This window comes from Cyprinodon tularosa, unplaced genomic scaffold (assembly GCF_016077235.1).
Source record: "Cyprinodon tularosa strain WSP-4 unplaced genomic scaffold, ASM1607723v1 ctg189, whole genome shotgun sequence".
NCBI lineage: Eukaryota > Metazoa > Chordata > Actinopteri > Cyprinodontiformes > Cyprinodontidae > Cyprinodon > Cyprinodon tularosa.
In genome coordinates, this window is record NW_024038669.1 from 3,899,281 (window position 1) to 3,971,369 (window position 72,089).

The 72,089-nt window shown below is 37.9% G+C and overlaps 1 protein-coding gene across 3 annotated transcripts; it reads right to left on the reverse strand.

Annotated features, from left to right (window-relative positions):
- Positions 1 to 3,228: 3,228 nt before the first annotated feature.
- Positions 3,229 to 53,613, reverse strand: tfpia (tissue factor pathway inhibitor a). 3 transcript variants are annotated; one of them, XM_038282941.1, is made up of 9 exons: positions 53,461 to 53,613; positions 28,897 to 29,100; positions 18,230 to 18,406; positions 15,675 to 15,752; positions 13,618 to 13,677; positions 12,507 to 12,566; positions 11,396 to 11,455; positions 4,328 to 4,516; positions 3,229 to 4,240 (listed from the first exon to the last, which is right to left on the reverse strand). In XM_038282941.1, exons 1-9 carry the CDS (start codon positions 53,558 to 53,560, stop codon positions 4,173 to 4,175), a joined length of 996 nt encoding a protein of 331 aa, XP_038138869.1. In that variant the 5' UTR covers positions 53,561 to 53,613; the 3' UTR covers positions 3,229 to 4,172. The 3 variants fall into 3 exon arrangements, with proteins under 3 accessions (XP_038138869.1, XP_038138871.1, XP_038138870.1); XM_038282943.1 differs by lacking the exon at positions 13,618 to 13,677; XM_038282942.1 differs by lacking the exon at positions 12,507 to 12,566.
- Between the last annotated feature and the right edge of the window lie 18,476 nt (positions 53,614 to 72,089).

The window sequence follows — 72,089 nt, forward strand, 5'->3', positions numbered from 1 at the left end:
ACATTTGGCCAAATTGCTTGAAATTATCCCCACATTTCATGAAGCCTCACGTGAACGTGTCACCACCTACTGGTGACGTGCAGAACTACAGATGGTAATATAAGATGTGATTTTTTGCAATATTTTTTTTTCTTGTTTTTTTGTTGTTTTTTTTCCATATAAGTTCATTTGAAATTGTTAATGTTTGGTCTGTATAATAAAATCTTTAGTACGTTTTTTTTGTGAGTAAAATGTCTTGGAAGAGAAAAATCATTTCAGGTACACAGTTTTTCTGCCATTTTAGTAAAATAAGCTCAATCAGACAGTTAAAGTCTGTGCAATGATGAGAAAAAGAAAGGTGTTAGTCACTTTTATTTAAACATATTTTTTCCACAGTTTTTGGTTGTAATCGGGTTGGAAGTTATGTCTTTCATCCCAATCTTTTGGTTAAACCCACCAATCTATATTTTTACTAGGGCAACCAATACAAATTGGTCACATTATCGAAAATACTTGTGTTTTATCGCAACATTTAAAACTATGAGGTGGATCTTGAACCATCAACCCACAGACTTGAAGTCAATTTCTCAAGTAAGTCAAATACTTATAGAAAGAAATACTACTTTGAACCCATAACATCTATGATTAGTGACTTGCCCAGATTTTGATCATTACATTGTCTAATCTAACCAAACTAGTTTTAACCAACTAGATTGGTTGAAAAAACAAACTCTAAACACTCTATCCAACTCTCCTACAACTCCCACATCTTTACTGAACACAAAGGCTGTGTAAATGCCTGCTGAAGTTCCAGGCTAGCTGAACCACTTCCCAAAGCGGTCACAGGGTATGGCGTATAGCGAGGCTTCAGACGTCATCTATTTTGGCTCCTCACGCCTCGCGGAAACACCCCCTCCATTATTCGAAACACGCCTCGAAGCCTCAGCCCATCTCAAAACATCACTGCATCTGTTAGAAATTGATTTGTGTGTGTATATGAAGAACTGCATAATACTTGGACGTAAAATAATTACCATCATGGCTTTGTCAAGCTGCTGCCTACCTTTATGAAGCAGGAAGAAGAATAATACAAAGTGAATCCAGTAGAACTTTTTATTGCCTACCTGGAATGGGTGACAATATATAATAATAATAATATAAATGGATCGGGGCCCCCACCGATACTGGTATCGGTATCGGTGCAACACTAATAAGAATTTTTGAAACAATCCCTTCTACAATCACATTTTATTCCCATTTCAACAACTAAAAACTTGTTAAAGTTAAATGCTTTAACATTTTTTTTTTTTTTTACAGTAGGTTTTGGGGCGTAGGCTGATGGAGGTGTTTAATGAATTACTTCCTGTATATTTTGATTCCTAATTTGGTAGTCACCAGCACATCCAGCAGAGAACAGACCAGAACTAACAGACAGAACTAACTAATCCCTTATTCTCCAGGGACACTTTGGGATCCCAAACAATGAGATGGGAAGAACTGGTAAGTTTGGGTTTAACCTCTGACCTCTGCAAACTACTGCGATAAGAAAAAGATGGAAAATTGATCCAAAATGTGGAAACAAAATACATGTGGAGGCTGCTAGTTTTTAAATTACTGGAATCCTGATGGGATGAGAACAACTGCAAAAATATTTAGAAACAGAAAAAAGTACACTGTTGATTCAAACCAGTTTAAACCCAGTGAACCAACTTCTTGCATTGTTACATAGAAGCATATGTTGTAATTGGAAATGTTCCTCAGACCCTTGAAGAGTTTACTAAGGAGATTAACTAGCTGCTTTGATACAAGACAATACTTTGCTTTTTTAGAACAGCTGTTGAAAGTTATGGGCCTTTTACTTGACAAAACAAATTAATCTGAATTTATTAATATTACTCATTTTATTTTCAAGCATTATATTTTTTAAACTAGTGATTCCCAGACGGTTTTGAGCAAAGTCAAACATTACCAGCTGTTGCATTCAACCTGTAACCGCTGTTAATGACCTTAAATGGTTTAAAGTAGGTGAGAAATCGTAGCTTCCACCTCAGAAAATTACTTTACGTAACAGATTAACGTTAGTTCAGGTTAATAAGCATTAAATGGCAAATCGGTGTTTATGGAGCAATTTTCAGCATCTGTTAACAACCTAAATATGTTTTTGTTTGATAGATTAAAAGGTATTAGAATTCTTCAGCATAATATCCTGCAGCAACTCTTTTATTGTCTACAAATTATCTGTAATCTGCTTTAATTTATGTTTTAGACAACAGTTCAATGAACAAGGCTCCATCGATCACTATGTTACAGTAATAGCCTGGTCATACACTTCATAAAATGGAAAAACAAAATAGAATTAAGGCAAACAGATTTTTTTTTTATTGTGTATAAGTTATAGGCATAAAACAATTCTGACATATGAGACAGTGTAAACTATAACACCACACGTGTGACTAGAAGCAGTTACACTGACTTTCTTAACCACACACTGCCCCCTTGTGGTGATTAATCAAACCACAAAATAACAACAAAGCAGTTTTTAAAGTATTTTTGTTCGAGTTTATTTCAGTATTTTTTCATTTACAGTAAGTAGACAAAAAAAAATAAAAATCAGTAAATATGAAATAGAGGAGAATATTTCAACAAATTATAGAACAAATATCCGCTTCAGCTTTGTACCAAATTGCAGTAAAAATAAGGAAATACCTGCAAAGCAAAAAAGAAAAGAACAAAAACACACCTACACTGAAATGATAGGAAGGTTTAGGCCTCTATAGAAGCAGAGCACTGGATCAGTTTTCAATAAAGACCTAAAATCAAGAAGCCCAAACCTATTTGTATTACATATCTATTTATTTATTTATTTATTTATTTATATTTTTTTTGTACGTTAAGTGATTCAGGGGTGGAAAATGCTTAATATGACTTTTCAAGAACCCCTAGAGTTCATCTAATTATCAACTGCAAAATATTTTCCATATTTTACCACAAAAATGAATCCTTTTTAAAATAATCTCAAGTATTATTGATAACAGTTCAGACTTCCATACATTTGCTGTTTTAATTAATTAATTAATTCTTTTTTTGTATTCCTGTATTCTTTTATTTAAAAAAAATTGTTTATTATTGCAGATAAACATAGTGAAATGAAAAGCAACCCCAAATGCCTTTGAATATTGCTGGTTTTCTTTTATATATTTTTTTTATATTTGTAGAAAATAATATTTATTTACTTCCTTTTTCAGGTTATAATTTAGACTTTAAAATCTTTCAGAGATTGTGTTTAAAACTACATACACAACAGTAAAAGGTGAAATTATTAATTGTGAACAGTCTGAGGAAATATTTTAAAAATGGAAGATCAGATCAGAATTTAAACAAAATGTGTCTTAAAGCTGTGTTGTTTCAGTTGTGGAGAAAATAAAGAAGCTCTGCTGGTTTGCTGCAAATAGATAATAAAAACGATCAAAGGCAGAAGTGGTTTCAGGTTTAAAATGAGCTAAGGTTTTAAAGAAGTAAGACTCTAGACCTGTTTGCATATTTCTATCTTGTTTCTAAAAACAAGTCACTTGCAAAAGTAAAACCACCTCCTATAACTTCCTTTTTCCTCCTAAATAGACAGATTCTCCTCTGATCTGTTAGAGGTCTTTAGGCTCATTCAAACCTTTCTTTGTGCCTTTTTACTCTGTTCTAGTCCAGTCCTTATACAAGCGAGCAAACTCCCACCAGGATCACTGTTATTATTTCTGTATTAGATTGGTTGAATTAAAGTGACAGGATACTGGTAGGATGATATAAGACTGAATAAAAAATGCAGCCAAAGCAACAGAAGACCTTCAGGAACCCTTCTTAGAATTTGATGAAGATGATTAATGATTATAGCAAAGCCTGGCTGCTTTGGAAGGAGGACATAAGGTGTAGCTCGAGAGTTTTGCACAGTATTGTCCAGTGGAGTCCAATTAATCAATACATTTTGGGAGAAAAACAGCAAAAAATCAAAGGGAAAAAAAGGTATTAAAATTAACATTTCAATATGTGTGATTGAAATCGATCCTTTTTAGTAGGAGACTTTTAGCAGAAACCACGTGATGAAGACTTGAATGCTGTGACCATTTCAAAATGGCCACAAAAACTATAATACAGAGATAAATACAAATTCCTCTTGGCTACTGGAGCTCCACAGGGCTGAGTGTTCAGATCGAGCGGTTCAGAACTCTGTTGATATTTTTCTTCCTTATTGGGATCATCCAACTCCTGCGACCTGCGGCAAAATCAAGTGAGATAACACAATGAAAATTAAGAAAAGAGGATGAACCTCTGCTTCAGAAGAAACAAACTTGCTCTTTACCCTTTTTGCCCCTGATGCACTTGTGGTAGCAGTGTTTACGGCTATGGAAGTTGTTGTGGTTTCCTCCACAGCCGCTGTAGACAAACATCTGGCATCTCTTGGTTTCTGGGTTATATGCATATCTCTTGAGAGCGAGGCTGCATGTTCCTGTGTCGATGGGACTGAAGCAGATGTCCGAAGTGCTAAAGTCTAGATAAAAAAAGAAAAGAAAGAGAGACAGATTTACAGCACCTTTACTGAGGCCAACATAAAGATGTGTGACAGCATTTAAACAAAATCTGATTTTATTACAGGTCCAGAAATATATAGACACCTCTTTTTAGTGTTATGAAATGTATTTTTGACTAATATATTTAATAAAAGGATTTCTTTTAAATGTAACCATTTATAGATTTATCAGATTGTCTTTAATGTTGATAGTTAAATTCTTTCTTTGATGTATACCATAGGAAAATGAAGCATCTATCTCTTAGCTCCCTCTAAAGCCAAGGCAAGGCAAGGCAAATTTATTTGTATAGAACAATTCAGTACAAAGACAATGCAAAGTGCTTTACATGATTAAAATACAGGAAAATAAAACTGAATCAAAGCAAGTAGGAAAAAATAGAAATATAAATAAAATAAAATAAAAAAATGCAGAAACAAAAAAAGAATATTAAAAACAGTTGGACTGAAGAAAATAAAAAAGTTGAACTAATAATCAATGACTAATGGGAAATAAAGGGGAAAATGCCATTTAGGTTCAACAGATATTAGTCTTTTTGGTTCAGGAAACGAACACAACATGATTACTGACTTGTTCTTTCCTTCCAAACACACTGAGTTTAATCTACTCAACTGGAATGGTAACTAACTTATAACTGTGTTCAGTGAACGATAAGACTGATATTTTCAGCAATAAACACTCCAGGTGAGTCTACTGTGAAACTCATGAAAAATATGTGGGAAAGCACTTTATGTCAAATGTTAGTTATATTTCAAAAATTCCCTTAAAAATAAGCTTAGAGTTAGATTGGCTCAAGTTTTCCTAAGCTATCTCTATAGTTATGCTGTTGTAGGCTTAGGCTGCTGGAAGACATAGGGGCCACGTTTCCTCACTCTGAAACATTCTATTTCTATTCCCCAGTTCTGCATTATTTGTTACTGAAACCATTCATAGTAGCATCGTCTGTCATGTAGCTGGGATCAGCTGAGCTTCTGCTGCCAAAAACTTCACTTAGGGACGATAGACCTATTTTTAAGTCCCTAGGAACTAGTTTACTGTTATTTTTTCTAATATGGAAAGTATTTATGGATCAGTGCTTGTATTTTTTGTATGTCGGGTTCTGTCTCCTTGAACCTCCAGTTAGATGTGGCAGAAGGCTGGTTCTGCTGGAGATTTCTTTCTTTTAAAAGGGAGTTTTTCCTCTTTCCTCCCTGCTTAAATCATCTAAGAAACAGAGTGGATTGATCTGACATACGAATATGTGCTACAATGAAAACTAGTGAAAGAAGGTTTTTTTTTTTATCTTTAAAACGAATGCTAGTACTAATAGTGGGTATTTCAAAATGATTCTAGCAAACATGAAGATATATATAGAAGTAGGAAAATCTTCTATCTTAAAGCAGATAAAGCAATAGATTGATCCCTGAATGCTTCTTATAAGCTGACAGAAAAGATTTACTCCCGCCTCTGCAGGCTATCACATTTTAACAAGATCTTGACCTTGTATTTCCTATGAAAAAACGTAAGCTGTCAACTCTGACAACACCTGTCTTCTCTATCTAATACACCAGTCAAAGGTAGTAACATCATACATATACATGTCCAAGAAACACCCATTGAGTATGATGTACACTCAACCATCTGAAATGGATACTATAAATGCTTTTTAATTCCAAAATAAAGCTATATTTGGTGACTTATATAAAAATAACTGAATATTACTACATTTTCAATTTCTTTGACAAGACTGCTTAATTTGTAAATAATTTAAAATGAACAATACAAATATGGTTTATATTTAATTTTAAAAAGGTTTCCCTGCAAAAAAATGACCAAATTTAATTTGAAAACATGAAAATTATCAACATTTGAAAATTACAATGTAATAATAGAAATGCTTTTTCATTTAAAAGTCACAGCTGCCCTTTTTGACTCACGCATAAAATTTATACAAAAACGAAACATTTTTTTCACTTTCATTGCCAAGACTGTTCATTCATTGGTTAAAAACTGATTAAGAAGGGGATGTTTAACATTCAATTATTATTTTTAAAATAAATTTTAAGATGTCAGATGTGTGCATCAATCATTAGCAGAAACACCTTTTTTATTTCAGAGTAAAATCTTTTTAGAACTGATAAATAGAACCCTTTTCAATTTTTTTTTCCAAGGCTGAATTTTTGTATTACCATAAACTATTTAAATGATATATAATGTTTAACATTTTGTTGATGTCCCAGCAAAATTTGACCTAAATTTGTTTAAGAAAAGCTTTTTCAATTGAAAGTCAAAGCTGCATCGTTAATTATAAAGGAAATTGCTAATTGTTATCATTTTGTTTTTCAGGACTCCTCATTGTGAGACAAAACTAGGTTCAGTTTGGTACTTGCCTGTTTAAGCTCATTTTTATTCTCACTGTTCGAGATAACAAAGATCTTTTGTTTAAAAGACCAAATAAAAGCCAGTTTTAGGAACCATATAAATGGACTTTATTATTCTTTATTATATTATATTCTTTTAAAACTGATCATTTATTTTTATTTTACTCCTAATTTAACAAAAAAAATATATATTTAGGTTTTCAAGAAATATATGCTGACCTGATAAATCCTTTTTATGTGTTTTTTTTCTCTGGGATCTGAGTCCACTCTGATGTGTTCTGGTGAACAGTGACGTCTCTTATGTCGGCTGTTAATCTTTCCTCCTCCTCCAGAGTTACAGTTGGCCTCTTTGTTACCTCTCTGATTGATGTTCGTTTGCCTGAACCATGAGTCTTAGTTCTCAGTAGACTGACAGCTTTGTTGTTGTGAAATATAACTCCCCATTGTATGAAACAGCTCAGCTTCATGGGATGAGGAGTTTTTTTCTCTGTCTTTTTAGTGGTTTATCACTGCTATCACTGCTTTAAGACTGTATTTCTCCAGAACCTTACCCCTGACCTTCTTGGAGACTGGGATGTTCTTTACTTCTTGCTTGTTTCTATGGTCGTTGGGGTTTTTGATTCGTTAGGTTTAAGGACATAAGCAATAAGTGAGTCATTTTGAATCTTCTAAAGGGAATTAAAAGCAAAGGAAACTGATTTAGAACGAGAAAAAGGTTATTTAGACTTAATAAAGTGCTATATACTGAAACTACAGGTCATTTACCATTTACAGTATTTTAAAAACTATAACTGCACCCTTCATCTCAATGAGAAATAGAAAAATGAGTCAGGTTAGAAAAAAGTCTTTTAAGGACCATTCAATTTGTTCTCTATGCAAAAGGTGCAGAGATATTGGAAAGGAGGAGATTAGAACTTAAAGATATTGGCTGGACTCAATTAAGGCAAAATATAACTATAATGGAGTTTAAACTTGTATGAACTGATATAAAAAACCAATGCTTAACAACATTCTGAATTTCAAAGTGTCTGGTCACTGTCCTTTCATTCCCCTTAATTCCTCTGCTAGCCGAGGCCTGAAGGGTCATTTCTCTAAGCTTCACACTCAGATCTTGGGTGTAATCTGTAGCGATGGTGTCTCCTGGGAAAACCAGCAGCTGTCTAAGATGTTTTCCATTCGGTAATAACCTGTCCCTCTGCAAAGTGAATTAACTCAGATGGGAAATGACCATACAGCAGTAACTATTTCTCCCCATTTAGCCACAAGATGTCACTCTATCCTCTAAATGAATGAATGGAAATCTTATCGCAAATATTCAGTTTGTTTCAGTTTTTGTAATTTGAAAATATACCATCACTGATTTTAGACTAGAACTTTAAAAAAGCATCTACCACCTTTTTTTTGTAAAATACCAGAGATCTCAGCCTGAATGAAGTAATAAACACAAGCTGAAACTGTAGAAACCAGGTCCACCTGAATCTCACCCTCACAATATTTTTTGACAAGAGTGAAATTGAATTTTTGAGTAATAACTCTCAGTGTGTTGCAGGAGCCGCAGCCCGTCCCCTTGTGCTCTCCAGCCGCTACGCCAAACAGCTTTGAAAGGTGACAGCAGGGGGAATGTCCTCCGTCTCCCCTAATAGCAAGAAAATTAATAAGTGGCTTTTTGTGGATGATGGGATGTGTGAGGGAGACACTGATGCACTCTATTCCTACTCTGTACTGCCCATACCAGCAGCACTCCTACTGGCTGTCTACCATCCATGCATCACTGCCCTGTGACGTTTATTTCATTTTTTTTTTACAACTCTTCAGGCAGCACATGGTTCATTCGTGAGTGAGTGCTCTTCAAGTCAGGTTGGAGCTCATTCCATGATACTGTGAGGAAGTGAGAAATGGAGCTTACACTTTAATGAAATATTTCTCCTGCTAAACCTGATTTTATTTCATGCTGTCTTATCTCCCAGCAGTAAATGTCTGTCATAATCTACATTTTTTAAGTAAAAAATGATGCTGAATAATGATCAACACTGTTACCCTTTGCTGAAAGTTAAACAAATGTGGCAGATTAAACAGTTATATAGCATCGCAGAAAACAGGCAAATGTCACCATAAAGGACATTTTTTTAATCCTCCAATTATCTGAGGAACACTTCTTCACAATAAACTTCATGTTTTTCATTTGCCAGAAATTCTTCTATTATTTCCACTCATCCACAGTCACCACTAGGGATGTGCCGATACCAGATTTCTTCAAACCAAGTACGATTACAAGTACTTCAACTTCAGTACTTGCCGATACCGAGTACCGATACCGAGTAATATTAAGTGCCATTAACTCCTCAGAATTAATTTGAAAATTTTTTATTTTCATTTGGCTCAAACAGAAATACTGTTTTATTAGGTTACTTGTGTTGTAACTATTAGGGTTTGTTCCTCCCCTTGAAAACTTTGATTTGCATATTTTGCAAACAGCCTTACTTTTGTCGTCCTCGTTCACTTGGAAATATTTCCAAATAGCGAACAGGGCTAACTGGCTAACTTTTGTGTTCGCTCCCTCCTTCTCTATACTCTGACTGGCGGGTTCTTGACGTCACACTACGGTCTTCTTCGCTGCTGGAAATGTATGCTAGTATCCGGCCCTGTAGTATCGGTACACATTTACGGATACAAGTACGAGTACAAACACGTCGTATCGGGCCAGATGCCGATACCAATATCGGCATCGGTGCATCCCTAGTCACCACCATAGGCAGTCGACTATAATTTGTCTGTTTGTAGCTCGGTTCTGCTAATGCAACATTTTTCTACTTCTACTGACACACAAATGGCATAATGTTCATAGGGTTTGCTGGTAAAGCCATCATGCAATGGGCTGTTTCACAGTATTCTGCATTTATTTATAGCTGCATTTATTTACTCACTATATTAACCATACAACATAATAAAACTAAGAACAGTTGGACAGAAAATGTAAAATACAATAGTTCCATATACCCACAATAGTCGGTTTAGTTTAGTTAAGCAGTGACTAAGTGAGTGAAAAAAAAAACTGCTGATAAATTAACTAAGGGAAAAATAACAGTACCCATTTTATTCGAGGGGGGACCAGCAAAAAATGAAGGGGCCCACTCACCCCCTCCCCTCCCTTATTATAATGTGCTCACTAACAACTTTTCTACACAGTTGTGGTGACCTACATATAGGTAAAAAAATTTAACAGTTCTAACACTAAAAAAAAACATTTATTTCATCAGCAAGAAATACTCAATGGATCATTATTTATACTTAAAACTAATACATTTGCGGGGATTTAATGAATTTGGGGTCAATCAGTGAAAAAATAAAAAGCGGCCATTTTTGCCCAAATATAGTGACCCCTCCCTCCTGCCATCTTCCGGCAGTGACGTCACGGTGCGGTAAGCCTAGCGCCATTCTCCCCGCTTTACAAGCAGAATCAGTGGGAACTACTAGACACATCTGCAATTAACAAAAATTATTGAAGATTTCCAGATGACTTCACTATTGAAATTCACCAGAGCTATAGTGAAACTGACAATGCCCACGTGCATGGCAGTTGGATGTTGGAATACATCGGGTAAAATGACAAAAAAAAGTTCCAAGAAGGTTCTGGGTTCAATTCTCTGCTCAGTATCTTTCTGCATAGAGTTTGCATGTTCTCCCTGTATATGCGTTGGTTCTCTCCAAGTACTCCGGCTTCCTCACACAGTCCAAAAACACAACTGTTAGGTTAACTGGCTTCTCTAAATTGTCTGTGAATGTGCATGCATGGTTGTGTGTCTCTGTGTTGCCCTGCAACAGACTGGCGACCTGTCATGATGGAATGAGCTGGAGAAGATGGATGGATGGTGATATTCATAAATGTTTTGAGGCTATAATGCCTTCACTAGAAGAATAAATATGTATATTTTAATAGGTGTTAAGCTCACTTATTTCACTTATGTGAAAATTGAATTTCTGAGGTGAACCAGTTTTTCCTTTCTTTTTAAAGTGTCTTTTTAAATTGATTTTTATCTTTCAAGACAGCATTTAGTTTGGTAAACATCTTGGTTCATTATTATCAAGTTTAGCTCCCATGCACAACTTGTGAAGATCAATAACAGCCCACAATCCATAAATATCCCTAGCTGATAAATCAAACACACCTCTTAATGAGAAAATATGAACATTAATCACTAGCTATAATGAGCTAAAGTTTTTAGCTTACTTTGACCTCTAATTACATGAGAAGAAGCATCTTCTCTGCATCTCATCTCAAAAAGTTGAGATTTAGCTGCAGAAGAAGCTGCAGACTCATCAGCTAGTTGTTACCATCACAACCTTTTCATGATAGATGAATGAGATGCAGTTATTACAATGTGACAGATTCCTGGCAGAGGGTGACTGACCTTAGCCAGGGTTTAAAGACATCCAACATTTAATAGCCTTACCATTACCAATCATAAAGAAATATTTCCTTACCATTCTGTGGTTGAGTAGAGACATTTAGCTGGACTTGAGGTTCATTCAGAATCCGTACTTCTGCAAAGATAAAAAAAAAAAAAAACTTATGAATGAATGAACAAATATCTGAGTTTGCTTTCCTTTTTTGTCCTATCAAAATGTATCCAGTCTTTCGGCACATGTCACACTATCCTGTTTGATGATGCTGTTAATGTTAACCTCAGGAATAATAGAAATAGATTACTCCTAATTCATTTCATAAATTGGCAGGATGAAGCATCACTAGTTAACTATGGCATAATGTTCATAGGGTTTGCTGGTAAAGCCATCATGCAATGGGCTGTTTCACAGTATTCTGCATTTATTTATAGCTGCATTTATTTACTCACTATATTAACCATACAACAGAATAAAACTCAGAACAGTTGGACAGAAAAAGTAAAATACAATGGTTCCCAAAATATATATATATATAATACCCAAAATAGTCAGTTTAGTTTAGTTAAGCAGTGACCAACTGAGTGAAAAAAAAACTGCTGATAAATTAACTAAGGGAAAAATAACAGTGCCCATTTTATTCGAGGGGGGCCAGCAAAAAATGAAGGGGCCCACTCACCCCCTCCCCTACCTGATTATAATGTGCTCACTAACAACTTTTCTACACAGTTGTGGTGACCTACATATAGGTAAAAAAATTTAACAGTTCTAACACTAAATAAAAAACATTAATTTCATCAGCAAGAAATACTCAATGGATCATTATTTATACCTAAAAATAATATGTTTGCGGTGATTTAATGAATTTGGGGTCAATCAGTGAAAAAATAGAGCGGCCATTTTTGCCCAAATATAGTGACCCCTCCCTCCTGAAATCGTCCGGCAGTGATGTAACGGTGCGGTAAGCCTAGCGCCATTCTTCCTGCTTTATGAGCAAAATCAGTGGGAACTACTAGACACATCTGCAATCAACAATAATTATTGAAGATTTCCAGAGGACTTCACCATTGAAATTCACCAGAGCTATAGTTAAACTGACAATGCCCACGTGCATGGCAGTTGGATGTTTGAATACATCATTACATACATTAATAGCCTTACCATTACCAATCATAAAGAAATATTTCCTTACCATTCTGTGGTTCAGTAGAGACATTTAGCTGGACTTGAGGTTCACTCAGAATCCGTACTTCTGCAAAGATAAAAAAAAAAAAAAACTTATGAATGAATGAACAAATATCTGAGTTTGCTTTCCTTTTTTGTCCTATCAAAATGTATCCAGTCTTTCGGCACATGTCACACTATCCTGTTTGATGATGCTGTTAATGTTAACCTCAGGAATAATAGAAATAGATTACTCCTAATTCATTTCATAAATTGGCAGGATGAAGCATCACTAGTTAACTATGGCATAATGTTCATAGGGTTTGCTGGTAAAGCCATCATGCAATGGGCTGTTTCACAGTATTCTGCATTTATTTATAGCTGCATTTATTTACTCACTATATTAACCATACAACAGAATAAAACTCAGAACAGTTGGACAGAAAAAGTAAAATACAATGGTTCCCAAAATATATATATATATAATACCCAAAATAGTCAGTTTAGTTTAGTTAAGCAGTGACCAACTGAGTGAAAAAAAAACTGCTGATAAATTAACTAAGGGAAAAATAACAGTGCCCATTTTATTCGAGGGGGGCCAGCAAAAAATGAAGGGGCCCACTCACCCCCTCCCCTACCTGATTATAATGTGCTCACTAACAACTTTTCTACACAGTTGTGGTGACCTACATATAGGTAAAAAAATTTAACAGTTCTAACACTAAATAAAAAACATTAATTTCATCAGCAAGAAATACTCAATGGATCATTATTTATACCTAAAAATAATATGTTTGCGGTGATTTAATGAATTTGGGGTCAATCAGTGAAAAAATAGAGCGGCCATTTTTGCCCAAATATAGTGACCCCTCCCTCCTGAAATCGTCCGGCAGTGATGTAACGGTGCGGTAAGCCTAGCGCCATTCTTCCTGCTTTATGAGCAAAATCAGTGGGAACTACTAGACACATCTGCAATCAACAATAATTATTGAAGATTTCCAGAGGACTTCACCATTGAAATTCACCAGAGCTATAGTTAAACTGACAATGCCCACGTGCATGGCAGTTGGATGTTTGAATACATCATTACATACATTAATAGCCTTACCATTACCAATCATAAAGAAATATTTCCTTACCATTCTGTGGTTCAGTAGAGACATTTAGCTGGACTTGAGGTTCACTCAGAATCCGTACTTCTGCAAAGATTAAAAAAACCCCAAAAACTTATGAATGAATGAACAAATATCTGAGTTTGCTTTCCTTTTCAGTCTGTTATGACAACATTTGTAAGATGGTAATGTTGTGTAAGACGGAAATCTATGTAACAGGAAGCAAACCTAATCCAAACTATTTGACTTGAAAAAAAAAAGATTAACTTCAACAGATTTTTATGATTATATGTAGAAGATGTCAGCTTTCCCAGGATGGTGCAGAAACCCACCTGTTGGAAAACATGTTTACTTCTTATTAATTTGTATTTATTTATTAGAGTTCTAACTTTATGTTCTCTCTGTTTTGTTAAATTGGTTCAAGTTATCCTAAGCTAGCTCTATAGGTATGCTGCTATAGGCTTAGGGTGCTGGAGGACAAAGCCACTTTTCCTCACTCTACATTATTCTAATTCTGCATTATCTGTTCATTTAAGTTTTAAATTTATGTTCTCTAGTTTTTTTCTAGCATCAGCTGGGTTCTGCCATCAACAACTTCCATTATACTTTAGGTTATGACGTGTGCCTGTTTTTCAGTTTATTGTCCTGTTACTTTCCTAGACATAAATATAGGATCAGTTTTTACTGTGTCTAACTGTATATGCTCTTTTTCATTCTTTTTTTTTTTTTTACATGAAAACTGGTTCATAGTTAATCTGCTTAACTGTTTCTTTCCTAAACAGAGCTAGCTATGGAGCTAATTTATCGTTACCTTTCTAAGATATGAAAGGTTTATGAATCAGTGCTTCTACGTTCTTCTTGTATGTTTGCTTCTGTCTGCTTGAACCCCCAGTTGGCCTCGGCATAAGGCTGCTCACACTGTGTCTTTTTGCTCCACTATCGCTGCCTGCTTGCTCTGTGTAAGGGATTGCTGTTGAGTCAACAACACAGTATACGACTGTTGCTCCATGTTCATCCAGGAGAAGTGAATCCTGCATGGTCAATTAGTGTATGCGGGTACCCTGGTTTCCTTAAGAAACCTTTAACCAGTCTGCATGGATAATCTGATTGAATTGTCTGAATAAAGTGCATGGGGATAATGTATTGTGAATTGAGGCTCAATAAGTGAAATGGACTCTCCTAATTTTAATCACAGAGTGAGTTGCAAATCTAAGTCCTATCAAAATGAGTCCAGTCTTTAGGCACATTTCAGACTAGCCTGTTTGACGATGCTGTTAATGTTACCCTTAGGAATAATAGAAATAGATTACTCCTAATTCATTTCATAAATTCAACTGGCAGGATGAAGCATCACTAGTTAACTATTAGACCCCATGAGGGGGCTTCAACATCAACAAAGTTGCTGAAGGTTTCTTTGTTTACTCAGCGGCTGCTAAATTAGGCATTTTTATGGGACCGCCAGAGCATCTCTTCATACATACTGAGAAGAATGATTGCAGTGTGTCTGCAGCTCTCCCTAAACTTCACGAATCAACCTGGAGAAATACTATCATCTGCAGGAAACACTGTTTTGACAACAAGTATTTAGAGATTTAAGTCAGAGTGATAGGTTACACCATAAAATGCAAAGATCGGACTTTTGTAACTCAGCCCATTCAGCGTGTATTTTATGAGGTACCATTTTTATAATTCAATGAAGTTAGTCGTAAAGTCATTCAGTCAAATTGATTTACAAAGCTTTGCTCTTTGCAAATTACAGCCTTATTTACAGTCTTACAAAGCAAACCTTTTAATTTATTTGCCTGTAGGAGCAGCAGGTTGCTGCAGGAGGCAGATTTTCACAAACCTAAAAACAGACAGTTGAAGGTGTCATTCCTTTTTATAGTTGTACAAACTCATTTGGAGAGCTATAAATAATTGATAGTATTATGAAAAGATACAACTGTCTTTAAGAGGTTTTAACCAGAAGCAGAAATTTCTAATTAGGAGAGAATAACTATTTATAAAAGTAAGTTACAATTCAAAGAATCAAAACCGGTGAAGATTTAATTTTATTTAATTTCATTTATATATCAGAATGTTACCTTTTACAATGTCTGGCTGGACCATGATGGGTTTCCTCACAGTGATCACAGGGGTTTCTGTAGAAACTGTAGGAGCATCTATAAAAAGGAAACAAAAGAAAGCAGAGAGGACCTTTCAGGCTTTTTCAAGTTAGTTTCAAAACTTAGAGGCAGTAAATTTGCAGATTATATTAAGCAGTACCCCTTAAATCTATTTAATTCAGTCTACCATCAAGCCGCGGGCCTAAAATGATTGTCCTTTTTAAAAAGAGTGTAAATGTCCAGGACTAATTGATTTTTCTATACAGCAAAGACTGAAATAGTTACAGTTGAGCAACTTGCTTCTTTTATTGTTCAACAATTTCAGTTTGCAAATTGCTTCTCCCTTATGCCTTTAAGTTAAGCGTTATTGAGGCCGCTCCGGTCAGTTAAAAATGATCTAAATCAAAGTGAAAAGTGATTTCGCGCTCAGTTGAAAATTCATCACCAAGTTAATTATCTGAGGTTGAACTGTTTTGATTATGCCGCTTCTCTGAAATGCTGTCACCGTGCTTTTCGGTTAAGAAGAGAAATAAAATCCTTAATTTTCATTCAGCGGCTTTAATTGCAGGGCTGAGATGTAGATTAGAAACCACCTATGAAACCTGGTGGACATACCGTATTTTCACGACTATAAGGCGCACTTAAACGTCTTTTTTTCCCCTCAAAATGTGCGGTGCGCCCTATGGTGAGGTGCGCCCTATGTGTGTTGTAACTGCGACTTTTGAGACCACCTCATTGAGGAGATGATGAAAGAGTGGCTGAATGTAAGGAGACCAGGTGTTTTTTTTCCACTCATCACCATCGCTGTTAATATGTAACTCCATGCGTGCCCATCTCACAGCTGATGTGAAAAACGTGGGGAAACAAATTAACGCTGTGCTCGCTGTTCAACCGCTCGACATCGGTGTGAACCGGACCCAGCAGGTGCAGCAGAAGCAGCGAGTTTACATGCAAAGTCAATGGTTGACGCGCGTATAGGTGCAGCAAAAGGTCCTGCAGCGCGTTTTGAGCCGCAGGTGCAGCACGTCGGGATCGTTTAAGCATCTGACGCACCGCCAACGCGCTGCTGCTGCTCGAGATGGAAAAATTGAAGTTCTTCTGCTGGACGCGCCGCATCAACCAATCAGAGAAGCTGATCTGGGAGCTGACAGCGAGACAGACACAGCGCTCTGATGACATTATATTAAATGAAAAAGGCTGGATAGATGAGGAGATGATGAAAGCGTGGCTGAGGGAGGTGTAGCCTATGTGAGGAGACCAGGTGTTTTTTTCCACGCATCACCATCGCTGCGTGCCCATCTCACAGCCGATGTGAAAAAAAAGGTGAATCAAATGAACGCTGTGCTCGCCGTTATCCCGGGAGGTCTGACAAAGGAACTTCAACCGCTCGACATCGGTGTGAAGCGGCCGTTCAAAGTAAGGCTGCGAGCGGCGTGGGAGCGATGGATGACAGACGGAGACCACAGTTTCAGGATAAGTGGAAGGCAGCGCCGGGCAAGTTACGCCACCGTTTGCGGATGGATTGTAGATGCTTGGACTAAAGTGTCTGCTGGCTCTGTTCTTCAAGCTTTTGCAAAAGCCGGCATTATTTCTGAGGAGCTGCGCTGCACGGAAAATGACTGACAGCGAAGAAGGGGAAACTGGCATGTCTGATTTAGCGCAGCTGTTTAATTCAGAAACAGAGGATGATTACTTTGATGGGTTTGATTAATACTTTGTAATAAATAGCCTACATGAATAAAGCACAATCATACTCAGTTTTGCTCCCGCTGTATTTTTCTCCCTGAAAACTTAATTCAACAGCAGCCTCTGGGCGCGTCTCCTCCTCTTCACCGCGGTGGCTGGCAGGTGTTTTTTCATCTAAATAATCTTAATCTTGCAGCTATATTTGCTGTGATCAGTGGGAATAAAGTAGTTTTCATATGTTTTTAAGTGAGAAAGTCCACCTGAAAACTTCATAATTGCAGTCAGTTCATCCAGAATATCTATTTCTGTCGGAGGCGCTCAGACCCCCACATACCAGCGGTGCACCGACAGTAGAAATCCTTTCGTTCACCGCGGCTGCTGGCAGGTGTTTTTCATCTAAATAATTTAAACTGCAGGCACCAGGATGCCGATATTCTGTCGGCAGGTTTCAGGATTTTAAGTTAATTTAGGAGTAATCACAGCGCTCTGTCATCTGCGATGTGTCTGTCTCATGGCCAGCTGCCAGGTTTGATTAATACTTTGTAATAAATACATGAATAAAGCACAGTCATACTCAGTTTTGCCCCCGCTGTATTTTTAAATACGCAGTAGAGCTATTTAAAGGTAGTAGAGGACTTGTACCTGTATATAAAAAACGCGCCCTATAGTCCGGTGCGCCTTATGTGTGTGTTAAATACAGAAATGGGACACATAACTGAGACTGCGCCTTTTAGTACGGTGCGCCTTATGGTCGTGAAAATACGGTATGCATAATATGATGGTCTGACTAATGCTTTGAAGAGCACCTAAGGATGCTGCGTTTGACCGCTGGGTGTGGTCCTGCCTACCTGGGTTCTCACATCTCCTCTGGCATTCGGTCATGCTCCTGAAGTTGTTGGCGTTGCCAAAGCAGCCGCCGTAATAGAACTGCTTGCACTGTTGGGTCGCAGTATCAAAGAAGAAGCGTTTGACCAGACCTCGGCAGGGACCCACAGCCTGCGGTAAATGACATGGGTTCTTGTCCTCTATGGAGAAGGAACAAAAAAAAAGTTATTAACAACCTGTCACATAAAAAAAAAAAAAAAAATCATCTGTTATTTTACATTTACAATCCTGCAGATGTACGATCCTCCTTTAATCTTAGGTCGGTTAGAATTTATTTAAATTATTATTATTATAATTTTTTACCCGAAAAAACAACAGCAAAGTAATGTGGGGACATTTCTCTTCTTTAAAGGCTTCTGTAAAGTCTAATCTTCAATGCATTTCGTATATTTGCCCTCCAAACTGCTGGCCTAAAGTCCAACTTTTTGAGCTTCCTTATGCAAGCTTCCAACAATATAGTACTAGCCATTCATAAGGGTCCTGCTAAATGGCAGTCCACTTCTCTGCAACTCCCAGTGAAATCCTCTCCAAATTCCAGGCACTAGAGAGACCCCCTGTTGCATATTTGTTTACACTGACACTGACAGAAAGTATTATTTACAAATAATAAGTACAAATAGTTATAAAAAGGAATTGTAGGCGACCAGCGTAAGACCCATCGAGGAAAGTGAGAATAATTTTTGAATGGCTACTACACTGCAAAAAAATGGAAATCTAAATAAGTTATTTTTGCTCAGATTAAGTGCATTTTTTTTTTAATTGAGGAGGTAAGTGAGACACTTTGCCAATGGAACAAGACAATTTACATTTAAAATAAGAAAAAAACTATTGCTTTATCTTATTTCAAGTGTATATTATCTAATTATCTTATTTTAGGAGTAAAAATACTCATTCCATTGCCAGGTCATCTTATTTTCCTGCTTAAATTAAGGGTAAATACACTTAATTTAAGAATTTTTTTACTTATTTCTAGATGTTTTTTGCAGTTTACTCTAATTTACTGGAATTTTGGACCATTCTTCCAGACCATTCTGATATAAATGGGTCAGGTCTGTTGGCGTCTTGGTCACAAACACATTTTCCTGCTCTGTCAACAAGTGTTGCATGGGAATGAGTTCAAGACTTCATGACTTTAAAACTTTGTTGCCCTTAAAACACTTGACTAATTTGCCGCTATGATCATCATCTAGAAAAGCCAAATAGTTTCCAAGCTTTAAACTTCAAGGCCAATATCTTGAGATGTTGCCAAAACATTTTCTATAACCCTAAAAACCAATGCATCTTATATTATAACATTTCACTCCCTCCCTATTATAACAAAACTTCTTACAACATCTAGGATTGATTCACATATTTACAGAACTTATTTATCATGAGAACACAGATCCCATCTTCCTGAATGCACTTCCCTGATATCTGTACATTTGCATTCTGTTTATACTGATATATATATATATATATATATATATATAATAGATAATAGTGGCTCCACAGAAAATTAAGAATTACACAGACTTCTAATGAGCCAATATATTTTTTTTTACTGAAATCTCTTTATTTTATGATCTTTTATGATCTCAAACAAAATTGTGAATTTATTAGAGGTTTCAAAAACTTGATATAATCTTCCAGACTTTCCCAAATGATTTAATGAAAGAGTAAATAGTATAAACTTTTGAATTTGAGGAAATAAATAATTAAATAATAAATAATTAAAATATTTTCTAAAGAAACAAGATCTCATCATTCAGACATTTAGCAAAAATAAATAAATTTGCTAATCCTACATGACTGACAGAGGAAACATTTTGTCTAAAGTTAATGTGTAAATGTTGTTTTTTTGCAGTTTAAATAAATATCTGGTTTATAACTGTTAAACCCTGGTAGCAGTAGTGTTTTAGGGGTTGCGTTGCTTTATGTCTGGACCACAGGACAGCAGGCTGTGATTCATCAACTAAAAGGCCGGCAAAAGGAGTGGCCTTTTTTCTAAAGTACCAGCGTCCCTTCCAAACTCTCAATGAGCCAACATCCAGGAATGTATCACAGCTGTGCACCTTCTGTTTGCTAATCTGTTTAACAGCCACAATGCGCCGAGGGGCGACCACTATTAAAACACTATCGCTGTAAAATCAAAATGCATTTCATGAGCTGACTTTGGCTCAAAGCACTGGGCAAACAGATGTGTGAGAAGACTGCAACATCATGGTGTTTCTCAAGAGCAATGCAGCAATGAATTATTCAGAAAATGTTATTATCTCTTTAAGCTGTGAAGGTGGAAGATGTGTGCGAGTGAAGAATTATCCGTCAGCTTTTTGCTAACGCTGGGTGTGAATCACAGAGGGCATCAGTCCAGGTAGTTTTGGCAGCTCACCAAAGAGAACCTCAGTCTTACAGCGAATCATTAATGAGGACAAGTCCAGATAATTTATTTAATGACAGAAAACAGTTGGTTTGATTTTAATACTCATCCTCTAAGAAAGATTGTATTTGGATGCATGAACATTAACAGTTCCCTACATCACTAAACAAATGAAAAAAAAAAAAGAAAACATTTAGAGGATTATGGTAAAACTGGTCACTGGAGAGGGAATGTCTATTATAATAAACACAACTTTCAGTTCCATGATTTATGCAGTAATTAGATAATTGATTTATTGTATTCCAAGTGTCCTGAGTGGGTAGCATCCAGAATTTACTCGAAACGAAGTCATTTAGAATGTTTTTAGAGCATAAACAGTAGTGTATAGGATTTCCTGAAAGCGCGCACATGCACGTTCACGATGCTACGGAAGCCGGCAGACCAAACCAGATGAAAGTGCGCATTCAGCGTCTGCTCTGCCGATAATGCAAGCGTAGAAGAAGAAATGTGCTGTTTACCTGTGCAAAGAAAGAAACAACGAAGGAAAAACATTCTAAATGACTTCGTTTCGAGTAAATTCTGCACGCTACCCACTCAGGACACTTGGAATACATTGGACGAGAAGTATGGAGGAATATTGACACGTTTTTTGTGGACTTTTATGGACCTTTCTGCCTCCGGCGCCATAGACCTCCATTATTTGAATGTCAGCAGACAGCAAGAAGCCTCCCAGATCTCCAGATGCATTTGAGATATCAAAAAAGTACTTCAGAGTGTTGTTCAGCATGGGGGTAAGTAGAAAATGAAGGCTAATCATGTTTTGGGTGTACTATTCCTTTAATAATGTATGTATATATATATATATATATATATATATATATATATATATATATATATATATATATATATATATATATATATATATATATATATGAACACGGCCAAATCCTTCGTAATCTTTACTATTGACAGGCTGCAGCCATGTCCCGAATTTTTCGTTTTCCTGCCACTTGTTTGACAAAATTATTATTATTTTCTTTTATAAGGCATTTTAATGCCATGATATTCACATTCAATGAATTTTAATGCCAATTAAGGCCTTAATTTGAAAAAATAATAAGTTAATGAGTTTTTAATGATTTTTAATGACCCGCAGAAACCCTGTATAGATACAAGAAGCTTAATTTTGCTGGTGGCAGAAAGAACTTTATGCTATTAATGTTTTGTTCCTTACAATATAAACCATGAGCTCTACATTAATTAGACATCTTTGATTGTTACGGCTGAAAGGAGAAAAAGAGTCTGAAATTTTTGTGTTTCCATCCTTTTTAGTGCTGCTCAGCTTTGCTGGAAGGAGCAGACCAGTTTTAACTTTTGTAGCTTTGACTGATTTTCTGTCCTGAAGCTTTATTTTACCGAATGTTAATAATTCAGCGTTCAAAGAAAAGCTGACAGACAGTAATGTCATGGCTTCAAGGCTGTCAGAGTGTCAAGGCTGCTCTTAGCTGAACTCAGTCTGATTTCACTACCCACTGAATTAATAGTAAACAGTGGTAAGTTCTAGATTTATTTGCATTTATTTACTTATATAAACCACTAAGAAAAGGTCAAAAATGCAAACTTCTTTCAAGGTTCTGTTTTTGGGACCAAAAACCACATTGAGAAGGCAGACCAGATAAGGTTGGAGGCTGTTCATTAATAGAGATCTCCAAAGGCAGACATAGGATGTAGAAGGAAAAGCAAGCAGGTGTACAATTAATGAGATATGAGGAGGAAAACAGATCTGACAAAGAAAGAAAGTACAGTGAGAGTAAAAATACTAAAGAGGATGAGAGAACAGGCGAGTCTAATTAGATTCATGTGCCACAGCTGTGACTATGGATGATCTGAAGAGTGAAAATGAAACAGAAAGATGAGAGAAACTAACAAAATACAGATAAAGCAAAAAGGAATTCAGAAATCAACTCAATGATTCAAAGGCAATCCCTCACACCAAGCATGCTTGTAGTGACATTGGAGAGGAAAAACTCCCCTTTAACAGGAAGACACCTCCAGCAGAACCAGACTCAGTGGGAGTGGCCATCTGCTGAGGATGACTTCCCTTCACAAGCAGCAGAAGTGGTGGAGTTGAAAAATTAAAATTTTGCTGCTGGACGCGCCACATCAGCCAATGAGAGAAGCTCATCGGAGAGCTAGCAGGGAGACGGACACAGCACTGCTGATGCCGAGAACTATGATCACTAAATTGAAACAGTTTATCAATGCCTAAATTAACTTAAAATATTGAAACCTGTCGGCAAAATATGCTCGCTTTTATTGTTCTGGTGCCTACAGTTTGTACCACATACTTAAAAAACGCTAACATCTATTTCCAGCTGCGACAAACAGTAGAGGAAATGCCTCTGTTGGGATCCTCAGGCTTGCCCACCAGAGGGCGCCGAGGATCCTCTTCTGTCTCTTGTTATTTTCTCTTAGGGCTGGAGTTACTGTTGGGATCTGGAGATTACCCTCTGTCTCCAGCAGAGTGCGCCGTGGATCTCCTAGGGCTGGAGTCTTCCAGCACACCTGATTTCCATCTACTCATTAAGAGACCTTCCCTTTATAAGCTCCTGCCAGACCTTGCTTCCACGCCGCAGTGTTGATCTTAGTTTGGTTAGCTACCTGAACCTCTGTTACTGATAGAATCTTAGTTGTCTCTAGTGTGAGATCAGATTCTAATCTCTCCTTTGTCTGTGCCTCACAGGAAACCTGTCGCTAGTCTGAAGCTCAGGAAGAGCTGCCTCACTGGAACCCTGTCTCTGGCCTGAAGCTCTGGGAGAGCTTAACCTGCTAATCTGCCCTGGTGAGCCAACCTGAAGATTCCTATGTGGATTTAACCTGAAGATTTCTATCTGGAGTTTACCTGAAGGTTCCTATGTGGAATCAGCCTGAAGAATCCTATGTGGATATTCCCAGTTGTTCTCTGCAGTGAGCTGGAAGCTCAGATCTTGGTCTGCCATGCTAAGCCTGAAGCTAGACGCTTAGCTTCTCCTGAACTCTGCTAACCAACAGTCTCCGGTCCCAGTCAAGACTTCAGTGAAACATTCTCAGAACTTGTTTATTCTCTCGTGTTCAGAACTTTAAATAAACATTTGAACTTTTTCCCTGCCTCCTCCGTGTGTGTTCTGCATATGGGCTTGCTCCTTTGATCCATCATGACAGCCTCTGCTGCTGCAGGGAATTCACAGAGATAGTGCACCACCAGTATGTGGGGATCTATGCGCCTCAGACAGAAAAATAATATTTTGAGGCAGGATCGAAATCTTGATGAACTAACTGCACAGACGATGTTTTGAGGTGTGGCTACTAGTGTGGCTACTAGCTTTTACCAGCGTATCACAGCAAATATAGCAAAGCAGATTTGCTATATCTTAGCCACTCTCTGCCATTGAACACAGGAGCAGAAGCTTTAGGAAACTTCAGGAGCGTTAAAGACGCTCTTGACGCATGTCTGACCTTAATGTGTACAAGCTTAAAAAATGAAGCAGCAGGCGTTTCATTTTGCTGCCCAAAGCACGTCCGGTGTTAACGTAGCATTAAAGGTAAAGGCTATACGACAAGCAGCTTGATGTTTCTTTGACTACAAATGCAAATATATTATTCAAACATTTAACAACAATGGGACTGTATTCAAACATCCCTGGATGTGGCTGCAAGAGGAACATTGATGACAAATCTAAGAGATGGATAGTATGAATGCTAGTTAAAGAAAAAATAATCATAATTGTTAACTGACAGCTTCAGGATGTTTTAAAATTGTTGAAACTGTCTAACAAAGCACATGCATAGTCTTTCTAGCCTAAAAAGCTTTCATAATTTGTGGCCCCGTACCGGAGCAGCAGACATTTTTTTCATAGCAGGAGCCTCAGGGATCATAGGAACACTGTTACATCTCAGCTACAGACAGTGAATATTTCACAACACTTATTTTCCAAAAACCTGAACTATGAGAATGAATCCCACTTCCTTCCTTCTGGATTGAGATATTATTTTTTCCAAACTGTAGAACAAATCATACCTTTCCAACTCATGTATGTATGTATGATATGGGTTAATCCAAGTCTGCTTCCTGTTTTGTTCATGGGCTTGTTTTCCTATTGGACTGTAAAAAAAAATATCCTCCCTGGGATAATAAAGATGCTTGAATTAATTGGTCTGTGCAGAGAGAAGGTCTATATAACAGACCAACACTTGCCTTTAGGTCCTCTCAGCTTTCTTTGTCAAACATGAGTAGGGCTGGGTACCGAACTTCGGTACTTTTATGGTACCGACCGAAATGCTTCGGTTCTACAGAGTATCGAAACATGCCTCGTCTTTCGGTACCAAGTTTCGGTGATTGGCTGGAACACTTAAGGTGATTGCGTCATCCAGGAAAAATACACAGGTGGTCACGCCTACAGCCAGGGTTCATGTGTATCTTTTGTGAACTGGTTGCAGCGTCGCGGAACCCCTTTAAAATGCCCCCCAGGTCAAAAGTGCGGCTTCACTTTATTAAGACTGATGCTAATAGTGCACAATGCAATACATCGTGCACGGAAATAATTTAAGAGCAGAAAGTCGCTCTGTGTTTGACTGCAAGAAGAGCGGACCGCAGCCAGCGCGACCATCCTCCTCTCAGCAGCCCGTGGGCAGAGCAAAGCCAGAGCGGAGTGAATCATGCTGCTTTCAAACTGGACGCAGCAAGAGCAGCAAAATCTCGTCTGCTGCTTCATTTTTGCTGCTTGTACCAGCTTCTGACGCGCTGCTGAAGAAGCTTTGCTGCTCTGGCTGCGCGGTCGCAAAGTGGGTCAGACGCGCGTTGGGCGGAGCTACTCTATCCTTTATTTGCCTTGCAGCTATATTTGCTGTGATCAGTGGGAATAAAGTAGTTTTATTATGTTTTTAAGTGGGAAAATCCACCTGAAAACGTAATCAGTGCAGTCAGTTCATCCTGCCTTCAATATTTCTGTCGGAGCCGCTCAGACCCCCCCCATACCAGCGGTGCGCTGTCAGTAGGATCCCATTCAACTGGTTTGTTTGTCAGACATGGTAATTTTTCTAAAGGAAAACTGCTAAGTAAAAAGGTCCTCACAATGTAACAGTGAATATTAGACACTGAATTATTTATTTTTTTATGTAAGAGGAAAAATGTAAATGGAAAAACAGAGCTTAAAATAAAACTCAAGATTTGTACTTTTTTATGTTGTGTAATTTTCTTTTTTTTTCGAATTGATATTATAAAACTGGTATCGAAAAAAGTATCGTTCAGGAACCGGTATCGAAGTGAAGGTATCGGTATTGGTACCGGAACCGAAATTTTTTTAACAATACCCAGCCCTAAACATGAGATTTCTTTGTTTTGTTTATGCCTGCAAAAAGTGTTGAAATCGAGCTGGAGCTTTTGTTGTGGGCTGCAGTACCCACGGAGCTCAGTCACGCCATGCCAGACCAAAGAAACACAGATATATCACAGTAGCATGCTGTAACTTGTGGCTTTCAGCATGAATGGGAGGAGAACAGGTGAGTAAAATTTTCCATCGGCAGCACAAAAAAAACAAAAGAAAAAAAAACACATTGCATCATATAGTCTCCATATTTTACACTCGGAGAATATCTTCATGAAAGTGGCTTTAAACTTTTACTGTTTTGCTGATACAGCTGATCTAGTGAATGGATCATGGATGCATGCACAAGCTGCAACCAAATGTGTATCATCTTTTGTATGGAGCTTGTCCCCTTTTTGCCACCCAACTGGTCTGGGCAAGACCGTGTAAGTACTACTGACTTAACTGTTTAGCTGTTTTTAATGTGAAAGAGAAGTCATGGTAAGGCTTTCACATCTAGGCTGCTTAAGAGCTAAAAGCTGTCACCTACGGTGGTGGTAGCATCATGCTGTGGGTCTTAAATAATTACAGATGCAGTGCGGAGTGATGATGAAGCGCAACTATATTTAAAATTATTTGATATTCATCTTTATAATGTCAGACCAGCTGTACGTTGAATGGTATACTGTCCTGTAGAAAGGTAGTAAAAACAGAACATAAAAGCAAATAATTTTTGTAATATTTTTATTTTTAATAATGAATTTCACCAGTATCCAACTCGTAGTAGTTGTCTTATCAGGCGTCCTTACTCTAGTACAACTCAAATACAGTTTAGTGTATTATACATTAGGGGTGTAAATCACATCCATCATGGCGATTCGATTCAGTATCGATTTCCTGACCCAACGATTCGATTATTTTCGATACTTAAGAATACACCACGATTCGATTCGATTCGATTCGATTAATCGATTAATCGGTAAAATTTTTTTTTATTATTATTTTTTTTTTTTTTTACACCTTACAGGCTAAACAAAGTTTCAAGTTTGAAATAAATCAATGAAAGCTGTAATATCATTATGCATTTTCTTTAGAAACAACAGCAAATAACAGAAGTAGAAAAGTTGCATCAAAAAATACTGCAAAAATACTGCACAATATCAGTGTAATGAGTTCAATGCAATACCTCGGCTCCAGAGAAACTGTCCAACATATTTTTTTTAGAATGTAATAAATATATTCAGGAAAGAGAGATGTTGTGTAGAGAGTTAGACAGGAATAAAAATAAACTAGATATAAGGGAATTGTTTCAAAGGTCATCTGGGGATGTAGTTTTTGGTAGTATTTTTAATTTTCTAAGAAGAACGTTTGTCTGGTCCATACTCCATTCTGGAAGGTGGCGGTAATGCACCTATAAGTTGTTTGCCAACCGCCATTAAAAAAAAGAAGAAGAAGAAGGCTCCAGAGTGTTGCGTCACCGCCCCCTTGAGAGACGCTCTGCTGCACCTCTCCCAGATTGTAGCTGACTGCAAACAGTGCATCAGACAGGAGGTCGGCTTGTTTTGTTTTTATGACCGAAATTGCGGAAAAAAACTCGTGAAGTTTGACCCGCTAGAAGAGCGAGGTGCGCGAGAACGCTGGGACGCTTTTTCCAGCTGAATCTCCGCTCTTTTTGCCCTCATGTCCCTTCGTCGTCGGACTAAACTCGCCCCCACTTCCTCATCGCCTCGGCCGTATCTAGACCCACAGCGTGTAGCCCAGACCACGCTTCAATACTGAGCATAATTTAAAAATGTCTGTGTGAAGCTTGCTGCAACAAACTGCTGTAAGAGTATAACCAGGAAGCGCGGTAGGAGGGCAAAATAGGTTTAGCGCCACCGCAGCACGGGAGGATTACGCCCAGGAGCAAATGGATAAAAATAGACCGGAGGGGAAAAAAAAAAACATTAATCGATTATCTTGCGGACGTGTCGATGCATCGGATCGTCGGCTTTTGGATCGATGCATCGATACAAAACGATTATTATTTACACCCCTATTATACATACCATATCACTTTCTATAGAACAATTTAAACAGAGAGTAAAATTGCTGCTAATAAGTTGTCTGAACTTTCCCTATGGATTTGTGGTTTAAATGATATGTTAAATTGTTTAATACAAAGAAATGCTGTTTTTTTTTGTTTTTTGTTTTTTTTTTACACAATATCATATAGATGTCTGAAATGGTGAAATATATTTGTTTTTATGGAGACTGCCACTCGGCAGTTGTCCATCACATTTTCTTTTTTAGTGACACATTATTCTATTTTTATTTTTTTAAAGAATGGTGAAACTTTTATGATTAAAAGCAAAGGTCTGACTCTAACAAAAACATCTGGAAATGGGTGTTCTCATAAAAATGAAGTTAAAGTAGTGTGGTGAATTCACTTCAAATTGTCCAAAATTTCATGAATATCAGAGGCTTGTTAAATAGAAATCTGTATTATTTGCGGTTTTGTAACACAAAAAAATATAACATAAAAATATAACATAAAAAAAATCCATAAAATTAAGCACTCTGACATAAATCATAAAAACAAGAATAGAAATTCTTTCTCTATTCTCCAGGTTAGTGCTTGTTATCTATAAATATCAGGTGAGTTTCCTGACTGCCTTAGATGGCCTTAGAGGCCTTCAGCAAAAGTATTGAGAAATCAGAGATGGCAATTATCTGTGTTCTCCACAAATCATGAAATGACTTATAAGACTCTTTGCCCCAGGCAGTGAAAAAGTCATATAAACATTGTTTATGATACAAAGTCATACTACCTTATAATATTACTTAAAATAAGATGATGCTGATTGACGAGGCCTTGATATACATTGTTTGATCTAAAAGATTCCTTAGAAACAATGATAAGAAGAAGCTGAACTTTAGGCTGACTCACTTGAGACGACGCAAGCCTCTTCGCATTCTTCCAACGTCTCGAAGTTGTTGGCGTTCCCTTGACAGCCTCCGTACTCAAAGAGCTCACAGCCTCCTGAGTTGACATCGAAAAAGTATCTTTGCTTGAGAGCCTTGCACGGCCCAGACTCATCTTTCAGGGCGCAGAGCTCGTTGAAGATTATTGGGTCAGGGTTCCCTCCATGATCTGTAGAATAAAATAGATCAACCTTTAAAGCCACATAGGTTACAGAGTATCTGTTTAGGTTGAAACAAATGTGTTTGCTCAGAGTTTATTTCAACACTGCATTTTTTTTTTTTTTTTTTGTCAATGAAACTCTTAATTGAAACTAGTGTTGCGCCAATGCCATTTTTTGGCCTCGATGCAATACCCGATACCTGGCTGTGCAGTATGGCCAAAACCGATACCATACCGATGGCATCTGTTTGAAATTGCTGTGTGTATATATATATATATGAAGAACTGCATACTACTTGGATGTAAAATAATTGCCATCATGGCTTTGTCAAGCTGCTGCCTACCTTTGTGAAGCAGGAAGAAGACTAATACAAAGTGAATCCAGTAGAACTTTTTATTGCCTACCTGGAATGGGTGACAATAGTTGATTAAACTTTTGGCTCTCAAAATGGTATCATTGCCCTATGTTGGTACTCGCCAATAACGATACCACCATTTTAGTGCTATATTGGGGCCCCGCCCGATACTGGTATAGGTATCAGTGCAACACTAATTGAAACATCTACAGGTTTATACTTAGGGCTGGGGAAAAATAAGAAAGTTTTGGTTGAAATTAATCCCAGTTGGATTTTTGTTAAATTAGCATCACCCTGAATATGAATTCTGACCTGTCTTCCTTTAATTAAAATCTAATAAAACCAACGGATTTTGTGAGTCATTTTATCAGTAAATGGTATACAGCAGTAGTCATTCATTTCCCCACTTTCCTTGATTGGCCCTTGGCTGGTCCCCTACAATTCCTCTTTAAACATCAATATTTGTACTAAAATAGTTGTTCTGTTATTATTAGTGGACAATAAGATTTAAAAAGAAGAGCCATCTCCTGGTCAGACCCTGTAAATAAGTTAAAAAAAATATGAAAGGGGTCACTCGAGTGGCTGGAAGTTGGAGGGGATTTTCGCTGGAATTTGGAGGGAAGTTGGCTGCCATTTGGTTGGCGTTTGAATGGGAAGGGCCACTTTGTGTGATTTCACCTCACTATAAATTAAGCTGTTCTGTGAAAGGCTTGCATCTTGAAGACAAAGGAACCATGTAAGACAAGGAGGAAGTTCTGGGAAGTGGAAAAAACAGGGTTAATTCTAAGAATATATCCCTATCTTTCAGCTAAACTGACAGGCTTGACAAGGACGTCAGAGACTGTGGAGGACCTGAAGAATATATACATATATCATGTGGGAGAAACAGTCTATATGGAGTCTGTGCAGTCCACAAGGCTGGACTTTTTGATTATCATGTCTGGAAACCGCAGACTGGCTAACCAGGAAACATTTCAAAGGAAGTGTTCTTCCCCCTTTTCTATATTTAGAAGAAAAGAAAGACATTTCCAAAACGAGTGTTTGGCCAATATAAAACCACTCTTTGTGAAGGAAAGTTAAAAGTGCCCACCACCCTGAACACACCGCCCAATCAGACAGACATAGTGGTGATTAATATATTAAACTGGCCAGTGAAAGTTCTCAGGACCTGAAAATTGATGATCACAGAAACTCAACCTGCCCCTGAGTTCTGTGGGGAAGAATAAACAAAGATGGAGTTTATAGATGTTCAGAACTGGAGGAGATAAAGTCCAAAAGACCCGAATCTGGAACTGCTCCTAAAGGTGGTTCTACAAAGTACTGAGGTAAGACTATCAGAGCAGACCCCAATTTCTGATTTTATGCAACGAAATGAGAAAAAGAATAAATGCAGAGTTTGGTTAAGATTATAAAGCGATATATGCACAAAGCTGTTTTACATTCTCTTTCTTTAAGAAAGCTTTAATAATAATTTTTCATGTGGCAGAAATTAGGTCAAAGAATCTAAGTCTAACCTCAGGCTGTGAGATAAAATGAAGCTGAATGTAATTTTTCAAATAACATGAAACATTATGACAGCTTTCTGTGTTTTCTAATAAAGCTGCAACGGGATCGTGCTACTGTGGAGCTGATTGACCTCCCTGAGTTAACAGTACCTTTACTCCAACACTAAATAACCTCAGATATTTATTGGATTTCACTAAACTAAATAAAACTCTGAGTGCAATTAGCTAGTTTTAGATTTGTTTACCTATTCGAAATTGTGCAGGAAATCATAACCAGCTTTGGTTGGAAGATGGATCAAGGTAGGAGGAAGGGGCAGGCTAAAAAAAATAACGAATCTCACAGTGTGCCGCCTGCAATGACACGTTGAACTGCAGCAAATCGGCTTATTCGCAAAAAATGAGAAGCTGGATCTGCACTGCCTGTGGATAAAGGTCCCTGATATCAAAATCCAGTTTCATGTCTTCGGCTGAAACTCAAGAGATTTTATCAGCGAAGCTCTGCAAACCAGCAGCCCTCTAATGTCATTATCTGTTTATGAAAGCTGGCTTCTTCACATGCAGGAAGGAGGGCCCAAGCTCTACAAACAGCCGGCACAAAACATTAAATCGGTTGTCTCAGCGTGCAGCCGGGGAAACATCTTTCTATGCCCTCATCTCTGCTGTTTCCAGGTCTGTTCATTGCTCTGCTGCATGGTGAGCTGCACATCATCAAAGCAATGTGTTCGTCATTTAAACATCTTTCTTTCAAACCACAATAGTGTTAAATGCTACAGATAATATTACTCATGATGTTTTCTCTTCTCTCATTTTTTTTTTTTGTCTGATGACATATTTATGCATGACATAAATACCTCCAAGATGAGTCGGGTTTGACATCCATGCAAATTGTTGGAGGGTGTGTAAAAAGATATAATTTCATGCCGTTCAAAGGGCAAAAGTTGTAGATTTAACAGTTGTTTTTTTAGATATTTTGAAGTTGAAACTGATTACTATCAACGGGGGGGGGGGGGGGGGGGGGGGTTTCCTTGATAACCCAAATGCAGAGATTAGTTCTTGTAATTTTAATGAAGCAAAATCCAAAAATCCAAACAAGAATAAAAAATGAGCAAACATCAGGGAAAAACTCAAGTGGGGAGCCAGAGATGAGGAAGCAACAAACAAAAACGAGGAACCAGAACTGAGTAAAAATAAGGGGAATAGAACAAAGGATAGGCTAATAAGCTGAATATGGAGCAGGTGTAAGTGGAACTAACTAGATGTAAGCCTAGGTGAAAGGAAACAGGCACAAGGGGGCAACAGAGAGTAACTAAAGACTGCTTGAATATAATGGAAAATAAGCCAAAAATAAACAAAACAGAATAACTGATAACTGAGTCCCAAAAGGGGTGAACCATAACAATTACAGGACTTTTTCACAGACTTGAGCTGATTTCTTTCTTCTTTTACACTACTACCTGATTATTAAATTTAAATAAATTAAATTATCAGGAAAAAGCCCCAAATCTCATAGGATCAACAAGTTTTGAGTCAATAGTTAGGATCTTTAAACTCTTTGCTAACAGCAGCCTATCAGAGAACAGAGATGAGTTTCATGAATGTTAGTAGAATTGTGTGGGTTTTTTTTGCAGATAGAAGAAACGTCAACAATTCATTCCAAGGATCCCACATGACTCTGTTGTTCTGACTGGTGTAGAAGAGCAGAACTGTTGCTTTAGAGGGAAACTGCTTTTTTCGACCCTGGTTAAATGTAAGCAACAAACATCAATGCTTTTCGTCACAGGGAGTAGGACTGGACCCAAATCAACAAATCAATCTGTTCCTGTAGACAGCACCAATGCTCTGCGCTGACACGGGAAGGGAAACTTACAAACATTTTGTTCTCCACGAATGAAACAAGTCCAGAAACAGCTACAGTTCATAGAAATGTGTTTAATCAACAGTAAATATTTCAGATAGGAAAATAATTTGATGTTTTCACCGATGACATTTTGGTTTTGGCCTTTTGACATGTCATTGAAGATGATTTGGTTTAGCTGATAATTAAATGATCTTTTTAAATAAAAGTGTAATCCTTTTTTAAATCTGTTCTGTTGTATTGTTGCTATTAATTTGTTCACAATATTGTTAATTAGGTTTTTAATGCAAAAGTGCGTTTTTTGGTAAAAAAAAAAATTAACCTAGAACATCTGGTTTTCAAAAGTTCTGCACTGAGATATAAGGTTCAGGATAATCACTGAATCAGGCAACTCAACTTTTTCTTAAAGAAATCTCAATGACAGCATTAGGTTGCCACCAGTGCAGAGCTATCTCTAGATTGGCAGCAAGATCCAGGATTGGACTGCAGAAGATGGGTAAACTTCTTCTGGAAAATCCAACTTCAGGTTACTTGGGCTGCGGAAAAACTGCCATGAATAAATGGTGGTACCAAAATGTGCTCCAATAGCAACTTCTAGAATCCAGAAACAGTTCGGTGATGAGCAGCACTGGGTCAGAAAGTTATAAATAAATAAGAAATCAAATGTAAGAGCAGTGAAATTAAAGGGTCTATGGACAGATCATTTTTCAAGTTAATCCAATGAAGAACCAGTGCATTATTCAAGAATAACAATAAATTCAGTAAAATACTGAACAAAAGGCAGTCCTACAACCTTCAGCCACAAAAGCAACTCCAAGACCTGCACCGAGAAGCCAGATTAAAAGGTCATTGTTGGTGGAAGAAATGGTTCATCCTCCATGGGTAACTGCATGTGGGATTTCTTTATGGGGTAAAAATTATCCCAGGAAGGTAAGGAATCAGCTCACAGCTGCACAGGAAGTGAGTGTTGATGATCTGAAAGCTGTAGGGCCCACAGTCATCAAGAACATTATTGATAACACTAAAATGTCTGAAACCGTCCAACACCAACAGAAGATACATGTGGAAGGAGCTAATAAACATCCGAATGGTGTGTAGAGGTTTGAGTAAAACGACCTGCAGTCAAAATCAACTTCACCTAGACTAAAGTGTTGATTTATGAATTAACATGCTTAATATGACCCAAACGGCAATCGTGTCATTATGGGCTTTTTTTTTTACTAAGGTTACAGAAGAGCTTTACTACTTTTAGGGGGAAATTAACAAGGCCATGTACCATAGCAACTTCTACAGCCAGGACACTGGTGATGGGAGTAACCCCAGAGGGGTGAATTTCTGAGTTACAATCATTTATTGTTTTTAAACTGTCATGGCCGACAGCAAAATGAGCTGCTCAACATTAGATGAACAGTGGTTAAACAAAGGTCATTGTTTTTTTAATAAAAAAACACGAGTTTGAGTGTTTGAAACACAGAAACCCAACTAACCTTGCAGAGAAATCAGAGCTTTACTCCTTTTTTCATTGCTTCTCCTCCAGACAGTGGTTCAGTTTATCCCGCACTAAGTAAAGACAAGGTGTGGACTGTGTTTAGAAAAGATTTAGAACCAGGACATTCAATAAGATGGGATTTTTCGGTCTGCCGAGAGGACAGAAAACACTGGAAGCATTGATTTCTGTCCTCTCCGTCTGAGATAAAGCATAGTAAGCGAAGTGTCCTTCAGCCATTTGTGTCCCAGACGACACTGCAAGGAGGTCCAATCATGGCAGAGGAAGCCATTAAAGATGAAAAAAGTAATTTACTTCCTCCTGCAATAGCCCACAAACTGTCTGGTGAGGAGGAAAGTCAGACATGTAGTCACATAAAACCTCCTGGCACAGATACAGAACATAATTAATTCTATCAGTTTGTCAATTCAGACAACTTCTGTACCTGTGAAGCAGGAATGAGATGAAGGAGGCTTTTATCCGAACAGAACATCGACAAGCAGATATCCCCCTGAACACAGCTGGAAGCTTCAAACGGGCCAAGATTTAAACATCTGGACGAAAACGATAAGGAATTACTTAGCAACGTGCCAAGGACCTTCCTATTCTAGATATGGACACTTTGATTTCAGGTTCAGACTGAACTTCTTACTGGGGTTTTTATTATCTTACTTCACTCCAAATTATTTGTGTGGACAGGATTGGATCCCAGCAGTTTAAAGCACTAAACATCACAAAGTAACCTGTTTTCACACCCTCTCTCTGATTAGTTACATCCAAATCTACTTACATATCCAGTAAAATAAAATAAAAAAAGCACATTCTGATGGTTAGTTATTACATTGAATCAAACTAGAAAATGTGTTGCTTTGGGTCACTTTCACCAGAAATATCAGACAATTTGGGACCATTTGTGTCCAAATTGACACAATAATTTTAATTAATGTTGAAATAAAGTAAGTTTCTAATTCAATTTCCTGCTTTTAAACTGTCCTTAATTATTTTTGAGCTTTGTAGCTAATGAAGTCATTGCATCTGATTAAATTATCTTCAGCTGCAGGAAAATAAGGAATAAATAAATGAAGATAGGTTTAATAAACTGAATCTCATTCCATTCCTACCCAGATTTAGTTTAGTTTTGGAAAACCAAGGTGGGAAAAAATGCCTCAGTCACCATCCTCTCTGGGCTCCTCTAGAACAAATTTGATTTCAGATTCTTGGGGCTTTTTGCAGTATTTAGCGATACCATTGTCGTGATCTTGGCACCTTTAGGCTGGGTTTTACTTCTTTCTACTCTCCTTGGCTTTGCTCTGCCATACGTTCATTATCTCTCATCATATTCACCTGTTCCTGCTGCTATTCAAGCCTTCAGGTCCCAGCCTTTTGTGCCAGATTATTCAAGCTTCTAGTGAGACTAACTTTAACATTCCCTGTGTTCAGTTCTGCCTGATCCTGACCTGTTTCTGCCCATGGACTTCTAAACTTTGGCCACCCCTGTTTTGCTCTGTTTGGCTGTCCTGTGTTTCCAGGCTGTACCCTGGATTCTGCCTTCTGCTGACCTCAACTCTGTCTTCTGACCAGCGCAGAGTTTTACTATCCTGGATCTTTTGGTTGAAATGAATGCTCTGGCTACTAAAGGACACCGCTCATCTTCTCTCCTAGATCTCTCGTTCTGGCTCCGTAACAAGCAACAGAGTTCTGTTCCTCTGGACTTCACTCCTTCTGGGCTAGGACTGAACTGTCCCAGCTTGGTGGCTTTCATGCTCATTATTGTTCCTCATTTAAGTTTTGAAGTCACTGACCTGAGCCTGTACTCCTGCAGAGAATCCATTGAGCCCACCGCAGCTGACAAGCAGCAGCACGCTTATTTCAATAAATGCCTTTTTTATATCACAGTCTTTGTGGTTAGAATTCTGGGTCCTACATTCTGAGGTTAATTCTAATAATTAAACCGAATAAGGCGATTAAGACAGAAAGTCAGTTAGCATCACAGTGTTTACCATGTTAAAGATTGATTTATTTTTTTCCTAGTTTAAAAAATATATATTTTGCAAGCAATTTTCTGATAGTAGGATAGATAGGAGGGAAGAAGTGCAGCTAATCTACTATCCTGCAGAAAATCAATGATTAATACCAAGTTAATACAAAGTAACTTTAATAAACCAAATTAAACCAAACCTTTTCCCTAATTCCACTCATTTTTAACCCAGTGGTCTGCACCACTGATGGGGAGGATCAGACTCTTACAACAAGGTCAAGCCAACCATGTTTGCATGCCATGAATCTTTCTTTCAGGAAGTTGACCTCAAAGAGAGAGAGGTCAGTGATCTTCAAAATAAAAGCAAAAGCTTTACAGCCCACTACTAGGAGTACCTCTTACACAGGGAGAGCTGCAAACGGAGATTAATGAACTGGTTCTGGAGTTACAGCAGTAAATGAAAGAGACAACAGGACTGGACCCGTTCATGACCCACCTGCAAAAATAACAAGTCTGTTAAGAACACGGAGCCCTTCAGAGCCTTTTGCTGTTCAACGCTCTGAATGAAAGTAATAATAAATAACTGGCATATTTCCAGGTGGTTGCAGAATTGGGTCCAACGTTCAGTTACTGTTTTGTTTAATGACCAAAATAAGCTTTTTTTTTTTACCCCTTGATTACACTCAATATTCATGCAATTTCACCACTATGATCCAGTGGAACCTGAAGAGTAAAAGAGAGTTAAAAGGTGAAAACTGATGCAAGCTGAGATGTTTTACCCTGGTTTGGAAAGTTTTATACCCAACCATCAGGTTAAATCTGCCTGATTTAAAACAGTGCTGCCGTCAGTGCATCTGTTATTTCAGGTTGGTCATGCTATCTGGTCTACCTTTACGTCTTTATGAGGACAGTAAGCTGCCGCAGAATCAGAGCCAAGCCTTCAGGTGAACAAAGGGCTGAGGATGAGTCAGAGCCAATCCCAGGATTTTACCACTGAACTCTCAGAGGGCAGATTTACCTCATTATATGAAGGATCCCAGCTGGGTGTGAGGATTACCCTTAACAGCCTAAAGACTGGGTGCCCTGTTGTGTGAAAGGTCGTGTTATCCAGTTTTCCTCTGTACCGGGACGAAGTTGACATGTTTTAAAAATAAAACCTGTCTGTGGACCATGAAGTCATTTACTGACAGCATGACCTTTTTTCCCTGCCTGGGTTTGGAAAATAAATGACGAAAACTCATCTTAGGTTCCAGTTCTTAAAATAGACAAAACTAAAGACTTTTTCCTAGTTTCTGGTGCTACTGGAGAGATTTTATAACTTGCTTCCAAGATTTTAAAAGATATTAATATTTAGTATATAATCCGTTACTGTTAGCACCTTTACCTTAAGTGTCAAGAGTATTACCCAAAACTCTTGGGTTATCCCTAATTTTTAGCAACCAGACCTTCCTTTTACTCAATCCAGATGGTTTTTTTGTTGTTGTTGTTTTTTTGTATTCCTGAAGGGTTTCTTTACAATATAATTCTAATACTTGAGCCTGTATTTTAGCAGACTATGCAGTGTGCACCTAAAATTGTGAAAAATGGTGAACAGTTTAAGGACTTTTATAAAAAGTAATTGGAAGAGCAGCCGAACATGGGTATTTGGAAGAAGAGTATAAAGAATGAGGTTTGAACAAACATTTTTGCACAATTTTGTAAATCTTTAACGTCCATTAACCTCTGAGGAGATTGCGTTTAGTTATAATGCAGATTTTTGGCGTCTGAAACCTTAAGGTAAAGCTAATGGAAGATGATAATCCTTCAGATGCTTCCTGTGACCTCCTTCCTTGCACACCATCATGCTTGGAGATCAGACTGAGCCTCCAGCTGCTTCTGGAGCACTTTCTCCAGCAGATCAAAGGAATCCCCTGTGAGATTCATGCAAGTTAAGGAAAACAATAAAAGCTCTGAAATGTGGCTCAGAGAGGTTGGGAAACAGACTGTGGGCTCGCCTCAGGAGATCGGAGCGGGCGGTTGGTTCATCTGCATGCAGGTTGAGTCCTGTCAGCAGAGATGGTTTCCAGATTACACTATCTTAAACTGAAAGGAGCTTTTGTCTTTTATCTGCGGTTACTATCAACAGATTGTGACCGTGCTCTGTGATTAGCTGTAAGGCTGCAGGGAAATTATGAGAGAAGCATCCATTTTTAATCAAAGCCTCGCAGTGCGGCAGGTGGTCGGGAGGAGACATCAAATTAGCTAATTAATTGTTGCTACACTTGAGCAGTGAGCATTTTGTCCACATAAAAACTAGTTTTTAAAACTCGTCTCAGCATCGCCTTTTAGGCCGAGAACCACAAACCTTCTGTTTTTAGTCCAGCAATCTTTAAGGACTTTTTTAAGGACTTTTTGCTTGTTGCTTCTTGCTTTTCTCTGACAATTTATCTGACAAAGCCATCCCACTACGCAGAGATATCATCTGTGTTCAGGTTGTACAATATGTCTCCAAACAAATCTCGATAATGAAAGTGTAAACCAGGACTGCAGTTCGCTTCAGTGGTTTAACTAAATCCATGCTCTGACATGCGGCGAGCCAAAAACCCGTTCAGCACCAGTGAGGAGGCTGGTAAAGCCTCAGCTCAAGCAAACTGGTACTTTAATGAGAATGATGCAGCTTTGTTACAAACACCAGCAGAACCACTTCGGTTCGGGTCACAGGTTCCTGTACATTCATAATTGGCAGGAAGCTTAAATTGACGTGTTTTAACTGAGCCGTAACTTTCCTGGGTTGGAATCTTGTACAGCATATAACCACAGTGTTTTTTTTGTTTTGTTTTTAAACAAGAGTAGAACAAACATTGTTTATCATCTTTGGTTAAAATTATACCTACAGGATCAAATATATTTATACACTTCCACTGACATTACAGTAAACATCTCTTCTTCAAGGATCAGGCTGATATTAGATCGATCCTCTGGGTAGAATTAGCGGAGCTGATATAAATTTCTTGATTTTTGGACACAGACTCCAATTTTATTCCAACAAAAAATTAAAAACAATCCATTGAACTTGGTTTCCGAGTTTGAAGACAATTCGCTTCCCATCCAGGAAGCTTTTTCAATTCAAAATGTCAGGAATAGCATTGAGTGCGAGGTTTTGTACAGTAGCCCAACACAGCCTTGTTTTGTTTTGAAAACATGGAAATTGGAGCAGACGAAGGCGTCCATCCATTTGGAATGGAGGTCGTTTGGCTTCTTTTGTTGGACAGCAATACCCCATACCCATCTAAGTGTCTAAAAGGTTGGTCGTTAAAGGGGATTGTTGGACTGGCCTGAATAGAGGAAGTCCTTCACTCGTCTGTACAGTGGGTGGGGCTGCAATGATAACAGGAAGGGATTAAGCTGATGAAGGTTCTCAGTCATCCAGGTCATAGTCATTCCGTAAAAATTCAAAAAATATCCACTGGACTTGGTTTTCAAGATTTGAAGACGTTTCGCCACCTCTCCAGGAAGCTTTCTCAATTCAAATGTCTGGATCCGCAGTGAGTTTGAGTCTTATATAGACAACGCCTTGTATCGCTTGATACAAGCGATACAAGGTCTTCAAATCTTGAAAACCAAGTCCAGTGGATATTTTTTGAATTTTTACGGAAGGAAGGGATTAACTAAATAGCTGCATTGTAAGTTTTTGAAAGCTGGAACCTGAGTCCACTCCCTTATTTTAAGGTTATTTCCTTCTTAATATGACCTGGATGACTGAGAACCTTCACCAGCATACTCAACTTTTAAGAAAATTCAATAACCTTTTTACACATGGTTGAGGTTGAAGCAGAAAAGCCACTCTGGATATGAATGTGCATCCTGGTTTTAACCGTCTAACCAATCTGCATCCCCCTGATAAAAGGAACAGGGTTAGGATATCCATTAACCATAAATTAGTCATCACACTAAATTATTGATTCTCCAGTTAAAATTGGCAATAAACGTATTTGCGGCCCATTTAGTGTGTTATTTACAGAACTCTATCTGGTTTGTCTGTTCCTTTACTTAAAAAAAAATCCATGATTAGCACAACTTTTTTAGGGTTTTGGCTACATGTAATGATTCAACTCAACTCAACTCAACTTTATTGTCAAATGTGCTACATGTAACATACAACACAGATGAAATTTCCATCCCCTCAACCCCACGGTGCATAATAAATTATAAAAATATATATATATATTAAATGAGCCATAGCACGAAAATAAAAACCTAAGATATAAAATAAATATTATTAAAATTAATATTATAAATATGTAAACAGTAGTTGGAATGGTGCAAATAGTGCATAGAGTAGCAGTCCTGGGGAGAGTAGTGGAAAGTAGTAGAGGATGGGGATATTGGGGGGTCAGGGGGGGCCGAAGGGGGGCAGGGCATGGAGGGAATTGAGCATCCTCACTGCCTGATGGAAGAAGCTGTCTCTGAGCCTACTGGTTCTGGCCCGGAGACTCTGCAGCCTTCTCCCGGACGGCAGCAAGGTGAAGACATTGTGGGCGGGGTGGGTGGGGTCACCTGCGATCCTGGTGGCTCTGCCGGTGAGGCGGGAGTGATAAATGTCCAATAGAGAGGGGAGGGGGACACCGAGGATCTTCCCAGCTGCTTTCATGGTGCGCTGCAGTGTCTTGCGGCAGGCTGCAGTGCAGGCTCCGTACCACACGGTGATGCTGCTGGTCAAGATGCTCTCGATGGTGCCCTTGTAGAAGGAGTGCAGGATGGGGGACGGGGCTCTTGCTCTCCTCAGTTTCCGCAGGAAGTAGAGTCTCTGTTGGGCTTTCTTTCCCAGGGACGCGGTGTTGGTGTCCCAGGACAGGTCTTGAGAGATGTGGACACCCAGGAACTTGGTGCTGCTCACCTGCTCCACCTCAGCACCGTTGATGATCAGGGGAGCGTGCTGGGCAGGCCTTCTCCTGAAGTCCACCACAATCTCCTTTGTCTTCTCTACGTTCGTGATTCGTGGTGAAACAAACACAAAATAAAAGCTACCACACCTTCATAAAACAAAGATCATTTGAATCTAGCATCTATCTTCCCCTATTAAATTCTTATTACTAAAATAATTACTTGATTACAACACAGCCTACAGCTTGAATATCTAATAAGGTATGTCCTCAAGTCAGAGGACCTGACCAAAGCACTTAACACTACATTCACCCATTCACTCACACACTGATGGTTGCAAACTACATTGTAGCCACTGCTGCCCTGGGGCTCGCTGACAGAAGCGTGACTGCTGTACACGGGTGTCCCCAGTCCCTCTAACCACCATCAGTAGACAATGCAGGTGAGGTTTCTTGCCCAAGGACACAACAACACGGAAAGCTCCTTCATCCGATGCCACTCTCGCCACTAAATTAGTCGCATACACCATAAATTCAGGCAATGTATAACATTTATACATTATTTCTTATGTAACATTTAAATTACGCTTCAATGACGAACTTAATTTTTATATTTTTGATTAGCATTTACAGTAGTAGCCATTCAAAAATCTCCCCACTTTCCTCGATGCGTCTTTGGCTAGTCCCCTACAGTTCCTTTTCAAAGATCAATATTTGTACTAAAATATTCTTTCTGTCATGATTTGTGGACATTAAGATCTAAAGAGAAGCATTATCTCCTGGTTAGCCCCTGTAATTCAGTGAAAGGGTGGAGTTAGAGTAAAAAAATATGCAAGAGGAGGTCACTGCAGTGGCTGGAAGGTAGAGGGGATTTTGATGGGAGTTGGAGGAAAGTTGGCTGTAAATTGGCTGGCGTTTGACTGGGAAGGGCCATTTTAAAAGGCTTCTACTGTAATAATTTCCATCTTGTCTAAGTCACTTAACTGTTTAAACATAAAATCTCACAGGTGTTATAGTGATATTAAATATGCTATCTGCAGTCCTTTAACACACTAGTATGTTCCCTAACAGATAGAAGAGATCAGACTGACTTTTCAGGTAATCACTTCAGATTATGTTTAAATTTATTGAGACTGGAAGTCAGTTGGCTCAGATGAGAACAAACAAGTGCTGCTAATACCACTTTAAGATCAATAATCTAATAATAATGAATAAGAACCCTTTGCATATTATGACATAAATGACATAAATCAGTGCATTATCTATTCCAAGTAAAATCTGTGTGATTTTTTTTTATTATAGTGACACAGCGCCACTCTCAGTATGATTCACTTACTACACAAATCGGTAGGATTCGTTTAGGTAATGATTCGTCCGCACCGGGCTGTGCTGCATTGCATAAAGCTGCTAACAGAGTGATGCTCATTGGATGTGTGGATGGGCCTTTAAAAACCCTCCATCTGTAGGTGTCCAAGTGTTCATTTGACCCCTTTAAAATGACAAGCATTGAATGCTTCTCCACCCAGAAGGAGCATATGGAAATCATGATGCAGACATAAGTTTGCCTTAAGCAGCATGCAGCATCATGGAGGGAAAGTAGAACAGCACCATCTGCCAAAGTGATGACAAAGTCCTACTTTCAATACATTCTGTGAATTATTCATCCCAGTAGCAACAAAGACGACTGATTCATCCCCAACAATAAAGGTGATCACCCAATCAGACTGTTAGTCATCACAGCATAATGCCTGACTCAAAGAACTATATAAACCATGCATACAAGTACTGAAAGGTCCAAACACTAAGGGAAAAATATGTGTCCTTACTAATAGTGCAAAGCTTTAAGTCTGTATTTCATCAGCTTTTCCCAACATGTCACAGACCCCAGGGAGGCAGCAGTTTCATCGTTCATCGACAGTCCCAAATGCATTAATATAAAAAACGACTCAGGAAAAGCTTGAAAGTATAAAAATTCTGCTCTTTACAAAGTTGTTAAAAAGGAACTACAACACGATTTTGCAAATAGCCTTTAAAAAACAGTCAATGTGCAGAAAAAGTAGACTGTATCAGTAAAACCCTTAAACTGTGAGTTTTAGAACCTTCTAGTGACACCTCTAGATATCTATAATGTGACCCTTGAAGTAGAGATTGGAAAGACAAAGGACCCAGAGGTTTTGTGTTTCTCTCTGCATTCTGTGGATATAACAGAATATGCTAACTACTGACCAGTACTTTAAATCCAGATGTTTCTGTGTCATTGTTTGGGTAAGTCCTGCAAAGGAAATAAAACTTAAGCTTTGATTATTTATGATCTGTAAAAGGGGTCAAAATGTTCAGATTTCCTTTGAGCAGTTTCAATATGGACGGTGTTTCTACTTAACATTCGGCTGAGTGATGAAGTTCCATCCATGGCTGGGTTATTTTTTATCAAGTAATCCGATTAAAAGTAATTATTTGAATCTGTTTTATTTTAGTTTAAACTTTCATATTCATATTTAGGAAAATAAAAATTCACAATTGATTTTGTTTCAGAGTAATTCTCAGTCGTCCAGGTCATTGTCAAGCTTGAAAGGGTCAGTTTAGGCAACTGGTAGTTTTCCAGAAGACGATTCGCCTCTTATCCAACAGTCTTAATCAATTCTAACTAGTGATGGGAAGCACTGAGATTAATATTCTGTAGGTGTCACAAAGAATTAGGAGTCAAACAAAAGGTGGCTCTGGTCCATTCTACTAGATGGGCCAAAGAGGTCACCTGGGATGTGTTAATGGTTGTTAGGGGAGGGTTCTGATGGGTCGTTAACTCGCTCATCAGAGTGGTTTCGGTCAAATGCCTCTTCAAAGTGTATCTTCTGAATCGATCTGTCTCGTTTACTTTCCAGCCTGTATGCCATCTTGCCTTCTCTTATCTGGACTTGTAAAGAGGCAACTTGACAAGTTGCCTCTTTATACTTCTCATCAATTCCCTGTTTCCTTCTTCCAAACTTGGCTTAAAAAATAAGAGACTCGATGTCAAAACTAAGTGATAATATAGTTTCATGCACAAGTTGTGGGAAGAACAGGACATGGAACAAGGGCTGTGAAATAGGCAGTCTAATGGATAGCAGCAAGAGAATCCATGAAAGAACAATGACCAACCAGTTAGCTAGATGCTGAGGGAAGAATGGAGAATGGCAATAAAATGATATTAAAATGATGGAAATAATCAGAGGAAAATGTGAAGCTACTGTGGCAAAATATAAGCAGAGAAGCTGAGGAATGGAAACGATAAAGGTGAGATCAACTGAACTAAGACGCAAATAAACAAATAAAACTACAAAAAGGGTAATTTTGACCAAAACGAATACATTTTGAACACTATATAATACAAAAACACTAAGAAACTAATCAAAGAAATTAAATAATATGGCAACCCATAATGGTAAAAACTATACTTGAATATAGAAAGAACTTTTAGAGAATAATTCATGACAAGGAAAAGATCAGAACATAGAAAGAAACGAAAACCTAAATGACAACACCCAACGATTGTAAAAGAAACAGCATGAAGAAGTCCTTTGACTCACAGCAAAAATTAAAAAATTCTGCGAAATCCAACCGTTAGTGTAATTTTGTCAACCATCAGAGGTTTCAATAACAAAAAGCAGGGCTTAGGACATAAAAGTGTATTGTTGGTGTTACTGGCCTTGTTGGGTTGGTAATGGCCAGTTTATGTTCACCCTATAGCTGCAGCAACACAAAGTAGCACTTAATAATATTTGTTCAACAAAAGTTCCAATCCAGTTTGCTCTGAGAGGTCTTATTTTCTCCCAGAACATCTGTGAAGACCACCTCGAAAGCTCAGAACAGCAGAAGGGAAGCAGGAACCTGCTCGATTGCTTGTTGTTTAGTACAATGTTCAGTTTTCTAAAGAACATCAATACCCTATCTACCCTACAATGAAGCTGTCATTTGTCAAACAATGAAAGAGCCTCTGCAGACATGGATGTTTGTGTCTCCTCTGCTTGCTTTGTTTGTGGTTACACAATCAGATCAATAGGTCAGACAGAAAGCAGCTAAAGTGGCTCATTCTCCATCAGTGCAGATGTCATTCTCAGCTGCAGACTCTCTCTGTTAGTGGATCGATGCTGGACTCTGAGCAGGTTATCATTCAAACACACATATGAGTACAAACCTAAACACTTCATCCACTGGAAACAAGAAGCGGGGAGTCAGAGAGAAAATCTGAATGCTCTCCCCTGAGGTCACAGCGAGGGGGGTATGATGATTACACGTGGGGTGCAATGAGAGTTCAGTCTGAGTCATTAATCGGTCTCAGTAACAGAGAAGATTTGAAGCATGAAACCCATGAGAGAGAAGCTCTAATGGCTAATTCAGATCACTGCTGACTGAACTATCTTCCGCTAAATGTCTGAAGAAACAAGAACGGCTATGGCTTCCTTTGCCTTTCTTAAAAGGAAGCAAAATTATAGATTCCTTTAAGTTTCCTTGTTTAGCAGTCAGGTTGGGGACATCCATCCATCCATCCATCCATCCATCCATCCATCCATCCATCCATCCATCCATCCATCCATCCATCCATCTCTATAAATCTGTTGAAACCTGCTGGGTCACGATATATGATTTATATAATTTAAAGTTTTTCAATCCTAAAATCAAACATAGATATAACTAGTAACATAATCAATTGTGTCTTTGTAAAAGGGTCCTGGTTAAAAGAAAGTAAAAAATATTTTCTGTTGGAGGTTATTTTATATAAATAAGCTCTTTCTGTGTATCTGTTTACCTTGAGTTAATTTTGTTACCAATTTTTTTTGTTTTTAGTCTTAAATAAACTTTCATCAAAACATATAAAGGAACATTTTATGCTAAACTACATAGAAATGAGTTACATTCTAATACAATAATTTCTATGCTGATCAACAAGCAGTAAAACTAGCCCAGAACTAGTTTAACTGTTGATCATTTTTCAACTTTACCTGTTCCAGTATCTCTAGTATTCATTTAATGGACCCAGACATGTGCCAACAGTGTAGTTTTCATAAATCTATACCCTTACTCAAGATGTATTTTAACTATTGTAACTGTGCAAAGATTTGCAGTGTTGGGCAAACATTTTGAAACCACTCTCTCATTGGGTTATTGTTACATTTCCTTTGCAGTGAGCCAGGTTTCCTAGACTTGGTTCTCTTAGAGATTCTTTCATTTTGGCTGTGTTTTAACTTGTGCTCTGACTTCTTAGAAAACAAATTAAAATGTGTTCAAAAATCAAAATTAAGCTGAAATCCAATAAAACCTTCACTCGATAGTGTTTAGTTACAATATTAGGCTAAAGTAAATGAGGAGGACTTAAAACATTTGGACATGTAATTTAAAAGATCAATGCATCGCAGAACATCTCCATCTGAACAAACTTATCTCTGTTGTTCTCACCAATTTTCAGTTATCTTTAAGACTCTGAACTTCCTGACTTTTTCGTCTCCAGTGACTCAGTTTGATACTTCTACCAAAGTCTGTTTTTTCCTCTGCAGACTCAGCTGACAGCAAGCTTTCCAGCATCCAAAAAATAAGAAATCAGAAACTAACACCTCCCTTTTTAAAGTGGAATAAATCACGAAGGCTGGTTTTCAGTGGGAGGGAGGATTAACCTAAATCAGAATTTCATGTTGGTGTCATTTACCTCGGTGCAAAAAGCCAATTATTGTGAATGCAGAGGACATAAAAGCTTCCCCAAAGCTTCAGGATGCAGCTGTAATGAAGCTACAGCAGCATTGGGATCCAACACATTGAACAGATAAAAGGATATTTCAACAAAATGTCCTTTTTTCTCTGCTAATGCTTTTGAAATGATAATGAAACACCCAGTAAGTCAGAAACTAAAAATATCCATGCATGCATTGACCGGGGAGCCACATTAGAACGGACTACCACAACTACATCCTCTCAGGTTATTAACTTTAAATAAGGAAACTGATGCATGTTCAATTCAATTTTCAATTCAGTTTATTTATATAGCGCCAAATTCACAACACATGTCATCTCAAGGCACTTTACAGTTCAACCAGATCATCCAGTCAAATTGATACAAAGTTTTCTATCTAAGGAAAACCAGTTGATTGCATCAACTCATTGACTCAAATACAATCCCTCATACTAAGCATGCTTGTAGCGACAGTGGAGAGGAAAAACTCCCTTTTAACAGGAAGAAACCTCCAGCAGAACCAGGCTCAGTGTGAGCGGCCATCTGCCGAGGCCGACTGGGGTTCAAGGAGACAGAAGCAGAGATACAAAAAGCAGCTGTAAAAGGCAGGAAACACACAGCCAGGCAGACAAGCTCCAAGGCAGCTCCCATGCCAGAGGACGAAGAGAGCACATCCACTCAGTCACGGTCAGAGAAACAGGACCACACTGGAAAACAGGCCGATCTCCAACATCTATAAACAAGGGTGTTGATGGAAGCAGCACAGCTGATGTTTCATGTTGCATGTTGGGTTACAGAGTAGGTTCTTATAGCTTTGTATGTCAGATTTTTACAGACTCAAACTGTCTGAACTCTAAGGTAGCGATGGATGGATGGATGGATGGATGGATGGATGGATGGATGGATGGATGGATGGATGGATGGATGGATGGATGGATGGATGGATGGATCTTATATGTCACCCAAGTCATAGTTTAACCATTCTTTAAAAACGACAGTAGATGAAAGAGTTTGTCCTGCTGCCGGAGGGTTGTCGGCTAAAGCCCCAGCTCCGTCCTTTTACTGTCATTGTGTCCTTAGGCAAGACACTTCACCTGCATTGCCGACTGACGGTGGCCAGAGGACCTGGTGGCGGCAGTGCACTGCAGCTTTGCTTCTGTCAGCGAGCCCCAGTCTAGCTGGGGCTATAATGGAGCTTCCCACCATCAGTGTGTGAATATGTGCATGAATGGGTGAATGACTGAATGTATTGTAAAGCGCTTTGGTCAAGTTCTCTGACTTGAAAAAGGTCTATATAAGTACAGGCCATTTACCATTTACAAAGAAAAGCAAATTGAAACACAAAAACAACGTCAACAAAAATAATCCCACATACTTAAATAGCATAAACACATTCCACTTCAACACATCTAAACTAACAGGATAGTTGTGGCACAGTTGACTAAAACTTGGCCTACCAGCAGATATTTAATAACCTTGGTAGGTTGTTTAGATGTGGCTACGGTGTCTGAGGAGGGACAAAAGAGAGGGAGAGAAAAATCAAGATGATAGATGAATGTTCTAAAACAGTTATGTAGATATATTATGAGGTAATGAATGTATGTTAAAAATAATGGTATTGCTCTTTTTTTTATAAAATAAGATGAAGGCATTGAAAAAGTATTTTAATTTTTTAACTTATAAAAAATAAAAAAAATTCAATGTCAGCCCAAATTGAAATGTCAAGCTTTTCAAAGATCGTGATGGGCCAGAAAACTGCAGTCAGAGCGCCCCCATAGCTTAGAGAAAAACTCCAGTTTGAATGACTCATGCTGTCTGACAAATTGTAACAACATAAAGCAAACTAATTAGTAGAAAATGGTTGGTTTGTGGAAGCATTATAAAACTAAGATTGCTTTCTCTTAATGTAAAGGAGGGTTTAAATGTCTGTGCCAATTTAAAGAGGCAGCAAAGGGAAGGACTTTGAGAGAGACCAGAGGACAAGACTCTTCTTAGAACATTTGTCCTTTCAGCAGCACCATCAAACTCGAGTCGACAGGTATTTCCTCCCAAAGGACACCAGAAAGCACACTACAATGCATCAAGCTTTTTATCCCTGTGTTAGGTAGTAATAATTCAGATGTTTGATGGCCCAGACTTTCTGTCTGTGTCTGAATTTGTTAGGCCTTCATGTTTCAACTGCAGAGCAGGTAAGAAATTCCATAACAGTTTAAATAAGCTCACCTCTTAGTATGCTGCTAATAATCTGCATTATTCTGCTGGTAGGTTGCATTACAAAGATGTCTGCTTTGACAGAATCCAGTTTCCCAGTTAAAAGTTCTACATTGCAGTAAACTGGTTAAAAATACTTCAGTAATAGAATAATGCAAATACTGCACATTAAAAGGAGACTAAACATGTTTTTGAAAAGCCTAAAGCTGTGAACATTTGTCTTAAAAATAAAAAGTTAGTCTTTAGGTTCAACAGTGGCTGAAGATAATTGATTGACAATGACAAACTATTAGCACTGAGCATTCTATCTGCCTGCTTGCATTTACCCCCAAATGGGCATCTTTTTGGATTACCCACACCTACAGGGTTGTTGATTTAATCAACTTTTGGAAATGCCATCAGATTTGACAAAGGTCTGGTAATGAGCCATTAATTTGCTTTGGGTGTGTTTAAGCAGTAATTCCTGTCAAAGGCTCCAGGACCAAGCTTTTGGAAACCAGAGAGGGAGACCCCTGTCCAACACTGTTCCTATAGACACAAATGTAACCCAGACTGCTATTACAAACTATTAACAGTCAAAATAATGTGTACCCTAAGTAGCAATGGTTTAAAAGAAGGGCAGAGGTCTATGGTAACTAAGTGCATTTGCCTTGTTACAGTTCTTAAGTATTTTTCTGAGGATCTGTATTTTTAAATTGAGAATTTTACTTTTATTTTGTTGCATTAGAGGTATAAAATATGTACTTTTACTTCTCTACTTTTTGAGCCATTAAAACCCTCTACAAATTAAAATATGATCAGAGTTTATCGTGAAAGGGTTTGTTTTTGTGGAATTGTCAATTAAAAAAAGAAGAACTGTGTCTATTTGTCCTAGTCATCCAAAATCTCAATAAAAACAATGAACACAAGGTGAATACAGTTCATGTAGTTGCAAAAATATATATCTGGATTCCAGGTACCGAAAAGGTCACAGATGAAGTCTAAAATGGCCCGATGTACTATGTATCAGCGGCAATGGCGCCTCCAGAAATGTTTCATAGAGGTGGCCAGATGGGGCCACTAAAAATCTTAGGGTGGCACACTGAAACTAAAAGCCATAATTTCAGGGTTTTTTATTCTACTATTGTGGTAAACTTGCCAGTAGAAATCATAAAGACTTAAGTAAACTTCTACTCATATTTTGGTTTATTGTGGGATTTTTATTGTTACGTCGCTGACTGTGCACAATGTGACGAAATGCTTAGCTGATGGTAGTACAATTTACACTGGCCAGTGGGTTGCCACCCCCTGGTGGCGCCACTAATCATCGGTACTTTGCTGTGAAGTATATCTAAAGGGTATTTTAACCTAGCCTCATGAGACCATCCTGATCTCGCGAACTTTTAAGATTTCAGTCTGGAGACTCTCCGTTGAAGAAAATTTGGAGCCGTTCACCAAACGAACGTCCAATCAGCATTGGCTTTGAGGCGGGTTGAGGTGTGACGCAACAAGAAGCGCGACAGTTCAGTCTAAAGAACATGGCGGCTTCAGCCGATGAAACTAACGTTAGCGTGGCTATTGAGCAAGTTTTATCGGAATCGGAAGAGCAAAACACTGCTCTGAAGGCTTTTCTCAGAGGAAAAGATGTTTTTGCTCTTCTCCCGACTGGTTTCGGCAAGAGTTTGATCTATCAATTGGCTCCTCTTCTTCGTCGCTCTGTTATGTCATATGCTTCGTTGATCTGATTGGTTTATTTGGCCCGTCTATCACCAACATAGGCCAATCAGCTAACCAGTATTTTCACCCCTTCCCAAAATTAATTCTACGGAAGGTTTCCAGATGGATATGCGGAGCAAATCCATCTGGCGGAGTCAGGTTAATTTTAACCTACCCAAAGTCAAACATCCATTAGCTAAAAGAAGGATCTCAATTTTATATTTGTGATGTTGGAGCAAAGAAAGTGAGCTCAGTTAGGTCCCATACAGTCTACCCTTCCTGTGCAGATTACATTATGTAAATATTTTTCCTTTAAGGGTGTTTTATATGTTCACTTTAAGCTGTGTGCTAACTTTACCCATTAACAGAACTCAGGGAACCAAAGGGCAAAAAAAAAAAAAAAAACGGTTGAACATCAAGTTCACACATTTCAGGCAAATTGTAAATTATTCTATTTCCACAGACTATAACCCACAAACTATAAGATGGCATGAATATCATTTTTTTAGGGGTCCAATGCCTTCAGGCTTTTTCCACATACAGCAGCTCTGTAAAGACTGGAATATTCCTTATGGAGACTAAGATTCAGACCATTCATCATTTACACATGAATTTGGTTGTGAGGTCTAGTCTCTGGAGTGAATAGTTTTAGTAGCAATCTCAGGGAAGTATTGTTCTAAACTCGGCAGCATTACTGCAAGGGATAATTAAGATGCTTCAAAGTTTTTCTTCAGTCTGTGGCCCGAGGCTCATAAATAAAAAGACCACTTCAAACGGCAAGTAATTAAATTTCTATGCAAATTAATGAGACCCAGTGTTTACGCCTTCGTGAGACAGTCAGTGAAGCAACAGGGACCGCGCTCCAGTGGCGCTGAAGCTTAGCTCCAAACTCATGGAGTGGTTTGTTGGCGGGTCTCTCAAGAGAGCAGATAGATGAAATGCAAACAGCAAAGGCTAACAGTCTTGTTAGCAAAACCTTCATCGTTCCATAATCTATTTGACAAAAACAGGCTTATCAGAATTCGCCTGTGGCTTTATATTTCTGATGGATTAAAATATGAATTGCTTTCAGAAATCTCTATTATTCCCCCACTGGGTTTCTATTTTTTTATTTTTTTTGTCAGTAAACTTGTTAAGCATTTAATATGTTGTCAGTAAGTCCCTGAGGAATCTGATGATAAGTCTGAGCTGTTTGCAGATGTTAAGAGTCAATAAGTTGTAGCTTGCAGGGAAATTATAGCTCAAAATTAAACACAGTAAATGTTTTCTGCAGAAAGACGTAGGAAACATTTAGAGCTGCAATAATGAAAGCAATAAAGCTAATTTAAAGACTTTCCTTTAATAACGAATATAAGCAATGATTTGTACTTCTGATTCCAAGCTCTGGATTAATTAGGCTATTTTTTATATTTATAATGATTAAAACTTACTATCAGTATTGTTTTTTTTTTGTCAGAAAACTTAACAAAATCTAAGAAATGAGCAAAGAAATACACATTTCTGTTTGTGTTAAACAGAAAATGAGGTATGCTGGTGTAGATTCTCAATGATCCAGGTCATAGTCATTCCAAAAAAAAAAAATTTAAAACAAATGACGTTTTTCTTCCCATCCAAGAAGCTTTTTCAATTCAAAAATGTCAGGAATAGTGTTGAGTTTGAGGTTTTGGTTGAAAATTAGGTTGTTTTTAGTTTTTTTGTTGTTGTAGAAATTAAGTTACTAACAATCTAATTCACCTTCTTAGAAAAAAATGATCCTTCTTTTATCCACTCAGCCCACGATATGAGCAAAACTTTTCTACATGAGCTCTAGCAACAATAAGAATGACTGGAAATCATTCCATCAACCTTCAGGTTTAAAGAGAAGAGGTCTTTTAAAGCTCTGAAACCAGACTTTCCATTAAATCTTTTACAAATAACTAACATCAGGACATCACACACTGATTAAGTGCAAAAACAAGAATACGCATCAATAACAAGAGACTTCTAGACAAAGAATAAATAAATAAATAAAAAAGGAGGAAAATATATATAATAATGCATATTTTCATCTTTTGGACCGAACCAATCTGAATATTCGCAATGTTCTATTGCGAAATTTTTTTTTGTTTTGCACTGGTGTAAACAAAATTACAAATAAAATCTGTAGGTTTACTGACAAAATAGGAATGATTAAGACTTTGTGTTCAAAGAGTAAAAAGAAAAACATTGCTGCTTATTTTGATTAAACTGATTTGATATGATTAAATTTTTTATTCTTTGAAACTTGTTCAAATGAATAGAAATGAAACAGCTTTCTTTCTTTCTTTCTTTCTTTCTTCCTTCCTTCATTGGATGAATGGATGGATGATTGAAATAACTTCAGTTGCACTGTCTTTGAGATTCTTTCCCATTCTCTGTCATTTTAAATGACAGACAGCTCTCCCTAATATTAGCCTATTAGATACCCCCCCCCCCTTTTAATTTGATATCGTTTGATCACAAATTAAAAGTAGCTATATTAATTTAAGCAAAGTATATAATCCACCAGAACATTCCGGGGCTTCTAAACCAAGTAGAAAGAAATGTTTCTTGAAGTGGCTCCGCTCTAAGCGCTCCAACGCGGATCTACTTTACGCGCAACTTTTTCCACTTGGAAACTTTCTCCTTCAACAGAATCAGCTCCGGAGAAACGCTCAAATAAATCACCTGCGCACACTCTTCCTTTAAAGACCCGTTTGTCTTACCTCTGCCATGTCTGCTGGAGGCTGAGCTGAAGAGGCAGGAGAACCAGGCGGCGCACAGGATCCAGGAGCGAAACACCAACATGCTGCTGCTGCTGTTCATCCAGGCGACTGAAAAGTTAGCAGGAAAACTACAAGTTTTACAGCTCAAGTGTGTGTGTGTGTCAAAGGGTGTGGACTTCCGTTTGATAAGAGCGTCATATTAAATTCCCCCAAATTTCCTTGAAGCTCATTCATTTCCCTGTAGAAAAATGAGCTGATCTTCAAACTAAAGAGGTTAATTAATAAAAATAGCTGGTTATTCAAAATACTTTACATTAACACATGAGGCCCATTTAGGATTATCCACGGGTTCCTCACTGAATTCATGTTACACCTACAGTAAATAGTCCTACATGTGTATAGAGATAAGTTTGACTATAATATAAATGACTATATTATATCAAATTGATGGCAATTCTTTTATTGAATGCTTTATACATTTTAATATATTTTATTCTTTTATTGCTTTTTATGATTCCTGGTCCCAAATTAGGAAAACCCTAAATCCAGTTTGTTAGGATATTAGAATATAACATTAAACCAATGTCTACGGATAAGTTTGTTCATGTTCTGTACAGTATTTGTATTGAATTCAGTTTATTTCTATAGCGCCAATTCACAACACAAGTCATCTCAAGGCACTTTACAGTTCAACCAGATCATACAGTCAAATTGATTCATTGGTTCTGAGTTTTAACCCCACTCCCACAGGCTGACACTCTGGGTCTCTAAGCAAGACCATTAACCCCACACTGCTCCCAGGGCGCCCCACAATGGAAGCCCACTGCTTCCCAAGGGGATGGGTGAAATGCAGAAGTAAGTTTCTCCAATGTGAGATCAATAAAGTAAAATTATTATAATCAACTCTCTGGTTTGGACTAATTTAGCTTGAATTAGTGCATCAGTGCTCCATGGTGTGGAGGAAAGCAGTCTTTGGTTTTGCAGGAAATACATGAAGCAAAGGTTGCTTTAGAGGCCCTTATCTCATTTTTTTTCTTTTTTTGTGTGTGTGTCTCATCTTCATCTTGAAAACAGTCCAAAGATTTTTAGTAAGTTTTTGGTCCGACCTGAATTAAAATCATCTACGTTTCTCCATGAAGGCTTGGTTGAACCCTGCCTGATCTATAAACTGTGCCATTTGTGTTGTATTGTTCATAACCTGCTCTTATTCAAATAGAATAAAACAAAACTAGAACATTCTTGCTGGGCTGTAAACAGCTCATTATAAAACAACAAACAAACAACATCTCTTTACTCTTTTTCCAGACTGTAGGACCTTTATATCCGAGAGAAAGAACATTTCCCTTTCGTTTAAAAACAGGACTTTGAACCTCTGAGTAACAGTCCAGTCATTTCTTTCTCTTAGCTCAGGAGTGTGATAGTTTAAGCTCATATCCTGGACACACCTCAGTGTGGTGGCTCCTGACGCTCCTTCTCTACCTGCCCTTCCATTCCTTCTAAATCTTCCTTAAAAATCTTGAAAGGTTTTGTGACAATCATCTTGAGGCTGAAATGATCCCCTTCTTTGCACACCCTCGTCTGCTGCACTCTTTCCTTCCACGAAACTTTCCTTTGATATGCTTGCATACATCCCCAGCTTCTTCCAACTTTATTTACAGTGTAGAGCACTTTAAAATAAACTCAGAGGCCAAAGGGCTGTGCAGGCATCATGATTGTTCGCTGAACACCTGTCAATGCAGCATTTCTGCCTAAGATTGTGTAGATCAAAACAAAACATTTCTGCATTACACACCTTTTAATATTGCTCTAAGGAGGTGTTTTAATTTTCTGAACAATCTAATTATCTGTGTTTTTCGGCTATAAAACATAATAATCTAAATCAACATAAATAAGCCCATCCGTCCATCCATTTTCTGTCATGCTAATCACAAGGGTTGCAAGGGGTGCTCACAGCTATCTGCGTGTGAGAGTTGGGGTACACCCTGGACAGGTCGCCCATCCAACGCAGGGCATCACAGAGACAAACGGGACAAACAACCATTCACACACACACACTCACACCTAAGGAGAATTTAGAGAAGCCAATTAACCTAAGAGTCATGTTTTTGGACTGTGGCAGGAAGCCAGAGTACCCGGAGAGAACCTATAAATAAACAAGAAATATAAATTACTATAAATTTGTAATATTGCAACAATATATAAATGTAGGTTTCACTTTTGAACTGAAATGCTGACATAATTCAAATTAAAAATATTAAAGCTACAGTGTGTAATAATTACAGGTATATACAGTCAGAAATGTAATATATTATACATAACTATGTTATTTATCATCATCTACGAGCTCAGCCTCTTAACCTTAATATTTGCGTTGCCTTAGAATTCGTTATTTATAATTACATAGGAGCGGGTCTCGCAGCCATGGAGGCAGACATCTTTGCGCTACGGCAGCACAGAGCCAACAAACTAGCGATTGCGAGATCACCAAAACGTCACAACGATGTAGAAAAAATAACGGGTATATTTATTACCTTAAGTCTACATGAAATCTATACCCTACACAGACTAATGAAATACTATCTGTAAAATTATCTATGTAAACAAACCTCATCACTTGAGAAGGTAGGTGATGCGGACATCGTGGAAGACATTTTGTCCCGTAACGCTCGCCGTACTGTTGGGGGGGAGAAGCGGTGGGGGGAGATGTTCATGTTGCTGCAGTCTGCAGTCTGACCGCTAGATGTCGCTAAAAGTTACACACTGTAGCTTTAATATATACTGATTTATGGTGATTTTCCTGCAATTATGGGGCCTTCATTGCATAGAATACATTAAATAATGGGGTTAAGATAGGGCTTGTGCTTGCATCCTATTTGTGTTTCATGCTGGAAGGCTCTGGTTCTTAAATGTGTTCTGCAATTTGAACAAAATGCGGTATTCACTCAGCAGGTGAGTTTGAAACAGGAAGCAGTAGAAACGCCAGTATGAAGCTCCCATCCACATATCAGTTGTGCAGTGTTTAAAGTTCATTAAAGGTGCAACAGCAACAACAGAAACCAGGGGGAGGTGTTCAATCTCAGGATCTGCTTTTAAAAATAAACACAAGCATTTTCTCAAACAGAATGTAAGAGGTTACCTCTTAAAACTGAGTTTTGTGTCGCGTATTTCAAACCTGCTGTAGTACATCTTAGCATAATGAAAAGTTTCCAGTTAAAGTCCAGGGAGGAATTTATAATATACAGAAGTTTGGATCTTTGGAGAGCTTTTGAAGCCCCTGCAGCACCACTGGGTCTGATGCATAATGTAACTGAGCTCCAGTATGACACCTTCCTGAGTTCTCAGCATCGTCTGTGTACCTCATATTGCCTTAAACATCTTGGTGAAAATACCCAACATGTTGCTAAAATGTAATCATGCTGGATTAATGCAAATATTATTAAAACAGTTTTCATTTCAGGAGCTCAGATTAATAATATACATCTTGATTAAGATAATTTTTTCCGTACAGTTAATGGAAACATACAAGGAGGTTAGAATATCATATACTTTGTTACACATATTATCTTAGAATATTACACAAAAACAGTAAATAAGCACATTTTAACACAGAATTATGGAATAAGTGAAAAGTTATTTATTACCTGCTTTATTAAAAAAAAAAAGTACTTTTAATTTAGTTTCACTGGAAGGCGTCTTCTAATCTAGTAAACATACACAAAGAAAGTCTGGAGAACACTAAGACTCTGGGATTTTGTCATTGTTAGGTTTATTCAGTGATGATTATAAAATTAATGTGTGCTTATAAAAATTTGTGCAAGGGGATGCTTTACTCCTGTATCATGATTCAGTCAGGAGACCATCCGGCCTTGTCATTCTGATGGAGCATTCTGTCTTCATGAACTGATCAATTGTTCTGTCAGAACAATACTCTGTTTGTAACCATGCGTCATGTTCTGTTAATAAACGCTCTGCAGAGGAGGTCCAGGGGGAGACAGTGTATTTGAGTCTGGGGTTCAACTGTCTCTCCTTCCTGCAGGAATTGTATTCAGAAATTGTGTAATTCAGTTCTTCTTAAGAAAAAACCTACATTTTATGAACCCGACAGTCATATAAATATAAAGTGTTCAAATCCGGACCTGCAATTTAGTTTTAAAATGCACAAATAAACAAAGATTCAGTGGTTACACAAGTCTGCTCTCCCTCTAATGACTGTGGATGTGGGGAGGGAAAGAACAAAAACAAAACAGTATTTGACATCTTCATCTAATGCTCCTTTGTGTGATCTTGCCTTTCAAAGATTTCCAGTTCCGGGTGTTTTTTATATATTGCCTAAATGTATTGCAAAAAAAAGGTGTTGCAAGATAAGGGTGGAGGTGAGAGGAAGGTCAACTTTCAATTCATTAATCTAGTCATGCTACGCACTTGCAGGGTATAAATGTTTTGAGCTCTTAGTCATTATACTGATTAATTATGTGCAACTGCGTTCTAATGAGTCTGGTCAGGGAGGCTGTGGAGATGCCGGCAGCAGGGTTAAAGAGCTCCTGTAAGTTCATTTCACTACTACTTCTTCATGTGTCAAGGCTCCGAGGATGGGTGGGAAAATGGAGGCCTGTTCATACAGTGCAAACTGTTCAAGCCTGTCTTATTCTTTTTAGAAACACAGCATGAGTTTATGAATAAACATGAATAAACAAGTGTGTACTGGTACGATGAAAAAGAAGATGGAAATTTTTTATGAATAAAAGGCATATTTGGTAAAAACACAGCACTGCTCATCCCAATGTTGCACGGCGGTGGCAGGATCATGCTTTATGACTTGTTTTCTTCAATTTGTAACTTGGGCTTTAGTTTAGGAGAATTTCGTCTTCATCTTTTAACAACAAAAAAAAATCTTATTTTAAAAAAAAAAAGAGAAAAAAGGACAGGACGATAAAAATCTGCTGTATAAATATCCATATATATAAATACCCATGTACACACCCTGTTCAATAACCATGTTACAAAAAAAAACTCTCATATGTGGACGCATTGTATATTCTGTATATATATCCCATGCACCTTTTTCTTCCTTTGCCACCTACTTCTTCTCTTTTGACTATTTGAGCTGATTTTAACGAGTGAATTTCTTCACTGTGAGATTATAAAGTAAGTCAATCAAACATCAGCTCCAAAACCATGAAACACCAGGGCAGCTCACAACCAGCAAATAGGATGAAGATCAGATCCACCAAGTCCAAGGCCATGATTCTCGAACAGAAAATGGTAGCTTGTCCTGCATGTCTCTGCTTCACGCAAAGGAGTTCAAGCATCTTGGGTTCAGTTATGCACAGTATTCCGTACGTTTTAGACGTTTTTTTTCGTCGTATTTTTACGTCTTGCCTCGAGACAAGATATCCTTGCGCATGTGCATCTTACGCACCATTCAATAACATAGAATTTAACATAGAATTAACCCTAACCCAGACCCTAACCCTAAGATACAAAACAGCAAGCAACCTAGTGAGAGACTTCAAGAAGTAATTATTGCACTATTTTTCCCAGTTTTACGTCCGTCCGCGCATCTGCTTTTTTCGTCTGTCTGGCTGCGCATTCTCACTGATCTGCTTTTTCGAGGAAAAACGTCAAAAACGTACAAAATACTGTGCATAACTTTTCTTATGATTTCATATGAACTGATAATGAGAATATGTTGAATGGATAGACAGATCGTGTTACTTGTGGTGAAGAGAGAGCTGAGCCAAAGGGCAAAGCTCTCATTTACCCGTAGGTCTACATTCCTACCCTCACATATGGACATGAAATCTGGATAATGACCAAAGACAACGAGATCCCAGAAATTATCCTCCTTCGCAGGGTGGCTGCATGTCCAACTGGGTGGAAGCCCAGGGGAAGTTGCAAGACACCCTGAAGAGAATAGGTTTCTCAGCTTTCCTGAACATGCCTTGGGTTTCCCCACCAGAGCTGGAGGAGGCGTCCGATTAGAGGGAAGTGTGGGGGTCTCTACTGAGACTACTGCCCCTTGACCTGGTCCTTGATAAAACACGATGAGTCTGAATATGTTATTAACTATGAAAGAAATGTATTTCCATGAAATATATTCATACTATACTATATTCTTAAAGTCTGAAATATCCAAACTTGAACCCCCTTGCCAAAAAAGGTGTGAGAAAATAATAAGTCAATAGAATCCGACTGTTTTATTTGCTTTATCATCCTCTGGTGCAAGAATAAACTCTCTCCTGGGGAAACAAAGGGTCTTCGCTGAGGTCTAAGCAGGGAAGTCTAATATTTGCTTCATCTCCCTGAGGAAATGCTGGAGTGTGATGAAGCCGGCGGAAATAGGAGCTGCTATTATGGATCTGCTGAATAACAGCTGAGGCCAACCAGCGGTCAACTTCCTGGAGTCACTCTGAGGATCGTCAGTGAGTGATCAGTCTGATATTTGACAGTAAAACCATAAAAATTATAGGAGTAACTAATTTCTCTGAATACAGATGACATAGCTGAGGGTGAAAACGCAATGAACTCTGAGTCAGTTTAAATTACCAACACACCCTGAGTAAACTATGACTGCTTCATGTTCACAAGTGAATGTTTGATCTTTATACTCTGAGCTACTTTACTGGGTCAGTGGTTCTTGTATGACAGGACAAATCTCAAATCTGTTTTTTATTCAAGTGTTTTCATGCCCCATTGACTAATTTACTTTTTCTAAAAAGTACTGTAACAAAACAGTGACGTAAATCCTTTTGAGTCAAAGAAACAAAACACCTCAATATACAAGCTTTTATTTCCTGAATTTCACCACAACTTTGAACTAATAAAAGAATAAAAGGGAAATTGATGCTATTGAAATAAAAAAAATGCAAAAATAAAACAAAATAATAAAGAAATGTATACTGTTTAACTTAGGTAATAAAAAGAAAGTAAAACAAAGTATCACTAAGCCTAAAACATGTATATATGGCATATACTGAAACATTTATTTTTATTTATTTATTTATTTTATTTCTTTAGCTGCGTTTTTATCATGATGAGTTTGCTGGAAAGTTTGTTTTTCTGTGGGAATAGTGTTGAAAAATTTTAATATTTTAAAGCTAAACAAATTTAATTAAACCTAAAATTTGAACAGAGAATAAAAGTAAGAAAAACGTTTCTCTTTGCATATATTCCACAATCTCTGTTGGTTTTCAAAGGTTTGGGAACCCTTGGGATAAGTCAACAAAATCTCTTATGAAAAGATGAATCTGAGCAGATTATGTTAGCATTTGAGTTTATACTCTAAAAATAAAATGTGTATGTTTGTTGTGTAAAAGGGTCTTTTCTGTAAAATAGTACTTTGGTGTTTTATCAAAGATGTTTACATTAAACACTGCCCATATTTTGAGGAAGGAAGGGATTCTGATGATGGCTTAGAGTATAACCACTGTGGAAGGCAAGGCAAAGCAAGGCAAATTTATTTGTATAGCACAATTCAGTACAAAGACAATGCAAAGTGCTTTACATGATTAAAATACAGGAAGATAAAACAGAATCAAAGCTTTAGAGATCGTACAAATCACTCATTTTCAATCCCTTTCTGCCCTAAATTAGAGGAAAAACCAAAGTCATTATTGGTACAATACATTTGAACTTTTTAATAACCATACAGTATGGTATGGTAATGTCAGCACAGTTGTAGAGTATAATCTCTAAGGCAAGATCATTTATTTCAAATGTTCAAGTTAAAGTTAAAAAAAAAGAACTGATTTGACTTTCCAATAGTGATAAAGGAATTGGACTATACACCAGTTTCTCTCTTTTCTATTTAACTTTATCCCTTCCTTATTTATTTATTACAGACATCCGGCATTTCAGGTGGAATAACTTTTCAAGTTATCCAATGAAAAGGCCTCAGCAGCTGATAACCAGACATTATTATATCAGATCAGGGTAAAATATAAAGAAATGTAAAATACATCATTATCATTTGAAATAAATAAATCTTATTTTAAAGAAATTTCTGCATTTTATAGAGCAGAAAAGGCAAAAAAAATTAATGCTGGTTTAAGCAAATTGTTGGGAATTGCCACAAATGGTTTCTCATTTGTGACCTTTTGTGTTTGGGTCAAGTTATGTGTGCGAGTTCAACAGATTTTGATGATCCCAGCCATCAATGTTTGGCATCTGTGCAGGAGGTGAGGCCTGGTTTCATCTCAGCGGAAGGGCAGAGAAAAGAGTGGGAGATGAAAAGCTCCAGGGATCATAGGAAGGTGAGCCTGATTAGTGTTGCTGTGGGCTTTTTCTAATCAATCTCACTCCTTTTTTATATGCAGCAGTGTGCTGAGGACCTTGGGAATGCTTGGACGCTAGCCAAAGCTAATGCTGAGTGTCTGCCTGTGTGCTGCTCCATCTGCAATTCCTATTGGACGAGATGTTGGCTGTTGATTTAAGGAACCTTTGCTCATACAGAAAGTTGACCAAAAAAAAGAACATTATTCTTGACTAGCTATTAATCAGGTCCAAAATTACATTTCACAACAAATGCAATTTATTCCTGTGTTTATCCAAAATGTTTCAGTTATACACTAATAAGCAGTAATTTACAAACACTGGCCAAAATATCAAGATATGTCAAATGAACATAAGCAAATGTTTAAAGCCTTATTAAGTATTCCCCTATGTTTAAAAACAGAAATGTCATAAATAAAGATGTGAGGTTCTTGAAAGTCATTATTTTCATAAAACCTTTTAGCTTACCAATAATTTGTGTGAAAATGTAACTGTTAAACAGTTAGCAACAAATTACCAGAAAGGAAAATAATATTCAGCCTGAACCACTTGTTTTATCTTGGTTAGTTTAAAATCTCTAAATCTAGTAACCACAACAAAGAAAGAATTTTGGCATTGTTTTACTGGAGCCATTCCTGTGTTTTTTTTTTTTCTCCTGGCCAGTAAATTGTGGTTGTTTTTGCTGTTGTGAGGCCCTTTGTGATGCCAAGATATGAGAAAGGTACTACAAATCTACACTGTTATTTACTTAATGTAATTTTGTGCAACTCTGAGTCGAGTTAATTAATATGGAGAAGATATGTATCAGGAGGTATTAGTTATGTTTTTTCATAAGGCAAGGAAGTATGGTGTGTCTCTTGAAATCTAAAATAATTTGCTCCTTTTCACCCCCTTTAGTGACAATAGGTGTAAGTATAAAAGTAACAAGTAACAAGTTGGAGTTACTAGTTACTTCATCCAAAAAGTAACCCCTACTTTGTTGATTACTTAAACCAACAGTAATGAGAAACTAAATTGTTATGTTTCTGGCCTGTCAACTAGTATTTTTTTTCATTCCCCTCCCCCTTCTGCTCTGTGCTGCCACTGCTCAGCCTAATTGCCACTGATTCCTCTCACCTGTTTGCCAGCCTTCTAAGGCCCCGTCCACACGAAGTCAAAACGAACACGAAACGCTAATATTTTCCAGAACGTTTGTCGTAAAGACGGAGACGTAAAATAAATGTGATCGTCCACACGAATGCATGAAAACGCTGCAAAATGTATGCCAGGCCTGAAAGTGGTGCTGTCGTGCCAAAGCAAAAATAGGCGACGAAATGTTGGGCATGCGCAATAATATTTATACATGGTTGCCCTGCGGGTCCATTTTCGTGGTTCAGTCAAATTCAGGTGCTGAACTATGTCGTCGATATTGCTCTGTTCTTCCTGGAGATATTCCAGAAGAAGAAGATTCTGTTGTAAGCCCGACAGCAGGGTGAGTAGCATGAGCAGCAACCATTCAACACAGTACGGCGCCATTGTTGTTGTGATACTGTGTCGCGCATGCGTGTTTAGAGGCGACGCTATGACGCATGCGTGTAAAAAAAAAAAATGCGGTTAGAGCTTAAAGATGGAAAAAAAAAAAAATGAATAATAAAAATGAATAAAAAAAAGATCGTTTACAGACCCCCGAAACGCCGGCTTCGTATGGATGAGAGGCTGGTTTGGTGAAAAATTTGTGCGTTTAGGCCAGGGTTTGACATCGTGTGGACGGGGCCTTAAGCAGGCCTCTGTCTAGTTGACAGTGCCAGATTGCCTGAAAACCTTGGCTAGTAAGCATCCAACATTTTTCTGTCTGTCTACCTGATACTGACCTGTTTCTGCCTCCTGATTTTTTGAGCCTGCCTAGCCCTTGTTGGATCCGTTTTTTGTGCCGCCTGGATCCCTGACCTGTTTCTGTGCCCTGACCTTGTCCCTGGATTCTGTTTTGGATTCTCTGAAAATCTGATCACCTGACTCTGACCCTGGACCTCCTTTGACCAAGATAGTCTGCCAAGCCCCAGTGAGAATTCAGTGTCAACAGCAACCAAAGTTTTCTGGAACCAAGACACCCCGCCTGGATATTAAGAAAGGTTAGTGGCTTAGCAGTCTGAACCTTAAATCATCAATCTCAGCCACTAACCTGTTCTCTCCCCTCCAGAGGCTCTGGCTCCCCTGATCCTGAAAAACCTGCATTATTCCCTAAATAAATCTTTTGAAGTTATTTCATAACATAACATAAACAGACAGTATCAGACACAAAAAATAAAGAATGCAGCTAATACACCATCAGTTGTCAACAAAATCTCCTGGATGTGTATTGTAGACATCACCATTAGATATACATGTGCACAGTTTATTAGCAAATAAGTTGGGGGTGAGTTGTTCTTTAATCGACCTCTTATTTACTAAATGAATTCAAATTAATAAATGCTTAATTAATTCAAATTTAACTTACCATAATCCTAATTTAAATTCATAACAGAACAAATTTTCAAAACTTCAGAATATTTAAATTATAGTTCAGCCTTGTTGGGGGATGATTTGCCACAGGCTCAGTGTGAAATATGGTGCGAAGCAGAATGTACCCCAATGTGCATTCCTCACTAAAGAAAAAGGTAACGTTATGAAAAAATAAATTCCCTTCAACAGTTGTGATTCTTAATTTCATGGCAGAAATAGATGATCTGAAATTAGCCTTCCTTTGCAAATCTCCTGAGCTTACTCACTGAAGAGAATTTGTTTCTGTAAACTCAGATACTGCAGGAATAATAGTGAACACCACAAATGCTTCAAACAATCGAAACCATCCATTTAATTCTTAAGCCTTTAGTCTTCAGTAGGCACTGAAAACCCAACTATTGATAGAAACCACAAGTAAATTTAATGTTAGAACAGTTCTTTTCAAATTGAAAATCAAAGTCCACACTCTTTATAAACTTACAAGCTTTTCAACATTGAGTTTTACTGGATGGAGGCAAAAAAACAAAACAAAAAGAAACCAAAGGAACAAAAAAATAAAAAAATGAAGACACAAAAACATTAGGAGTCAACGACATAGAATTAAATACCGGTAAGTACATTCAACAGACCTCAGGGCAGCTTTAGTGGAAGTAAATGGAAACAGTATAGAAACATAAACGGTACCCCAAACATCATGACAAATATCATGACAGTAAGTTTGCAGAGCAGGCAAAGATGTTTGAAAAACTTAGTTACATGCATCTAAATAGAGTTAATATGTTATTGCAACTCAGCATCAATATTCTGGCTTCTGTTGAGATGGTAACGTCTGCTTCTTGTGTTTCCAGAACAAACAAAGACAACGCAGCTGGGCTTTCTGTAAAACAGATTTTGTTACCTTTTTCAAAAAATGAGCCTTGAAGGCAGAAAATCAGGATGATTCATTTGTGGTAACATCAATCCACAGTGTTGGCAAGCATTTTTTTTAGTGAGTGTGTGTGTGATTTTTTTTTTTTTAAGGTGCTTTGTTCAAGATGTCAGTGGACAAGAATGTGCCCGTCTGTGGGTCTAATCCAACAGAGAAATTACTCACTCTGTTCAGGGAAACTGAACCTCTCAACGCGGTTAGTTAAAGAAGACGAAAAAAGAAAAGCAACAGTCGGTTTTCCAATCTGCAGAAAAGCTGTGATGGAATTTCCTGTGTGCAAATCTTCCCACAATGTGTTGACCTCATTATTTTCTAGGTTAAAGCAGGGTGAGAATGTCTGCCACAGTAGCCTGTAGATAAGTGGGGAATATTTTTCCTTATGTCTTTGGAGCTAAAGACTGGTTCCTATTTAACTTGTTGCTACTCATAGTTCTACAGTTTTCACTTATGTGTATTAATTTAAGAATAACTTCAACAATTTTAGATAAATATCTAAATTAAAGGTGATTGAATCTGACTACAAGCATCAAATGTTCCACTTTTTATTACAAGGTATGAAATTCTGAAAATTAACATCCTTTTCTATATGAAGTTAAATTAAGTTCATAACAAATATAGTCTTTACTTGAGCGTGACGGAGCCAAAATGTGTCATAACCTCAATTTTAAGGCCTAAGACGTAGATTAGTCCCTTCAAGCAACCTGGTTTTATTGTAAGCTTTGAAAGATGATCTAAAGGTAATCCTAGTGCCACTCGAAGGTCTTATTTGGCAAATAGCTTCTTTTTCACTTATCTCCGTACCTTTCTTTGAAGCTGACAATGAAAACCGAATGTGCAGAACATCTGTAAAGGAAAACTATAAAAATAGACGATTCAAAAAAGCCTTTTTAAAATCTTGCTCAGAATATAAATGGTAGCATGTTTAATAAAGCTCATTTGGTCACTCTCATTATGCCAACCACTTCTAGCATTGAACCTGCTAAAGTGAGTGGATCTTCATCAGTGCAGACTGATCATCTGCATATTGTAGCATGAGATCAATTTCCTAATACTGTCAAATGTTATAGTTGTGGTATACTAGTATGATTCATGTAACAGCTTTGCTTATTTACAGCTTTCATTGTCCCTGTTAGTTGCCATGGTGATGCTGCAGAATGTTTCAAAATGTAAAAATTCTCAAATTAAGCCTTGCTTTGAGCGGCTTAGCTTGTAATGAAATTGTAGATATTCAAGCAACATGTCTAGAGAAATGATAGTGGAGCATTAATTAACTCAAGTTATGTGTTTTTCCCCATTTAAAAACAAGTCAGTTATGCAGTAATGTAGCATGGAATTATGAAAATTCAGATTTCTTCAATTAAATTGTTATTTGTATTTATTTTTTATTCAACTTAAGAACTGGGAGCTATGAGAGACTTGAGGTCTGGGAGATGTCAAAAATGGCTCTGAGCTGTATCTTTTGCACATCTTTCCTTATTTTGATCTAATTGTATTATTCTATCATAATTCTTTTTTAAGTCCTACAAAACATTTTACTAAAATAACACAGATCTACACTCACCAGCCACTTTATTAGGTACCCCATGCTAGTAACGGGTTGGACCCCCTTTTGCCTTCAGAACTGCCTCAATTCTTCATGGCATGGATTCAACAAGGTGCTGGAAGCATTCCTCAGGGAGTTTGGTCCATATTGACATGATGGCATCACACAGTTGCCGCAGATTTGTCGGCTGCACATCCATGATGCGAATCTCCCGTTCCACCACATCCCAAAGATGCTCTATTGGATTGAGATCTGGTGACTGTGGAGGCCATTTGAGTACAGTGAACTCATTGTCATGTTCAAGAAACCAGTCTGAGATGATTCCAGCTTTATGACATGGCACATTATCCTGCTGAAAGTAGCCATCAGAAGTTGGGTACATTGTGGTCATATATGGATGGACATGGTCAGCAACAATGCTCAGGTAGGCTGTGGCGTTGCAACGATGCTCAATTGGTACTAAGGGGCCCAAAGAGTGCCAAGAAAATATTCCCCACACCATGACACCACCACCACCAGCCTGAACCGTTGATACAAGGCAGGATGGATCCATGCTTTCATGTTGTAGACGCCAAATTCTGACCCTACCATCTGAATGTCGCAGCAGAAATCGAGACTCATCAGACCAGGCAACGTTTTTCCAATCTTCTATTGTCCAATTTCGATGAGATTGTGCAAATTGTAGCCTCAGTTTCCTGTTCTTAGCTGAAAGACCATTCTCTGTAAACCCTAGAGATGGTTGTGTATGAAAATCCCAGTAGATCAGCAGTTTCTGAAATACTCAGACCAGCCCTTCTGGCACCAACAATCATGCCACGTTCAAAGTCAATCAAATCACCTTTCTTCCCCAAACTGATGCTCGGTTTGAACTGCAGGAGATTGTCTTGACCATGTCTACATGCCTAAATGCACTGAGTTGCCGCCATGTGATTGGCTGCTTAGAAATTAAGTGTTAACGAGCAGTTGGACAGTTGTACCTAATAAAGTGGCCGGTGAGTGTATTATGACTATTAAAAAGATAACGATACTTTTTAAGAGCAGTAAATTTAGGATAAATATGCATTTTGTTTAATTCTTCATTGAGCATCAAGCAATATTTAATTTTTGTTTAAAGTAATTCATTTGTTTATAATTTGTTAATTTTTCCCCATTTTTAAGAGTTAAATGATTGCACAGCTTCCTTGCTCTAATTCCTTAGCCTTCCCCTGCATCACCATTAATGTAGGAGACGTTATCTCCATTATTCAGGCTGTGCTATCTTCATCTGTCAAGTTTGTCTCATCTAAAACTAAACAAATCAGAACTAAAAAGAACAATCAGGTATGCAGAGAGGGTCTTCTGGGCTGAGCACCCCTTCCTAAAGGACTTGTCTAGGGTTAGAATAAAGGGTATCTAACATCCCTGCACCTATGCTGGACACAAACTGTTTAGAACATTAGGTCAGCACTACATATCAATATCTGGAATAAAACAGCTGCAAAAGAGGCAGTTCATAGTTCATTACCACAAGCTGTCTCTAAGATGAACACAATGAACACCTCAAAACAATCTTGGCCAATAACGTTGATCTAATCCAAGTATTTGAATAAGAGAGTTTGGTTGTCAAACAGTGTGCTCAGATCCAGTCATGGTGCTTTACGTCCAAGAAGAGGGATATCTTTGGTTGGGCTCTTTAAATAAAAGCATATTGGCCAAATTATTAAAATTCCCATGCAAACTATTCACCAGTTTTTATTTTTTTAGTTAAGATTCATAGATGTAAGCTGTTATATTACAGCAGCACCCACAGTCAGCAAATCACAGAAGAACCTGCATAGATGCAAATGTAATGGCAAAGATTTGGCAGTAAAATCAGAGGGTTTATTAAATTTCAGCACTATATTATTGTCCTGCAGAGCAAGTTCACACAAGTTGAGTTTGGTACTCCACTGCAGCAGCGAAAAAAACAGCCATTAGGCTATTATCAGTTATTTATACAGTGAGTCAGAGCTAATTATCCCCTAATAAAAGGATGTTCCTGTAGGTTCCTGTATGCATGCACATTCTTTAGGTAGATTTATGTGTTGAAATATGGGGTCAGTAGTAAATGAATGCACAGCGTGTGAGTCAAAGCTGCTACACCTGCTGGTTTAGGTGTGAAGTTACACCACAGGTTGCTCTAACCACCTGGTATCTTTCTATGAGCAGACTTTGTAAGCTGTCCTAAAAAAAATGTTCTTATGTAAAACATCTCCACAAGGTACACAAATTATTCTCGTCTCTGACAGGAGAGCCAAATGTCTGAGGGATTTATTTTTACCTCTGCACCCACTGACAGGTATAAGGTATGAAGCTGGTCCTTATCCTTTATAGGAAAATGTATAAACAGCTGTAGCACACGGTCCTTTGTTTTGGATGTCAGGAGAGAGACGGACAAATTACATGCACAATAGTGTTTACAGAGGTGACATCTGTTAGCTCAGCACCATCTGAACCAGCCTCACATTAAGTCCTTGGCTGATTACATGAGAAGCTCTGATCTCGAAGAGAGGATGAACTGCTCTGCGTCATAGCAGGGGAAAGAAGAGCTTCTATTGTTCTAAAAATAAAACCAGGTAAAGCTGCTGCTGCAGAAAATGTCACAGAGCAAAACACTTGGAAATGTTTTCAAAGGTTTTTACTTCAAACTCTGTTAATATACTTCACAGCCATGGAAGAACTTGGTACAGCCTATGATCTATTAGCTTGTGGAACATCTTTCAGCAGCAGTAACTCTCAGCAGAGGCTTTCTGACTGAATTCATCAGTCTTACAATTCTTTTTAGGGGAATTTTCTGCCACTTTTCTTTTCAACGGTGCTTCAATTAATTGAAGTTTGCAGACATTTGTTTTTTTGCACAGCTCTCTGAAATCCCACCAAAGCATTTCAATTAGGCTGTGGTCTGGACTTTGACAGCACCATATTTCTGCTCTTCTGCAGGCATTTAGTCAAATATCTGGTTCTCTGTTTGGGATCATTGTCCTGTCAATGGTTTAAATAAGCTTTAGCTCAGACAGATGGACTCACATTTGTCTCTAAAATCCTTTGACTTACAGAGGAATCGATTTTCCAGTCAATGACTGTAAGTTCTCAGTGTCATGAGGCTGCAAAGCAACTCCAAGTCATTAGACCCTCCCCAAACTGACTAACTGACCCCAGCTTCACACAGACTACTTCATCCGTTCTGGCACAAACAGAAGCTTTTCCAGTCAATTTGGTAATTCCTAATACTGCAGCAGCTCCTCTTGCTCATCAGTTGTTTGAGGGAGTAGTGGCTTAGTGGTTAGAGTATTGCACTTGGGTCACAAGCCCCACACACTCCCGGAACGCCATTCTGGGTCCCTTAGCATTGGCTCATACTTAGATGAAAAACTGAAAATCAACTACAGCTATTAACCTGTATATTTGAGAGCATTATCTTGTTAAGAAACACATTTTTGGTCTTTTTTCTGTGATGAAATATGATTGAAACATCAAAGGTATGTTGTTTTCATATAAATTCTGGTATAAAAAATGGTATCAGTCAAATTGGAATCAGCATGTCAGTCTACTCAAAGATCAGTGATTTGCCAGAAAACAGAAATCAGTGCAAACCAAAGGAAAGTACAAGAAATAGTTCTTACTTTTGGATCATTTTCATGCAGAAACCAGTTATTACACTTTAAAAGTGCTTAAAATATCAAGTTTTCCTTCCATCTATATTTAAGAATATTATTTGGTTCTGTAACATTTTTAAGTGGAGGTTATTAAGAGGCATTGTTGGAGGCCCAAACATTTATTTTTGTCTCTGGAGCCACAGGTTACAGACCCCTGCTCTACACTCTTCAACATAATTTTAATGCGCAGGCTCTGCATGATTATTTTCAAGTATACTAATTAAAATTTGCCAGAGCCCCTCAGCCATGATACTGTCTGTGCTTTCTCTGTGCACTCTGTTGCTAAAAGCAACCAGTTCTGGGGTATCAAACCCAAGTTCAGTGAAGGACACTCTTAGCATGTAACACATTTTATCTTTATGAACACAATAAGTCATATTACATCACCACATTAAAGCCAAAGTCATCTAGATGTCATTAGAATAGCTTCACATACCCAGTTAAAGGCACACAAAAGGAGATTGAGGGGATTTTCAATTCACATGGTTTCTACCTACAGATATTGCATCTAAATTGGTTTTAAAGCAGTTTAGTTTTTATATAAACGCCAAAGTAGAGGTGTCTAAAAATGGTTTTAGGGGCAAAATAAAATTGGTGTGTAGAAATCAGATTCAGGAAAGGAGAATAATTACCTCCGGATAATCTCAGAATAAGGGACAGCTGTTAGCTGTGGCCAGGGGTGGATTTAGGAAATTTGGGGCCCTAGGCAAAGACAGGCAGGGGGCCCTCTGAATTGAGAAGACAACACATAAAACACACCCATACAGAAATATTAATAGAATAGATATACATTATTTGTTCTAAGTTTTTTCCCTCAACTTCTTGTCCATTTTCTTGTTGTTTTCCTCTCTTTGTTTTGTACTCAGCTGACTTTTCACATGGTTTCAAAATGAATGAATGATTTTTTTTTCCAAGCACTAATCTCACTTAGCTGATTGCTACTGTCTGTGTTTCCAAAAAGACAAAGGCAAAAACAAAAGTCGTTCTTTTCACTGTAGACAAGCCATGATCTGCTTATCTGTTCTCCATTTTTCCATTGTATGAAATAATAGTCTCATGAATCATAACAGCAGACAAGATAGAGGAGAGCAGGAGGCGGGGTTACTAATCTACTTGCTCTGGAGAGCAGAGTTCACTGCTTACCGTATTTTCACGACTATAAGGCGCACTTAAACGTCTTTTTTTTTCCCTCAAAATGTGCGGTGCGCCCTATGGTGCGGTGCGCCTTATGTGTGTTGTAACTGCGACTTTTGAGACCACCTCATTGAGGAGATGATGAAAGAGTGGCTGAATGGAAGGAGACCAGGTGTTTTTTTCCACTCATCACCATCGCTGTTAATATGTAACTCCATGCGTGCCCATCTCACAGCTGATGTGAAAAACATGGGGAAACAAATTAACGCTGTGCTCGCTGTTCAACCGCTCGACATCGGTGTGAACCGGACCCAGCAGGTGCAGCAGAAGCAGCGAGTTTACATGCAAAGTCAATGGTTGACGCGCGTATAGGTGCAGCAAAAGGTCCTGCAGCGCGTTTTGGTGCAGCACGTCGGGAGCGTTTAAGCATCTGACGCACCGCCAACGCGCTGCTGCTGCTCAGATGGAAAAATTGAAGTTTTGCTGCTGGACGCGCCGCATCAACCAATCAGAGAAGCTGATCTGGGAGCTGGCTGGGAGACAGACAGCGCTCTGATGACATGATATTAACGCAAATGAAAAATGCTGGATGAATGAGGAG

Bases quoted from the DNA above. Each gene is read 5' to 3' on its own strand.
- tfpia (XM_038282941.1), bottom strand. From the start codon at position 53,560: ATGAACAGCAGCAGCAGCATGTTGGTGTTTCGCTCCTGGATCCTGTGC. The intron at 12,567-13,617 runs GTAAGGAAATAT...TTATCTTTGCAG, and splicing joins CTCTACTGAACCACAGAATG to AAGTACGGATTCTGAGTGAA. The intron at 4,241-4,327 runs GTAAAGAGCAAG...ATTTTGCCGCAG, and splicing joins GTGCATCAGGGGCAAAAAGG to GTCGCAGGAGTTGGATGATC.